The sequence below is a fragment of the Salvelinus namaycush genome, chromosome 39 (assembly GCF_016432855.1).
Source record: "Salvelinus namaycush isolate Seneca chromosome 39, SaNama_1.0, whole genome shotgun sequence".
Lineage (NCBI taxonomy): Eukaryota > Metazoa > Chordata > Actinopteri > Salmoniformes > Salmonidae > Salvelinus > Salvelinus namaycush.
In genome coordinates this window covers 21044068-21116156 of record NC_052345.1, presented here as the reverse complement: position 1 = coordinate 21116156, position 72089 = coordinate 21044068, and the positions used below count along the sequence as shown (strand labels likewise).

Here is a 72089-nt window from a genome sequence, read left to right as displayed (position 1 = left end):
ACATTCCACTGAAAAGGCAGAGCGCGAAATTCAAAAAATATTTTTTAGAAATATTTAACTTTCACACATTAACAAGTCAAATACAGCAAATGAAAGATAAAAATCTTGTGAATCCAGTCAACATGTCCGATTTTTAAAATGTTTTACAGCGAAAACACCACGTATATTTATGTTAGCTCACCACCAAATACAAAAAAGCACAGACATTTTTCACAGCACAGGTAGCTTGCACATAACCAACCAAACTAACCAAGAACCAACCAAACTAACCAAGAAACAACTTCATCAGATGACAGTCCTATAACATCATATTACACAATACATATATGGTTTGTTTGAAAATGTGCATATTTAGAGCTGAAATCCGTGGTTATACATTGGGAAAACTTAGCATCTTTTTCCCAGAATGTCCGGATATATTTCTGACACTCACCTATTCTGACCAAATAACTATTCATAAACTTTACTAAAAAATACATGTTGTATAGGAAATGATAGATACACTAGTTCTTAATGCAATCGCCGTGTTAGAATTCTAAACATAACTTCAGTACGACATGCAGATTACGTTATAATGACAGAGCGCCCAAAATCTGGGCGCAAACTAATAGTAAACATGTTCGACAGATATATGAAATAACATCATAAATGGGTCCTACTTTTGATGATCTTCCATCAGAATGTTGTACAATGGGTCCTTTGTCCAGAACAATCGTTGTTTGGTTTTAGAATGGCCTTTTTCCCTCTCGATTTAGCAAGCAAAACTAGCCAAGTGGCGCTAAGCTCTCCTTCGTGAACAAACGCAGAGGACGGAACACGCCAAAACTCCCGAAAAAAAGTCTATAGCGAATGCTTTTCAGAAGCCAATACTGGTGACCTTTATGAGTCTTCCTGAACAAAGGAATTCGGGGTCATGTCATTCCAAGCTCTCTCTTTTGACCATAGAAATACCTAGAAACCCCATTTCACCTCTCACAGCCTATTGACATCTAGTGGAAGGCGTATGAAGTGCATGTATAGTCATAAATTTCAAGCAAATTGATAGGGAGGCCCTGGAACAGAGCCTCGATTTCAGATTTTTCATTTTCTGACAGGAAGTTTGCTGCAAAATGAGTTCTGTTTTACTCACAGATATAATTCAAACGGTTTTAGAAACTTGAGAGTGTTTTCTATCCAATAGTAATAATAATATGCATATTGTACGAGCAAGAATAGAGTACGAGGCCGTTTAAATTGGGCACGATTTTTCCCCAAAGTGAAAATAGCGCCCTCTATCCTCAACAGGTTAATGAACTCATGGTCGGAGATGTTAGCTAGCTAGCATTAGCGACTAGCCTAGTTCTAAGCTAACTTAGCAAACCAGCTAGCTGACAAACAACGTAAATATATAATTAAATGGGCCAACAAGTACATACGACAGAAGTGTGTTTAATACACAGCGACTAATATACACCAAAAACAGTGTAAAGCGGGTGAATGTTGTAGCTATGTTTGCTAGAAAGCTACGGAGGTGTCTGACTAGCTGTTGTTGTTGAAGGAGCGTCCCGTCCACTAGATTATACGTCACACTGGCAGCATCGCCTGAAAGACGCACATCGCCGTCTGCTGACTGGAGTGGGAAACGCAGTTGAGGATCATATTTTATTTTCAGACAAAGATTCTTTTAAATGGATTTAATTAAATAATACTATTATATTGAGACATACAAAGACAGGAATGTGTTGATTGATTAGTGAGAATAAAAAATATTTACTACAGCACATTTAAGGCAGTTTCATTAAGTCAAACTAAATCTAAATAAGTAGCTAGCTACTGTAGGTCTATACTGCTCCTACATGGTGTAACAATACATCATGTAGATGTATATAATGAACAGACTAGGTCTATACTGCTCCTACGTGGTGTAACAATACATCATGTAGATGTATATAATGAACAGACTAGGTCTATACTGCTCCTACGTGGTGTAACAATACATCATGTAGATGTATATAATGAACAGACTAGGTCTATACTGCTCCTACGTGGTGTAACAATACATCATGTAGATGTATGTATTGAACAGAGTAGGTCTATACTGCTCCTACATGGTGTAACAATACATCATGTAGATGTATATAATGAACAGACTAGGTCTATACTGCTCCTACATGGTGTAACAATACATCATGTAGATGTATATAATGAACAGACTAGGTCTATACTGCTCCTACATGGTGTAACAATACATCATGTAGATGTATATAATGAACAGACTAGGTCTATACTACTCCTACGTGGTGTAACAATACATCATGCTGTGATCGGGAGTCCCATAGGGCAGCACACTATAGGCCAAGCGTTGCCCAGGTTTGGCCGGGGGGGGCTTTACTACTCTAGCGAATCCTTGTGGCGCCTGTAGGCTGACCTCGGTCGTCAGGTGAACAGTGTTTCCTCCGACATATTGGTGCAGCTGGCTTCCGGGTTAAGCGGGCAAGTGTTAAGAAGCGGTTTGGCTGGTCATGTTTCAGAGGACGCATGACTCGACCTTCAAATCCTGAGCCCGTTGGGGAGTTGCAGCGATGAGACAATATTTGTATTTTTTATTTTACCTTTATTTATACAGGTTTTTCTCATTGAGATAACATCTCTTTTCCAAAAGAGACCTGGTCCAATAGCAGCAGGGGGAACAACATTTCAGACAAAACAACTTACGTACACAACATTAAACAAAGCTATAAACACACACACACACACACACACACACACACACACAGTACAACAATAAAATTTTACGTTAAAAACACGAAAGTCTTGACTAAAAACAGCTGTCCTAATCAATTGCACTCTTCTATACATCGATCAAGTGTTTAAGCTCCACCAACGAAACTAGATCATCACATTTTTAAATGTTCGGGAGAGAATTCCAGGACCACGGAGCTGAGTAACAATTTCGACCTGTTCTAATTTTTTGTTAGAAGCAAATGAGAAGGGGACCGTAATTGATATTTATTTACCGACCTGACTAAAAAAGAACAGAGATAAAATGGCATTTTACCCAATATGGCCTTAAATATCAGTGTATACCCGTGTTTAAGCCTACGCAAGGTCAATGACGACCAGCCAACAGCACTGTAGACATCACAATATCGAAATTGTGGAGAAAAAAATGGGGGTAAAATTATTTTAAAAATGCCGAAATTGGTTGTTCCCCAACATTTACAACAACATCACTGAGCACCATCACTATCTTTCCTTCATGGATCTCCTGCATGTTTACATATCTGGCATTACTCATCTCATATACTGTATTCTATCCTATTCTACTGTATCTTAGTCTATGTATTACTCATCTCATATGTATATACTGTATTCTATCCTATTCTACTGTATCTTAGTCTATGCCCCTCTGACATCACTCGTCCATATTTTTATATATTCTTATTCCTTTACTTAGATTTGTGTGTATTAGGTATTTGTTGTGAAATTGTTAGATATTACTGCACTGTTGGAGCTAGGAACACAAGCATTTAGTTAGATATTACTGCACTGTTGGAGCTAGGAGCACAAGCATTTAGTTAGATATTACTGCACTGTTGGAGCTAGAAACACAAGCATTTAGTTAGATACAACTGCACTGTCGGAGCTAGGAACACAAGCATTTAGTTAGATATTACTGCACTGTTGGAGCTAGAAACACAAGCATTTAGTTAGATATTACTGCACTGTTGGAGGTAGAAACACAAGCATTTAGTTAGATATTACTGTTGGAGCTAGGAACACAAGCATTTAGTTAGATATTACTGCACTGTTGGAGCTAGGAACACAAGCATTTAGTTAGATATTACTGCACTGTTGGAGCTAGAAACACAAGCATTTAGTTAGAAACACCCCATCTCTTTATATTACTTATGCATATTCAGTGGCCTGACTGCATCCAGACTATGTCAAAGGCCCATCCTGGTAGATCTGAACCTAATGCAGCTTGGAGTGATCAGATGCCAGAAGTCACATTTAGGTGTCAGGTGTAACTGAGGCCATAGATGCTCCATATCCATTACTTTGAGTTTTATATAATATGACTAAATGTGTTTCTGTGTTGCAGGGGCAGTCAAGAAATGGAACGACAAGGCCACAGAACACGACATAAGCAGAGCTGTGGGAGACCACCTCAAGCCCATGGTAGAGCCGGGGGTGGTGTTTACCACTCCACCAGCAGAGCTGTGGGAGACCACCTCAAACCCCTGGTAGAGCTGGGGGTGGTGTTTACCACTCCACCAGCAGAGCTGTGGGAGACCACCTCAAGCCCCTGGTAGAGCCGGGGGTGGTGTTTACCACTCCACCACGCCTTCAGCAGGCTGGAAAAGTGGGATTGATACTGTTTTTCATACTAAGATGGACCAAGAGTTTGTTGATTGGTCAGTCATTGGGTTAATTTGTTTTGCAATATGTTCAAATCAAATCAAGCTTTATTTAAACAGCACATTTCAGACATGGATGCAACACAATGGCTTCACAGGAAAAAACTATGAAAATAAACAGAAATATTTAGAACACAACAAACATAAGAGGATAAAAAAAACAATAACAACTTAAAGACTAATGAGCATCCTAAGGAAATGCCATTGATTAAAATGTTAAAATATCCAACCCAAAATATAAGCTTGTTTATTAGGAGGGGCTCTGAAAGTCACTGTGGGGGTGTCCAATGAAAGTTGACTGGTAACAACAACTGGGACCTAAAAGCCAACCACCATGAAACCCACTAAATCTGCCCAAAAAGAGGCAAACAAAAGAAAAACCCACAACAAACTTAAAGACAGGAAGCAAACCAAAAAGGTGGAGCAACTAACGGTGTTGACACTCCACATCTATCAAGACAACTGGAGCACTGGGCCAGACACTCTTAAAGAGAACCTGGACCAGCTCAGGTGAAACACCTTCCCACTAACGAGATGGACAAGCCAGCACAGGTGTAACACATACTGACTAACGAGGTGACACCAATCAGTGCGTCCTACGCGCTAACGAGCTAGACGTGATAAAGTCCAACCTCAAAACACAAATGGAAAAACCAAAGCCTGTAACATCTTCCCCCTTAAGACAACAAATATATCCTATATTTTTGTTGGACAAGTTTGCTCACCACCAACAGAGAACTTCCATTTCACATTATAATCAACTACAATGCTTCACCTTCTACAATATAAACATGGTGTCTACTGGCTGTCAACAATTAAAAACAAGAAAAAACACATTTCTAAATAACTCACTAACTTCTAGAACTCTTGTCCCCTTGGAACGAGTCCAAACAAAATTAATCTCCAATAGGAAAAACATGCAGTCAAAATAAATTGTAATCCATGGCAACGCACTGGCTAAATTCTAAACACAAAACTTTTTGACTGCACCCCCCTGAAGACAATCAACAACCAAGTTGTCCTTACCACAGACATGTCTGATTTCAAGAGGAAACTCCTGCAATATCCGTAGTAACTTTCCACCTCACTGCAGAGCTTCTCTCTCTTTTCAGGGTTCACTAGATAGGCATGTTGTTGGATCGGGGCCCAATGTCAAGACACACTTTTAACATGTCCAAATCAATAACCAATATGCAGAAACAGTTTGGGATAAATTGAAAACCTAACATGTGGTATATACACAAACATCTGTCACAATAATTGTATTTTTTAAAACAAGCTCCTTATAAACTGCACAAGCACCAAAAACGCTGTTGTTTTGACAAGTAGCAATAAATCACTGATATCGATTAGGGGGGAAATCAGGTTGTTCGTGCTGTTGAAACTGAAAACAAAAAAAACATGGAAATGGGAGATATATTTAACCTCACTGGTTAGAGGACAACCTGCAGAAGACAGTCAGCTACATTTTGGAGTGATGCATTTAAATGTAGGGGTCGCTAAACAAAGGAACGCAACACTTATTTGTCATCACTCATCGATATCATGTTAAAATCTATTGTGTGACAGAAGGGAGATGAGGTTGCACGTCCTGTTAAAACTAACAGCTCAAAAACCACACAGAATCTGGGAATAATGTGTACATCCCTGATTAGAGGACAATTTGTGGTAAACAACTAGGTACATTTTGAAGTGTTGCATTTTGATTCAAGTGGGTCACCAACGTGGTAAGTGTAACACAACTCTTTTTTTGTTAGTCACTTTTTGTTAAATCATATGAATAGTACTCTTCCATTTCAGAGCCTGGATTTTCCCCCTGAGGCTAATATCCATATCATGTTGAAATCAATAATACAGGGGACAAACGTTTAGGGTTCTACATTATGACATCATTAAAATACTCATACTACAATGTTTAAACATTCTACATTATGACATCATTAAAACACTCCTACTACAATGTTTAAACATTCTACATTGTGACATCATTAAAACACTCCTACTACAATGTTAAAACATTCTACATTGTGACATTATTTCATTGATATCATGAAACAACTCCTTCATGTATTTTATGTTTAATCAGAGATCTTTTATCAGAGTATCTCTTCCCCTGTGTGTCCGCTTGTGTATATTCAGGCTGTTTGGCCGAGTAAAACTCTTCCCACATTGATCACAGCTATAAGATTTCTCTCCTGTGTGTGTGCTATGGTGTATAGTTAGATAGCTAGAAGTAGAAAAACTCTTCCCACATTGATCACAGCACGGATTCTCTCCTGTGTGTGTTCTATGGTGTATAGTTAGATAGCTAGAAGTAGTAAAACTCTTCCCACATTGATCACAGCTATCTGGTTTCTCTCCTGTGTGTGTTCTCCAGTGTTTTGTTAGAGAGTCAGATGTAGAAAAACTCTTCCCACATTGATTACAGCTATAAGATTTCTCTCCTGTGTGTGTTCTCTGGTGTAGAGTTAGATGGCTAGATTTGGCAAAACTCTTCCCACATTGATTACAGCTATATGGTTTCTCTCCTGTGTGTGTTCTCTGGTGTATAGTTAGATAGGTAGAAGTAGAATAACTCTTCCCACATTGATCACAGCTATAAGGTTTCTCTCCTGTGTGTGTTCTCTGGTGTGCAGTCAGATGGCTAGATTGAACAAAACTCTTCCCACATTGAGCACAGCCATATGGTTTCTCTCTTGTGTGATGTCTTTGATGTATTTTAAGTTTTACTGAATAGTTGAATCTTTTACCACAGTCAGAGCAGCAGTGAGATTTCTTTCCTGTGGGTCTCTGCTGGTGTTTCTTGAGGTGTTCGGATCTGGAGAGACTTTTCTCTGCCTCGTCAGCATCATGATGTAGTTGAGACTCCCCAGAGATTCCACGATAGTCACATCTCTCTCCTGTGTGAACAACAAAGTCAGACAATTAAAAGCCCACAACAGCAGAAATCCACTGTTTATTTGAGGTAAAAGGTGATGCCCAGAGGTTAAATTATTTTACAATTGTCTTAAGACAGTCAAATCCTAAGCAGTGTGCCAGACGACCTTTGATCTCCAAAAAAAGGCCCCTTTCTGTGTTTGCTAAATTTGCAGCACGAGGGCGATGCACATACAATTTGATTGCAGAAACACCTCCCTGCTAATGAGGAAACCACCAGTTATGGATGTAGTATATCTGGTAATGAGGAAACCGATCGTTATGGATGTAGTATATCTGCCTGGAGCAAAAATGGTGAGCAAAGATTTTAGTTTTCCACAATGTATTCTGAATATTACAGCGCAAGATCAGGAGTGCTACTCAAGGAAACTCACATTAAGTTCTGTGTAGCTATTCACTAATTCACCACCGTGGGGAAAACTCAGGGGAGTTCTCATAGGCTGACAGCAAAAAATAGCCTCCATTTACAGGTTGCTTATGAGTGCATTTCACATTACTTTTGGAATATAATTGTAAGGCTCGCTTGAATCTCCTGCTTAATATGTTTGTGTTATTGTCGCAAATCAACTGCTTTATACTTATAAAACTCTTCAACCAGTAAAATGCTCTTTAGCTAGCTTTGCCATCATCCTGAAACTGAGGGTTTGTACATTAACATAATTAGAGGTCGACCGATTATGATTTTCCAACGCCGATACCGACACCGATTATTGGAGGACAAAAAAAGCCGATACCGATTAATCAGCCGATTTATTTAATAATAAAAAAGTTTTATATGTCTCATACACACACATTTTTGTAATAATGACAATTGCAACAATACTGAATGAACAATGAACACTTTTATTTTAACTTAATATAATACATAAATACACACACACACACACAGCTCTGAAGTGACAATGATACTGAAGAGTCTGCTTAGGAGACAAATACTCTCAACTGTTTGAATAAAATTAGAGTTTAAGTTACCTGTGATGAATGTTGAAAGCAAAAACTGTCATTTCTATATGCAGGAAATCCTATTTTAATAATGGACATGGTAAGAATAGACGACCAAAGTGCGAGTCATAATTCCCATGACACCTAGCAAAATCTGAAAAGCGGTTCCTTCATTTATTCCATTGGATATTTTTTAGATTCACTTAAAATAAGGTCTGTGTTTCGTGTAGGCTTACATCACCTTGCCAATTTTATAACTGTGTAGATATCCATAGGACAAGGTAACTCTGATCAATATTGGCTAAATATAAGCGAAGATCATTTTTTTTTGTAGAGTGGATTTATGAAAATATGTTGACAAACGTTACCTTATCCTAGTGAGATTTACACGGGTATCAAAACGTTGAGGCGGTTTAAGCCTGCACGAAACACAGACCTTATTTGAAGTAGATCAAGACAATCTCTATGGAAGACATGAACGGTAAAATAATGAAGGAACCCCTTTCAAGTTCAGCTACAAGTTATTACAGGAAATATAACGCGTCGACTATTTCTCTCTAAACCATATACCTTTGACTAATCCGGAAACTATCACCTCGAAAACAAAATGTTTATTCCGTTCCGTATTTTATCTAACGGGTGGCATCCATGAGTCTAAATATTCCTGTTACATTGCACAATCTTCAATGTTGTCATAATTACGTAAAATTCTGGAAAATTACTTCGCAAAGAGCCAGGCGGCCCAAACTGTTGCATATACCCTGACTCTGCGTGCAATGAACGCAAGAGAAATGACACAATTTCACCTGGTTAATATTGCCTGCTAACCTGGATTTATTTTAGCTAAATATGCAGGTTTAAAAATATATACTTGTGTATTGATTTTAAGAAAGGCATTGATGTTTATGGTTAAGTACACATTGGAGCAATGACAGTCATTGATTGATTGTTTTTTATAAGATAAGTTTAATGCTAGCTAGAAATTTACCTTAGCTTACTGCAATCGCGGCAGGCTCCTCGTGGAGTGCAATGTAATCAGTGTTAGAGCATTGGACTAGTTAACAGTAAGGTTGCAAGATTGGATCCCCCGAGCTGACAAGGTTAAAAATCTGTCGTTCTAGAACGTTCCTAGGCCTTCATTGAAAATAAGAATGTGTTCTTAACCTTTCTGGACTACCCATCCCGGATCCGGGATAATTGTCATCAGAAACGCTGACTAGCATAGCCTAGCATAGCGTAAATAATATAATATAATATCATGAAATCACAAGTCCAATACAGCAAATGAAAGATAAACATCTTGTGAATCCAGCCAACATGTCCGATTTTTAAAATGTTTTACAGCGAAAACACAACATATATTTATGTTAGCTCACCACCATATCCAAAAAAACACAGCCATTTTTTCACAGCAAAGATAGCTTTCACAAAACCCACAAATAGAGATAAAATTAATCACTAACCTTTGAAGATCTTCATCAGATGACACTCATATGACATCATGTTATACAATACATTTATGTTTTGTTCGATAATGTGCATATTTATAGCCACAAATCGTGGTTTTACATTGGCGCCATGTTCAGAAATGCCTCCAAAAATAGCCAGAGTAATTACAGAGAGCCACGTGAAATACAGAAATACTCATCATAAAACTTTGATGAAAGATACATGTTTAACATATAATTAAAGATACACTGGTTCTTAATGCAACCGCTGTGTTAGATTTAAAAAATAACTTTAGTAAAAAGCACACCATGCAATAATCTGAGACGGCGCTCAGCCATTCTCCGCCATGTTGGAGTCAACAGAAATACGAAATTACATCATAAATATTCCCTTACCTTTGATGATCTTTCATCAGAATGCAGTGCCAGGAATCCTAGTTCCACAATAAATCGTTGTTTTGTTTTATAATGTCCATACACATTTGCGCAATGAACGAAAGCTTCACAAAAAGTGATATTAAAAGTTGAAAAAACTGGTCAAACTCAGTTGAGAATCAATCTTCAAGATGTTTTTCTCATATATATCCAATAACGTCCCAAACGGAGCATTTCTTCATGTCTATATAACCGTGGCAAACAAGGACATCACATGCGTAGTGTGCGTGGCCAAGAACTGACAATCTGCCAGACCAGTCACTCCAATGGCTCTCATCCGGTCCCACACTAGACGCTTCATTCCACGTTCTACTGCCTGTTGACATCTAGTGGAAGGCGTATGAAGTGCATACAGATCCATAAATGATAGAGATTTGAATAGGCGATGACTTTCCCATCGACCCATTTCCCAAAACCAATTCTTCCTTTGGCCGCCTCTCCTTCCAGTTCTCTGCTGCCAATGACTGGAACGAACTACAAAAATCTCTGAAACTGGAAACACTTATCTCCCTCACTAGCTTTAAGCACCAGCTGTCAGAGCAGCTCATAGATTACTGCTCCTGTACATAGCCCATCTATAATTTAGCCCAAACAACTACCTCTTTACCTACTGTATTTATTTATTTATTTTGCTCCTTTGCACCCCATTATTTCTATCTCTACTTTGCACATTCTTCCACTGCAAACCAACCATTCCAGTGTTTTTTACTTGCTATATTGTATTTACTTCGCCACCATGGCCTTTTTTATATTTTTATTTATTTATATATATATTTTGTTTGCCTTCACCTCCCTTATCTCACCTCACTTGCTCACATTGTATATAGACTTATTTTTCACTGTATTATTGACTGTATGTTTGTTTTACTCCATGTGTAACTATGTGTTGTTGTATGTGTCGAACTGCTTTGCTTTATCTTGGCCAGGTCGCAATTGTAAATGAGAACGTGTTCTCAACTTGCCTACCTGGTTAAATAAAGGTGAAATAAATAAATTAAATAAATACATTTCAGATTTTTCACTTCCTGTTTGGAAGTTTGCCTGCCATATGAGTTATGTTTTACTCACAGATATAATTCAAACAGTTTTAGAAACTTCAGAGTGGTTTTTTTCCCAATAGTAATAATAATATGCATATCATATGATCTAGGAAAGAGTAGGAGGCCGTTCAATTTGGGCACCAATTCATCCAAAAGTGAAAATGTCACCCCCTAGTCTTAAGAAGTTCTTAACTGACTTGCCTAGTTAAATAAAGATTAAATAAAGGTGTAAAAATTCTAGAATATACTATATAGCCTAGAAACCTGGTTAAACTATCATTATGACATCATGGATGAATTCTAGAATATACTATTTAGCCTAGAAACCTGGTTAACTTCTTTGGGCTGCAAGCCCGACGTCGGTACACTTATGACAACAGCCAGGCCAAGTGCAGGGCGCGAAATTCAAAATATATTTTTTAGAAATATTTAACTTTCACACATTAACAAGTCCAATACAGCAAATGAAAGATACACATCTTGTGAATCCAGCCAACATGTCCGATTTTTTAAATGTTTTACAGCGAAAACACCACGTATATTTATGTTAGCTCACCACCAAATACAAAAAAGCACAGACATTTTTCACAGCACATGTAGCTTGCACAAAACCAACCTAACTAACCAAGAACCAACCAAACTAACCAAGAAACAACTTCATCAGATGACAGTCTTATAACAAGTTATACAATAAATCTATGTTTTGTTCGAAAAATGTGCATATTTGAGGTATAAATCATAGTTTAACATTGCAGCTACAATCGGAAATAGCACCGAAGCAGCTAGAACAATTACAGAGACCAAATTGAAATACCTAAATACTCATCATAAAACATTTATGAAAAATACATGGTGTACAGCAAATTAAAGACAAACATCTTGTGAATCCAGCCAATATTTCCGGTTCTTTAAGTGTTTTACAGCGAAAACACAATATAGCATTATATTAGCTTACTACAATAGCCAACCACACAACCGCATTGATTCAAGCCAACAGTAGGGATAACGAATAAACCAGCAAAAGATATTAAATTTTTCACTAACCTTCTCAAACTTCATCAGATGACAGTCCTATAACATCATATTACACAATACATATATGGTTTGTTCGAAAATGTGCATATTTAGCGGCACAAATCGTGGTTATACATTGGGAAAACTTAGCATCGTTTTCCCAGAATGTCCGGATATATTTCTGACACTCACCTATTCTAATCAAATAACTATTCATAGACTTTACTAAAAAATACATGTTGGACAGCAAATTAAAGATAGCTTAGTTCTTAATGCAATCGCCGTGTTAGAATTCTAAAAATAACTTCATTACGACATGCAGCTTACGTTATGGCGAGAGAGCGCCCAAAATCGGGGCGCAAACTAATAGTACACATGTTCGACAGATATATGAAATAACATCATAAATGGGTCCTACTTTTGATGATCTTCCATCAGAATGTTGTACAAGGGGTCCTTTGTCGGGAACAATCGTTGTTTGGTTTTAGAATGGCATTTTCCCCTCTTGAATTAGCAAGCACACTAGCCAAGTGGCGCGAAGCTCTCCATCGTCAACAAACTCAGAGAACGGAACACGCCAAAACTCCCGAAAAAATTTCAATAATCTGATTAAACTATATTGAAAAAACATACTTTACGATGATATTGTCACATTTATCAAATAAAATCAAAGCCGGAGCTAGTAGCCGTCTATAACGACAGCTTTTCAGAAGGCAATCCCCGGTTCTTTCTCGCGCCTTCCTGAAAACAGGAAATTGGTGTCACGTCATGCCAAGAGCTCTTATTCGACCTCAGATCAAGATATACACTCCATTTCTTCTCTCACTGCCTATTGACATCTAGTGGAAGGCGTATGAAGTGCATGTATACTAATACATATCAAGCAAATGAATAGGGATGCCCTGGAACAGAGCATCGATTTCAGATTTTCCACTTCCTGTCAGGAAGTTTGCTGCAAAATGAGTTCTGTTTTACTCACAGATATAATTCAAACGGTTTTAGAAACTAGAGAGTGTTTTCTATCCAATAGTAATAATAATATGCATATTGTACGAGCAAGAATTGAGTACGAGGCCGTTTGAAATGGGCACCTTTCATCCAAGCTACTCAATACTGCCCCTGCAGCCCAAAGAAGTTAAACTATCATTATGACATCATGCATGGCCAGGCCTTGTATTCATAGTGTAGTGAATTCGTGGGGTAGCCCTGAGCTGAACTCAAACCTGTGTCCAGCGACTGTCAAGCCAACACCTTATAACTGTTATGCCAAGATGTCTGAACTTCTTGACGAGGTCGCTAGGTGTTGGGTTACGGTTGCTACAATAGCTTTCTCTATGAATTTGAGATTGGTTACACTTCTCCTTTCCCCATCCCTCAGCTGTTTACCAAACCAAGCCTATGGGAAGCCATTTTGTTGCTGTTTAAAAAATCCACACAACCCAGCAATCTGCAGTTCAAACAATAACAAATCTGTCATTCCTCCACTGTTTTGGTAATAAGATGATTATGGGGTTGGAGAAATGTAACTACAGACAGACAGACCTATGGATGCAAGGACTGACCATCCATGATATCAACATTATAGTTTTAACCATGTTGAGGCTATACAGTGTTGATTTACATTGTTTCTAAACATTAGATTAAAAAAAGCTTATTTGGGGATCTGATGGGGTACAACAGTTGAACTAGGCTCATGAAGCATGTGTTATATTCTTCAAGAATCAATGGCTATAAATAAATAATTTAAAAGTCACAATATTGATGTAGCAATTGCATATTTCCGCTTTAACACCAAACATCAGTTCAACAACTGCAGAGTTTGTGCCTCTGTTTTTAAGACTGTACTTACTAGTGTTAATCAGGGAACGGTTTCTCAAAACCATGTTATGGCTAATTTCATCGTTAGAACCATTGGATGCCTTAAGATGCGTTTGGGAAACCGGGCCCAGATATCCAGTTTCCTCCTCCTTTTTCGATGTAACAGTCATCTCCTCCTCCTCCTCTTTCATGGCATAAACTGCAACCTCCTCTCCTTTTACTGTAACATCCCCCTCTTTCACTCTGAACGCTTCTTCCTCTTTCTTCTCCTCTTCTTTTACCGTAACAGCCTCCTCCTCTTTCACTCTGAACGTGTCTTTTTCTTCTTTCACAGTAACGGCCTCATCCTCTACTTCTTGTTTTACTGTGATATCCCTTTCTTCTTTAGCAGGGGAGTAGCTTAGTGACCGCATGGTCGGGGATGTTAGCTAGGCTAATGCTAACTTAATCAGACCGCTAGCTGACTAATAACAACACCGTAAATATTAAATTAAATCGGATAACTAACTAGACGACAAAAGTGGGTTTAAAACACAGTGGCTAATATACACTGAAGCGTCTAAAGAGCTTTATTGGTTCGGCTATTTTGTCTAGCAAGCTACCGAGGTGGCTGACTGACTGTTGTTGCTGTTGAAAGAAGCGTCCCGTCCACTAGATTATACGTCACACTAACAGAATGGCCTTAAAGTCGCAGATCGTCATCTGCTGACTGGAGTGGGTAACGCAGTTGAATAAAATGTATATTTTAATTTTCACACAAAAAGTTAAAGGGTAGGAAGCATGAGTTTTTACTCACCAGTGTAACAACATAGTGTGGTTAAAGACTTGAGTTTTGAGTTGGAGTCACGATCTGGTTCCATATAAGGACAAACAGTTATGTTTTAATGTTATTACATATTTATTATTTAACATAATATACCCTACTGGTCAAAAGTTTTAGAACACCTACTCATTCAAGGGTTTTTCTTTATTTTTACTATTTTCTACATTGTAGAATAATAGTGAAGACATCAAAACTATGAAATAACACATATGGAATCATGTAGTAACCAAAAAAGTGTTAAATCAAAATATATTTTATATTTGAGATTCTTCAAATCGTCACGCTTTGCCTTATTGACAGCTTTGCACACTCTTGGCATTCTCTTAACCAGCTTCACCTGGAATGCTTTTCCAACAGTCTTGAAGGAGTTACCACATATTCTGAGCACTTGTTGGCTGCTTTTTCTTCACTCTGCGGTCCGATTCCGGGAGCCGTCAGTTGGACTCATTTCTCAACATGTCCACCTGACCCGTCAATTAGTCATTCAAGTCATTTGCAATGTCAGGTGGTTTTGGTAATGAATGTTACAATGGGTAGGAATTCAAACATGTCTGCCACTTGTGTTGAATCAAAGTTGTCCAAAGATGTTTTCCATCAGCCTTGATTTAGTGATGATGATATTCTTTCTTTTGACCTTGATCACTAGATGTATTCATTTACAATAACTGGTCTAGCTTGGTCACTAGATGTATTCATTTACAATAACTGGTCTAGCTTGGTCACTAGATGTATTCATCTACAATAACTGGTCTAGTTTGGTCACTAGATGTATTCATTTACAATAACTGGTCTAGCTTGGTCACTAGATGTATTCATTTACAATAACTGGTCTAGCTTGGTCACTAGATGTATTCATTTACAATAACTGGTCTAGCTTGGTCACTAGATGTATTCATTTACAATAACTGGTCTAGCTTGGTCACTTCATTTATTTCATAAAAGGTCAATATTATATTAAGTCGTTCAAAGAGAAGCATGTGTTGATTGATTCGTTTTTAATGAGTGAGAATTTAAAACAAATTTTACACCCACTACATATTTGCATTGAACCATACTTCTGACATGGATGATTTTGACCCCAGAGGCATATATTTGATCATAGCCTAAATGTCTTTTATTAAATTCTTCCCATTTTTAATGACTTTGTCAATCACCTGGTTCTTAATGAATCCAAATCATGATTTAGTGTTTCTGTATCAATATGGACTTTTAACAAATTCAAATCCTTTGCAGTCATTTTGACTCCAGCCAAAAGCACCTTTGATAAATAAAACGTTTAGTTCAAATCAAAATCACATTATACTGGTCACATACACGTGTTTAGCAGATCTTATTGTAGGTGTAGCGAAATGCTTGTGGTTCTAGCTCCGACAGTGCAGTAATATCTAACAAGTAATATCTAACAATTTCACAACATATACCCAATACACACACATCTAAGTATTTGAATCTAAGTTTCTCTGTAGACATGATCCATCCCACCAGAGGGTGGAGGGGCACCTGTATCAGTGGTTTTGACCAGATAGACACCTGCAGACACACAGTATAGTGCCTGTCATGTACTCTCCTAAGATTGGACTTTTATATACCACATATCACATGACTGTGTTCCTGCCAAGGCAGCAGCTACTCTTCCTGGGATTTATTATGGATCCCCATTAGTTCCTGCCAAGGCAGCAGCTACTCTTCCTGGGGTTAATTAAGGATCCCCATTAGTTCCTGCCAAGGCAGCAGCTACTCTTCCTGGGGTTTATTATGGATCCCCATTAGTTCCTGCCAAGGCAGCAGCTACTCTTCCTGGGGTTGATTAAGTTATAAATGATAGGTTATGAATTAACAGGTATAAATTATGGGTTATGAACTAACAGGTATAAATGATGGGTTATGAATTAACAGGTATAAATGATGGGTTATGAATTAACAGGTATAAATGATGGGTTATGAATTAACAGGTATAAATGATGGGTTATGAATTAACAGGTATAAATTATGGGTTATGAACTAACAGGTATTTTTTATTTATTTTATTTATTTCACCTTTATTTAACCAGGTAGGCAAATTGAAAACACGTTCTCATTTACAATTGCGACCTGGCCAAGATAAAGCAAAGCAGTTCGACACATACAACAACACATAGTTACACATGGAGTAAAACAAACATACAGTCAATAATACAGTGAAAAATAAGTCTATATACAATGTGAGCAAGTGAGGTGAGATAAGGGAGGTGAAGGCAAACAAAATATATATATAAATAAATAAAAATATAAAAAAGGCCAAGGTGGCGAAGTAAATACAATATAGCAAGTAAAAAAAAAATTTTTTAAAACACTGGACTGATTGGTTTGCAGTGGAAGAAAGTGTAAAGTAGAGATAGAAATAATGGCGTGCAAAGGAGCAAAATAAATAAATAAATACAGTAGGTAAAGAGGTAGTTGTTTGGGCTAAATTATAGATGGGCTATGTACAGGTGCAGTAATCTATGAGCTGCTCTGACAGCTGGTGCTTAAAGCTAGTGAGGGAGATAAGTGTTTCCAGTTTCAGAGATTTTTGTAGTTCGTTCCAGTCATTGGCAGCAGAGAACTGGAAGGAGAGGCGGCCAAAGGAAGAATTGGTTTTGGGGGTGACCAGAGAGATATACCTGCTGGAGCGCGTGCTACAGGTAGGTGCTGCTATGGTGACCAGCGAGCTGAGATAAGGGGGGACTTTACCTAGCAGGGTCTTGTAGATGACCTGGAGCCAGTGGGTTTGGCGACGAGTATGAAGCGAGGGCCAGCCAACGAGAGTGTACAGGTCGCAGTGGTGGGTAGTATATGGGGCTTTGGTGACAAAACGGATGGCACTGTGATAGACTGCATCCAATTTATTGAGTAGGGTTTTGGAGGCTATTTTGTAAATGATCATAACCCATAAATTATGGGTTATGAACTAACAGGTATAAATTATGGGTTATGAATTAACACATTCACTGCGAGCCCAGGCATTTCAATACATTCAGGATTTCTTACGGTCAATGTGCAATATGCAAATATGATCCTTGCAATTATTCAAATATTTAGTTCATTTCATGAGAGCAACATGATAATTAATGATTTCTGAACAACAGTTTTTTATTTAATGTCTATTAAGAATATCTTATCAACTTTATTTCACTTGGTGATGTTTCATTATAGAGAACATAACATGACAATACATGACATCTAAGTAGCTGAATATGATTATGGACTAACAATCTAACAGTTTGAAGGGCACAACTCATGTTATTCTGGTTAAACAATGAGAGTGTAACGACAGTCTAGTTCTTCCTCCTCCTCGGACGAGGAGAGGAGAGAAGGATCGGAGGACCAAAATGCAGCGGGTTGTGAATACATAATGAATTTATTTAAAGACGAAGACGAACACGAAAAACACTTGGAAAATTACAAAAACAACGTAGACAGACCTAAAACATGAGAACTTACATATAACATGAAGAACGCACGAACAGGTACAGACTACAACTAACGAACGAACAAACCAAAACAGTCCCGTGTGGTGCAACATACACAGACACGGAAGACAATCACCCACAAACAAACAGTGTGAACAGCCAACCTTTATATGGTTCTCAATCAGAGGAAACGTCAAACACCTGTCCCTGATTGAGAACCATATAAGGCTAATTACAAGTGACCTAAACATAGAAACACAAAACATAGAATGCCCACCCCAACTCACGCCCTGACCAACTAAACACATACAAAAATAACAGAAAACAGGTCAGGAACGTGACATAACCCCCCCCCCTCAAGGTGCGAACTCCGGACGCACCACCAAAGGTCTAGGGGAGGGTCTGGGTGGGCATCTGTCCACGGTGGCGGCTCAGGCTCTGGGCGTGGTCCCCATCCCACCTTAGTCAAACCCCGCTTTTGTAGCCTTCTCCAAATGGCCACCCTCCAAATTAACCCCACTGGATTAAGGGGCAGCACCGGACTAAGGGGCAATACCAGAATGAGGGGCAACACCGGAATGAGGGGCAACACCGGATTGAGGGACGGCAGCTCCGGACTGAATGGCGGATCCTGGCTGGCTGGCTCTGGCGGATCCTGGCTGGCTGGCTCTGGCGGATCCTGGCTGGCTGGCTCTGACGGATCCTGGCTGGCTGGCTCTGACGGATCCTGGCTGGCTGGCTCGCTGACGGATCCTGGCTGGCTGGCTCGCTGACGGCTCTGGCTGGTCATGGCTCGCTGACGGCTCTGGCTGGTCATGGCTCGCTGACGGCTCTGGCTGGTCATGGCTCGCTGACGGCTCTGGCTGGTCATGGCTCGCTGACGGCTCTGGCTGGTCATGGCTCGCTGACGGCTCTGGCTGGTCATGGCTCGCTGACGGCTCTGGCTGGTCATGGCTCGCTGACGGCTCTGGCTGATCCTGTCTGACGGAAGGCTCTGGCTGATCCTGTCTGGCGGAAGGCTCTGGCTGATCCTGTCTGGCGGAAGGCTCTGGCTGATCCTGTCTGGCGGAAGGCTCTGGCTGATCCTGTCTGGCGGAAGGCTCTGGCTGATCCTGTCTGGCGGAAGGCTCTGGCTGATCCTGTCTGGCGGAAGGCTCTAGCGGCTCCTGTCTGGCGGAAGGCTCTAGCGGCTCCTGTCTGGTGGAAGGCTCTAGCGGCTCCTGTCTGGCGGACGGCTCTAGCGGCTCCTGTCTGGCGGACGGCTTTGCAGGCTCATGGCAGACGGGCGGCTTTGAAGGCTCAGTACCGACGGGCGGCTTTGAAGGCTCAATACAGACGGGCAGTTCATGCGGCGCTTGGCAGACGGACAGTTCAGACGGCGTTGGGCAGACGGACAGTTCAGGCGCCGCTGGGCAGACGGCAGACTCTGGCCGGCTGAGACGCACTGTAGGCCTGGTGCGTGGTACCGGAACTGGAGGTACCGGACTAAAGACACGCACCTTCAGGCTAGTGCGGGGAACAACAACAGGGCACACTGGACTCTCAAGGCGTACTATAGGCCTGGTGCGTGGTACCGGCACTGGTGGTACCGGGCTGAGGGCACGCACATCAGGGCGAGTACGGGGAGAAGGAACAGTGCGTACAGGGCTCTGGAGACGCACAGGAGGCTTGGTGCGTGGTGCCGGGACTGGTGGTACTGGGCTGGAGACACGCACCATAGGGCTAGTGCGTGGAGGAGGAACAGGGCTCTGGAGACGCACTGGAAGCCTGGTGCGTGGTGTAGGCACTGGTGGTACTGGCCTGGAGCGGGGAGGTGGCGCCGGAAATACCGGACCATGCAGGCGTACTGGCTCCCTTGAGCACTGAGCCTGCCCAACCTTACCTGGTTGTATGCTCCCCGTCGCCCGACCAGTGCGGGGAGGTGGAATAACCCGCACCGGGCTATGTAGGCGAACCGGGGACACAATGCGTAAGGCTGGTGCCATGTAAGCCGGCCCGAGGAGACGCACTGGTGGCCAGATGCGTTGGGCCGGCTTCATGACATCCGGCTCAACGCTCAATCTAGCCCGGCCGATACATGGAGCTGGAATGTACCGAACCGGGCTATGCACACGTACAGGAGACACCATGCTCTCTACTGCGTAACACGGTGTCTGCCCGTACTCTCGCTCTCCACGGTAAGTACAGGGAGTGGGCGCAGGTCTCCTACCTGACTTCGCCACTCTCCCTTTAAGCCCCCCCCCCAAGAAATTTTTGGGGTTTACTCACAGGCTTTTCGGGTTTCCAGCCACGTCTCCTTGCTGCCTCCTCATACCACCGCTCCTGGGCTTTAGCTGCCTCCCTCTCTTCAACAGAGCGGCGATATTCCCCTGTCTGAGCCCAGGGTCCTTTTCCGTCCAATATTTCCTCCCATGTCCACGAGTCCTGGTTTCGCTGTTGCGCTCTCCCACGCCGCTTGGTCCTAGGTTGGTGGGTGATTCTGTAACGACAGTCTAGTTCTTCCTCCTCCTCGGACGAGGAGAGGAGAGAAGGATCGGAGGACCAAAATGCAGCGGGTTGTGAATACATAATGAATTTATTTAAAGACGAACACGAACACGAAAAACACTTGGAAAATTACAAAAACAACAAAACGACGTAGACAGACCTAAAACATGAGAACTTACATATAACATGAAGAACGCACGAACAGGTACAGACTACAACTAACGAACGAACAAACCGAAACAGTCCCGTGTGGTGCAACATACACAGACACGGAAGACAATCACCCACAAACAAACAGTGTGAACAGCCAACCTTTATATGGTTCTCCATCAGAGGAAACGTCAAACACCTGTCCCTGATTGAGAACCATATAAGGCTAATTACAAGTGACCTAAACATAGAAACACAAAACATAGAATGCCCACCCCAACTCACGCCCTGACCAACTAAACACATACAAAAATAACAGAAAACAGGTCAGGAACGTGACAGAGAGACTAGTTGATTATGGACTAACAGTCTAACAGTTTGAAGGACACAACTCATGTTATTCTGGTTAAACAGTGAGAGACTAGTTGATTACGGACTAACAGTCTAACAGTATGAAGGACACAACTCATGTTATTCTGGTTAAACAGAGAGACTAGTTGATTATGGACTAACAGTCTAACAGTCTGAAGGACACAACTCATGTTATTCTGGTTAAACAGTGAGAGACTAGTTGATTATGGACTAACCGTCTAACAGTTTGAAGGACACAACTCATGTTATTCTGGTTAAACAGTGAGAGACTAGTTGATTATGGACTAAAGGAGTGGAGATAATTTTACAAATAGGAAATAATATGTCATGTTTTACTCGTACCTCACCCAGCATTGTGAATGGTTAGGAAATAATATTTCATGTTTTACTCGTACCTCAGCCAGCATTGTGAATGGTGTCTGATGCAGTGACATACTAGACCAGGGCAGTAAATCTAATACTTAGGTGTTTTTAGTCACGCATGAAAGGTCTGTGGTGGTTCTGTGGTTATAAGTTAATGACCTTGGAATACATTTCTGGCCATGCTGGCAGGGTCTGAATCAGACCCAATGTCCACCTGGTACACTGGCAGGGCCTGAATCAAACCCAATGTCCATCTGGGACACTGGCAGGGTCTGAATCAAACCCAATGTCCACCTGGTACACTGGCAGGGTCTGAATCAAACCCAATGTCCACCTGGTACACTGGCAGGGTCTGAATCAAACCCAATGTCCACCTGGTACACTGGCAGGGTCTGAATCAAACCCAATGTCCACCTGGTACACTGGCAGGGTCTGAATCAAACCCAATGTCTTACCTGGCAGGGTCTGAATCAAACCCAATGTCAATCTGGCACACTGACAGGGTCTGAATCAAACCCAATGTCCACCTGGTACACTGACAGGGTCTGAATCAAACCCAATGTCCACCTGGTACACTGGCAGGGTCTGAATCAAACCCAATGTCTTACCTGGCACACTGGCAGGGTCTGAATCAAACCCAATGTCCACCTGGTACACTGACAGGGTCTGAATCAAACCCAATGTCCACCTGGCACACTGACAGGGTCTGAATCAAACCCAATGTCCACCTGGCACACTGGCAGGGTCTGAGTCAAACCCAATGTTAAGGGGAGGGAAGATTGGTCAAGAGGTTGATGATTATTGTTGTTCTACTGCCTGATTGTTATGCAACAATACTGTTTACAAAAGCTTTGTTAAAGAACAAGTTGTTGTTTGTGTCACACTGCTTTGCTTTATCTTGGCCAGGTCGCAGTTGTAAATGAGAATTTGTTCTCAACTAACTAACTCAACCTGGTTAAACTATCATTATGACATCATGGCCACCTGGTTAAACTATCCTTATGACATCATGGCCACCTGGTTAAATAAAGGTGCCTTTTTTATGTTCTTTGTATTTTTAAATGTTTTTTTACAACATTAACAATGTCTACACTGTATTTCTGATCAATTTTATGTTATTTTAATGGACAAAAAATGTGTTTTCTTTAAAAAACAAGGACATTTCTAAGTGACCCCAAACTTTTGAACGGTAGTGTACATCTACATCATGTAGGAGCAGTATAGACTTATTCTGTTCATTATATACATCTACATGATGTATTGTTACACCATGTAGGAACAGTATAGACCTAGTCTGTTCATTATATACATCTACATGATGTATTGTTACACCATGTAGGAGCAGTATAGACCTAGTCTGTTCATTATATACATCTACATGATGTATTGTTACACCATGTAGGAGCAGTATAGACCTAGTCTGTTCATTATATATATCTACATGATGTATTGTTACACCATGTAGGAACAGTATAGACCTAGTCTGTTCATTATATACATCTACATGATGTATTGTTAAACGATGGAGGAGCAGTATAGACCTAGTCTGTTCATTATATACATCTACATGATGTGTTGTTACACCATGTAGGAGCAGTATAGACCTAGTCTGTTCATTATATACATCTACATGATGTAGTGTTACACCATGTAGGAGCAGCATAGACCTAGTCTGTTCATTATATACATCTACATGATGTATTGTTACACCATGTAGGAGCAGTATAGACCTAGTCTGTTCATTATATACATCTACATGATGTATTGTTACACCATGTAGGGGCAGTATAGACCTATTTTGTTCATTATATACATCTACATGATGTATTGTTACACCATGTAGGAGCAGTATAGACCTAGTCTGTTCATTATATACATCTACATGATGTATTGTTACACCATGTAGGGGCAGTATAGACCTATTTTGTTCATTATATACATCTACATGATGTATTGTTACACCATGTAGGAGCAGTATAGACGTAGTCTGATCATTATATACATCTACATGATGTATTGTTACACCAACAAAAAAATGGAAATTATATTATTTTATACTGATACAATTGCTCAGAGAAAGAGATATAGTTTAACATGTAATTCTCAAAAAGTAAGGGTCTGAATTATTGCCACCCGTGTTTTCAATACTCCAGCACCTTCCCATTGAGAGGATAACGACACTGACATGTTTTATGAGATTAGAGAACACATTGGGTGGGATCTTAGACCATTCCTCCATACAGAATCTCTCCAGGTCCTTGATTTATTTTGTCTGCGCTTATAGACTGCCCTGTTCAATTCAAACCATAGGTTTTCAATGGAGTTCAAGTCCGAAGACTGAGATGGCCATTGAAAATGTTGATTTTGTTCCCAATTAACCATTTCTTTGTGGATGTTGATGTGTCTTGCTGGAAGATCCACTTATGGTCCAAGTTTCAGCCTCCTAGCAGAGAGGTAACCAGGTTTCTGGCTAAAATATCCTGGTAGTGGGTAAAGTTTATTTATTTATTTTATACAGTAATTTTTGCTCATCTTTATCAAGGGTATCAATAACTAGGTGCTTATTTTGATATCTAGTTATTTAACTGAATCAGAAATACAGATGTGGAATAGATGTAGAGTTTGTTTTAAATTCTCATAAAAAATCTGAACTAATCCAACAACACTTGTTGCTCTTTGTACGTGGTGATATAATATTAATATTTAATGGAGAGAAAAAAAACGTTTCCCTAAACTGCTTTATAATATTATAATTCAATGAAGAATAAAAAAAAAGTTTTCCCTCAACTGCGTTGAGGATGGCAATATGTGTCTTTCAGGCGATGTTTCTACTGTGACGTATAATCTAGTGGACGGAACGCTTCAACAACTGCAGCCACCTCGGTAGCTCGCTAGCCAACAAAGTCGGAACATTCATGTTCTTTAGACAATTTCCTGGTTTATTTGCCACTATGATTTAAACATACTTATGTGGAAACAAATAGCTACCCCATTTAATATTTACGTTTTAAGTCAACTAACGTTAGCTGGCTGGTTAAGTTAGCACTAGTCTAATCGCTAATGCTAACTAGCTATTATCCCCGACCATGAGTTCACTAAGCTACTCTCCTGCTATAGAAGAGGAGGTCTGCTGGACGGAGAAAGAAGCTCTCGTGAAAGAGGAGGAGGAAGAGGAGGTTGTTACAATACAAAAACAAGTAGAGGGTGAGGCTGTTAGGGTGAAAGAAGAAGAAAAAGACGTTTCAGTGAAAGAAGAGGAAGACGCGTTCAGAGTGAAAGAGGAGGAGGTTGTGACTGTGAAAGAAAATGAGGAAGATGCAGTTTTTGGAGTGGAGGATGAAGCGAAAGAAGATGAAGAGGTTTTTGGAATGAAGGATGAAGAGGGGGAAATTACTGTCACATTAGAGGAGGACGAAGAAGAGAAGACTGGAGAACTGATTAACATCAGTAAATACAGTGAGTACTATCTTATAAAACAGGGGCATTGATCTGATTAACACCAGTAAATACAGTGAGTACTATCTTAACAGGGGCACAAACTCTGCAGTTGTTGAACTAATGTGTGATTTTTAAAAGGGAATTCTACACTTGAATATGTTTTTGTACTGTCGGAATTGTTCATGACGTCCTCCAGTGATTTTTAAACTTTTCCTGTTGAAAAGTGATATACAGGGAACACTAAAATAACACATCCTAGATCTGAATGAATGAAATATTCTTATTAAATACTTTTTTCTTTACATAGTTGAATGTGCTGACAACAAAATCACACAAAAATTATCAATGGAAATCAAATTTATCAACCCATGGAGGTCTGGATTTGGAGTCACACTCAAAATTAAAGTGGAAAACCACACTACAGGCTGATCCAACTTTGATGTAATGTCCTTAAAACAAGTCAAAATGAGGCTCAGTAGTGTGTGTGGCCTCCACGTGCCTGTATGACCTCCCTACAATGCCTGGGCATGCTCCTGATGAGGTGGCGGATGGTCTCCTGAGGGATCTCCTCCCAGACCTGGACTAAAGCATCCGCCAACTCCTGGACAGTCTGTGATGCAACGTGGCGTTGGTGGATGGAGCGAGACATGATGTCCCAGATGTGCTCAATTGGATTCAGGTCTGGGGAACGGGCGGGCCAGTCCATAGCATCAATGCCTTCCTCTTGCAGGAACTGCTGACACACTCCAGCCACAGGAGGTCTAGCATTGTCTTGCATTAGGAGGAACCCAGGGCCAACCGCACCAGCATATGGTCTCACAAGGGGTCTGAGGATCTCATCTCGGTACCTAATGGCAGTCAGGCTACCTCTGGCGAGCACATGGAGGGCTGTGTTCGGCCCCCCAAAGAAATGCCACCCACACCATGACTGACCCACCGCCAAACCGGTCATGCTGGAGGATGTTGCAGGCAGCAGAACGTTCTCCACGGTGTCTCCAGACTCTGTCACGTCTGTCACATGTGCGTGTGCACCTGCTTTCATCTGTGAAGAGCACAGGGCGCCAGTGGCGAATTTGCCAATCTTGGTGTTCTCTGGCAAATGCCAAACGTCCTGCACGGTGTTGGGCTGTAAGCACAACCCCCAGCTGTGGACGTCGGGCCCTCATACCACCCTCATGGAGTCTGTTTCTGACCGTTTGAGCAGACACATGCACATTTGTGGCCTGCTGGAGGTCATTTTGCAGGGCTCTGGCAGTGCTCCTCCTGCTCCTCCTTGCACAAAGGGGGAGGTAGCGGTCCTGCTGCTGGGTTGTTGCCCTCCTACGGCCTCCTCCACGTCTCCTGGTAGCACCTCCATGCTCTGGACACTACGCTGACAGACACAGCAAACCTTCTTGCCACAGCTCGCATTGATGTGCCATCCTGGATGAGCTGCACTACCTGAGCCACTTGTGTGGGTTGTAGACTCCGTCTCATGCTACCACTAGAGTGAAAGCACCGCCAGCATTCATAAGTGACCAAAACATCAGCCAGGAAGCATAGGAACTGAGAAGTGGTCTGTGGTCACCAGCTGCAGAACCACTCCTTTATTGGGGGTGTCTTGCCAATTGCCTATAATTTCCACCTTTTGTCTATTCCATTTGCACAACAGCATGTGAAATTTATTGTCAATTAGTGTTGCTTCCTAAGTGGACAGTTTGATTTCACAGAAGTGTGATTGACTTGGAGTTACATTGTGTTGTTTAAGTGTTCCCTTTATTTTTTTGAGCAGTGTATAAATACAGTAAAGTACAAACACACTAAAGGGAAACAAATAAATGTTTTGAGCAAAATATATATATATTTTTTGAGAACTGCAAACTAGAAGGAGTGAGTGGTGTCATAGTAAGGCCTTCAAGGAGTTGGCTTGATGGGAAGTCGTGATGTCATCCAATAGGCGACAGATCTTCATGTGAATATTCATTATTATTTTTAAAATCCTTCCTGTTCTGTCAAGTTGATCATTGCTAGAAAGCCATGTTCAAGTCTTGCCATAGACTTTCAAGACAATTTAAGTCCAAACTGTAACAACATCACCGTATTCCTGACCTAACCCTGAGCATATCGGACTGTTTTTCTCCACTACATCACCGTATTCCTGCCGTAAGCTCTGGACCATTACACCAGATAATCGCAGCTGGCTAGCTGCCACCGAGTGGCCCAGCCTCGAAGCTAGCCTTGACCCAGGCTCATCTCCCGGCCTATTTAGTGGACCCTATGATCACTCGGCTACACAGCTGATGCCTCCCAGACTCTTCACTAAGACGACTAGAAGCCACTACATCACCGGATTCCTGCCGTAAACTCTGGACCTTTGCACCGGATTGGCTATAGTGGCTAACGCCCTTGTCACAGAAAGCTAGTACCAGTTAGCCACGAACCAGGTGCATCTCCCGGCTAGCAAACAAATTACTCCAGCTACAATACCTCTTCTGCCAATTGGCCTGGACCCTTTGTCGACACAGACCCCCACCGATCCATCACGACTGGTCTGCCGACGCAATTCCGTCCGATGTGCCCTCAACCGGACTTTGCCAGACGTCGGTGAGGCCCTTGTCCCAAAGCTAGCACCAGTTAGCATCGAGCCAGGCGCGTCTCCCGGCTAGCATAGTAACGACTACCTAACGGCTTCCCTGGTTCATATATTGCTGTTCACTGGACGCTATGATCACTTGGCTACATAGCTGATGCCTGCTGGACTGTTCATTAATCACGGTTCTCCATTTTGTTTATCTGTCGGCCCCTGCCTCGAACTCAGGCCCTGTGTGTAGTTAACCTTTCTGGGGTAGGTGGGACGCAATCGTCCCACCTGGCCAATAGCCAGGGAAAATGCAGAGCGCCATATTCAAATAAAATACTAAAAATCTAACTTTCATTAAATCACACATGTAAGATACCAAATTAAAGCTACACTCGTTGTGATTCCAGCCAACATGTCAGATTTCCAAAAGGCTTTTCAGCGAAAGCATTAGATGCTATTATCTGATGATAGCACAACAGTAAACAAAGAGAGTAGCATATTTCAACACTGCAGGCACGACACAAAACACAGAAATAAAAAATATAATTCATGCCTTACCTTTGACGAACTTCTTTTGTTGGCACTCCAATATGTCCCATAAACATCACAAAGGGTCCTTTTGTTCGATTAATTCCGTCGATATATATCCAAAATGTCCATTTATTTGGCGCGTTTCATCCAGAAAAACACAGCTTCCAACTTGCGCAACGTGATGCGAGTTTGAGGAATATTCTTAATTTAGTTTAAAATATCTCAAAAGTTACATGTGAACTTTACCAAAACATTTCAAACTACTTTTGTAATACAACGTTAGGTATTTTTTAACGTTAATAATCGATCAAATTGAAGACGGGATGATCTGTGTTCAATACAAAAAGAAAACAAACTGACGCAACTTTTCTGGTAAAACAATCCACTTCAAGTGACTCTCATTTAAGATGGCCGTACTTCTTCATTACACAAAGGGAAAACCTCAACCAATTTCTAAAGACTGGTGACATCCAGTGGAAGCGGTAGGAACTGCAAACAAGTCCCTTAGAAATCTGGTTTCCCAATGAAATCTCATTGAAAAGACAGTGAAAAAAAAAATCGGAATGTTTTGTCCTCTGGGTTTTGCCTGCTACATAAGTTCTGTTATACTCACAGACATGATTCAAACAGTTTTAGAAACTTTGGAGTGTTTTCTATCCAAATATACTAATAATATGCATATGTTATATTCTGGGGATGAGTAGCAGGCAGTTGAATTTGGGCATGCTATTTATCCAAAAGTGAAAATGCTGCCCCCTACCCCGAAGAAGTTAACTGACCCTCTCTGCCCATTCATCGACATTTTACTTGTTGTTATTGTCTTACCCGTTGTTGTCTTAGCTGATTAACTGTTGTCTTACCCGTTGTTGTCTTAGCTAGCTCTCCCAGTCAACACCTGTGATTGCTTTATGCCTCGCTTTATGTCTCTCTAATGTAAATATGCCTTATATACTGTTGTTTAGTTATCATTGTTTTATTTTACTGCGGAGCCCCTAGTCCCACTCAACATGCCTCAGAGAGCTCTTTTGTCCCAACTCCAACACATGCGGTGACCTCACCTAGCATAACTGGTGCCTCCAGAGATGCAACCTCTCGTATCGTCACTCAATGCCTAGGTTTACCTCCACTGTACTCGCACACTACCATACCCCTGTCTGTACATTATGCCCTGAATCTATCCTACCACGCCCAGAAATCTGCTCCTTTTATTCTCTGTTCCCAACGCACTAGACGACCAGTTCTGATAGCCTTTAGCCGTACCCTCATCCTACTCCTCTGTTCCTCGGGTGATGTAGAGGTTAACCCAGGCCCTGCGTGTCCCCAGGCGCTCTCATTTGTTGACTTCTGTAATCGAAAAAGCCTTGGTTTCATGCATGTTAACATCAGAAGCCTCCTCCCTAAGTTTGATTTACTCACTGCTTTAGCACACTCCAACCTTAATACTGTAGCTGTTTAGTTACAGTCACATGTTCAACTATCATCAGCTGATCCAGGAAATAAATTTCTGAATGACAGTGACATGACAAACATTACGACATGCAACAACAACCAAAGTGCTTCTTCATTCATTACTCTGGTAAAGACAGTTATGCCGTGCACCACGTTGGATCCAACATCCCTAACAAATGAATGTTTATAATGTGTTATTGTCTACTTGATTTACTGTAGGGTCTCGTTAGTCTGTTTGGAAATGGAGATACTAGCTCATAATGTGTAGAGAACTGTTCCTTGATGGATAGGCTATTGTACAACACACACAGCTATTTTCTTATTCAGGACATTTAGAATGACAACACATTACAGAGTAGCCTAGTGGGATTATTCACAAAATGATCTGGTTATGAAATGTCATGACAGACATTTTAGTTTCCATGTTTCACCTGAAATCTTCAATGATTTTTAATCCTAGGTCCATGTTGTTGTTAGGTGAAGTTATGGGCCAATTTGACATACACAGTGTACAAACCCTCATTGTCAGGCTGATGAAAAATCCAAAGAGCATTTTACTGGTTGAAGTGTTTTTTAACTACAAAGCGGTTGATTTGCGATGATGACACAAACATTATATTAATCAGGACATTCAAACGAGCCTTACAATTATAATCCAAAGTAGTGTGAAATGCACTCATAAGCAACCTGGAAATGGAGGTTACTCCCCTGAGTTTCACCCATTCACATTCAGAATACATTGTGAAAAACTAAAATCTTTGCTCACCATTTTTGCTCCAGGCAGATATACTACATTCATAACTAGCGGTTTCCTCATTAGCAGGGAGGTGTTTCTGCAATCAAATTGTGTGTGCATCGCCCTCGTACTGCAATTTTATTAAACACAGAAAGGGGCCAATATTGGAAACCAAAAGTTGTCTGGCACACTGCTTAGGGGTTCAACAACTTATTTATTGCCTACATTCATCGATTTTACTACTAATGTGAAAACAAGACAAAATATGACTTCTTGCTCATTTTAAGACAATTGTCAAATAATTGTAACATTCATTACAGATGTCAATTGTTGTACAACATCATGGCTACGCTGTTGGCATCAACTTTTACAGTGCATTTCCGCTGTTGTGGGCCTTTAACCATCTGTCTGACTTTGTTGTTCACACAGGAGAGAGACGGGACAATCGTGGATCCTCTGGGGAGTCTCAACAACATCATGATGCTGACGAGGCAGAGAAGTGTCCCTCCAGATCAGAACTCCTCAAGAAACACCAGCAGAGACCCACAGGGAAGAGAACTCACTGCTGCTCTGACTGTGGGAAGAGATTCACCTCATCAGGCATTAAGATTCATCAGAGAACACACACAGGAGAGAAACGTTATATCTGTGATCAATGTGGGAAGAGTTTTACTCAGTCAACCAGCCTGACATCACACCAGAGAATACACACAGGAGAGAAACCTTTTATATGTGGTCAATGTGGGAAGAGTTTTGGTCATTCTAGCGATCTGACAGTGCACCAGAGAAGACACACAGGAGAGAAACCCTATAGCTGTGATCAATGTGCAAAGTTTTTTTTTACATCTGGCAACCTGAAGGTACACCGGAGAACACACACAGGAGATAAACCTTATAGATGTGATCAATGTGGGAAGAGTTTTACTCAGTCAACCAACCTGATATCACACCAGAGAACACACACAGGAGATAAACCTTATAGCTGTGGTCAATGTGGGAAGAGTTTTGTTACATCTAGCAGTCTGACTATACACCAGAGAACACACACAGGAGAGAAACCTTATAGCTGTAATCAATGTGGGAAGAGTTTTGTTACATCTGGGCAGCTGACTGTACACCAGAGAAAACACACATAATAGAAATCTTATAGCTGTAATCAATGTGGGAAGAGTTTTACTCAGTCAAACAACACCAGAGAACACACACAGGAGAGAAACCTCTTAGCTGTGACCAGAGATAATCTGATAAAAGATCTCTGATCAAATATCAGAAAATACATACATTAAGGAGTTGTTTCATGATATCAATGAATTAATGTCACAATGTAGAATGTTTTAACATTGTAGTAGGAGTATTTTAATGATGTTCTACCTTATCGTTTGCCCTGTTCTATTGATTTCAACATGATATGGATATTAGCCTCAGGGGGAAAATCCAGGCTCTGAATTGGAAAAGTACTATTTATGAGATTTAACAAAAATTGACTAACAAACCAGTGATCTAACCAGGGATGTACACATTACTCCCAGATTCCGTGTGGTTTTTGAGCTGTTAGTTTTAACAGGACGTGCAACCTCATCTCCCTCCTCTCGGCACAATTGATTTCAACATGATATCTATGAGTGATGACAAATAAGTGTTGCGTTCCTTTGTTTAGTGACCCCTAAATTTAAATGCATCACTCCAAAATGTAGCTGACTATTCTGCAGGTTGTCCTCTAACCAGTGAGGTAAAAGATATCTCCCATTTCCATGTGTTTTTTTAGTTGTGTTAGTTTCAACAGAACATACAACCTGATTTCCCCCCTAATTGATATCAGTGATTTATTGCTACTTGTCAAAACAACAGCGTTTTTGCTGCTTGTGCAGTTTATAAGGTGCTTGTTTTAAAAAATATATATGATTATTGTGGCAGATGTTTGTGTATATAGCACATTTTACTTTTAGGTTTTGAATATATCACAAACTGTTTCTGCATATTGGTTATTTGGACACGTTAAAACTGTGTTTTGACATTGGGGCTATCCCACCTAGCAAAATGTCATTGAAAATAAGACTATGCCCAACGTCCAATATACTTTCGGTTTTATTTGAAAGTGAAAGTTGAAAAGATGTCTTTTGTCAGTGACTTGAAAACGACTTAATTTCAACATACTTGCAGCCTATACACATGGACGCAGTATGATAAATTGGTTTATAATCAATTTTATTAACAATCCTACATCACTCCAGCATTTCTTTACAACATCCAAATGCTAATTGTCTTTATTCCACTACTGAAGAAGCATGACTCATCACCTCATATTTCAAACATTCAGCCTGACAAAAGATACATGTTTTATTATTCCATGCCTCACCATTAAGGTAATTATTGCCAATACATATTAACAAAGGGGTATACATTTGCTTTTGATATTTCATATTTACAATTCATGTAACATTTAGTCATAATTATTTATGAAACAAACTGACAATTTATGGGTACAATTATATTGAAATTGTTATCCTGCTTTTAGAATATCAGGGTTCGTTCTCAGATGTGCCAACCCAAATGTATGACATTGGGGACTGGGCCCGATCCAATAACATGCCTATCGAGTGAACCCTGAAAAGAGAGAGAGAAGTAAGGTGGAAAGTTACCACGGATATTGGGATTTCGCAGGAGTTTGCTCTTGAAATCAGACATGACTAATACAATTAGATTTGAGTTTCTTTTTTTGGGGGGGGGGGTTTACTGCACGTTTTTCCGTGAGATGAGTTTTGTTTGGGCTCGTTCCAAGGGGACGAGAGTTCTAGAAGCTAGTGCGTTTTAGGAAGACGAGAGTTCTAGAAGCTAGTTAGTTTTAGGGTTCTATTGAAAGAAAAAGGATTTAAAAAATAATATTATTGTATATTATTATTTAGAAATGTGTTTTTTCTTGTTTTTCATTGTTGACAGCCAGTAGACACCATGTTTATATTGTAGAAGGTGAAGCATTGTAGTTGATTATAATGTGAAATGGAAATTGTTTTCTGTTGGTGGTGAGCAAACTTGTCCAACAAAAATATAGGATATATTTGTTGTCTAAAGGGGAAGGTGTTACAGGCTTTGGTTTTTCCATTTATGTTTTGAGGTTGGACTTTAACACGTATAGCTCGTTAGCAAGTATAGCTCGTTAGCACGTAGGGCGCACCAATTGGTGTCACCTCGTTAATCAGTATGTGTTACACCTGTGCTGGATTGTCCATCTCGTTAGTGGGAAGGTGTTTCACCTGAGCTGGTCCAGGTTCTATTTAAGAGTGTCTGGCCCAGTGCTCCAGTTGTCTTGATAGATGTGGAGAGTCAACACCTTTAGTTGTGCCACCTTTTTGGTGTGCTTCCTGTCTTTAAGTTTGGTGTGAGTTTTTCTTTTGTTTGCCTCTTCTTGGGCAGATTTAGTGGGTCTCATGGTTGGTGTCTTTTGTGTCCCAGTTGTTGTTACTAGTCAACTTCCAGTGGACACCCCCATAGTGTCTTTCAGAGCCCCTCCTAAATAACAAGCCTATATTTTGGGTTGGATATTGCATCCAATTAATATTTTAATCAATGGAATTTCCTTAATGTTCATTAGTCTTTCAGTTGTTAGTCTTCTGTTGTGTACTAAATATTGTTGTTTATTTTCATTTTTGTTCTTCCTGTGAAGCCATTGTGTTGCATCCATGTCTGAAATGTGCTGTATAAATAAAGCTTAATTTGATTTTAACAAATGAACCCAATGACCAATCAACAGACTCTTGGTCCCTCTTAGTATGAAAAACAGCATCACTTTTCCAGCCTGCTGAAGGAGTGGTAAACACCACCCCCGGCTCTACCAAGAGCTTGAGGTGGTCTCCCACAGCTCTGCTTATGTCATGTTCTGTGGCCTTGCTGTTCCATTTCTTGACTGCCCCTGCAACACAAAAATAAACACATTTAGTCATATTATATAAAACATTAAAAGTAATGGATATGGAGCATCTATGGCAGGGGTGTCAAACTCATTCCACAGAGGGCCTAGTGTCTGCAGGTTTTTGGTTTTTCCTTTCAATAAAGCCCTAGACAACCAGGTGTGGGGAGTTCCTAACTAATTAGTGATGTTAATTCATCAATCAAGTACAAGGGAGGAGCGAAAACCCGCAGACACTTGGCCCCCCGTGGAATGAGTTTGACACCTGTGATCTATGGCCTCAGTTACACCTGGCACCTAAATGTGACTTCTGTCATCCGATCACTCCAAGCTGCATTAGGTTCCGATCTACCAGGATGGGCATTGTGTTCGGAATTTGAGTCTGGCCAAATATCCATAAGCAATGGAAAGAGATGTGGGTAAAAGTACATTTGACACAAATTACCTTTATCAAAGAACAAATGTGTGTGCCTGAGGGGAAATTAACTTTCATACAGCCAAAAGTTGTGAGAAATTACACCAATATCAGTGGACAATTTGCACTAATGTAAATTAACATGGATGACGGAACATATTACCTTTTGCTTATGTGATGAACTGCTAAGGGGACATAAATATTTACCATCTAAACCATGTGTGACCTCTCACCTCTCTGGCTGTAGAAGTGTTCTTCCTAACCAGTCCCTCAACAGCTCTCTGACTGAGCTCCACCCTCACTGGGTCTTCAGAGGAGAGGAAGGCTGAGGAGGGATGGAAGGATGACTGGATCAGTCAGTCAATAAAGTGTAGAGCTGCTGTCTATGCTGTGACAAAATCACTATTTTAGTAGTTCATTAAAGTAAATAAGGCTTTATGACTGCTGAATACCAACTATCAATCACTTAGATCATGTATTTTCATGTAGAGATACATCCTTGGGACGTCCCTAGCCCGTTGAAGTTGACATTTAAAAGGGTTAAGGTTAGGGTTTAGGGTAGGAATATCCCAACGATCCCAGATAGCATTGACCATTGTGCCTTCTTCTGTCTCTTTTACATAGCAGGTGATGAGTTCTGACTTCTGTACTTTTAAATATTAAATATCCTTATTATGTGAAATTGAATGAAACAATAATGTATGTTGATGCTAATATGATGTACAATATTTCATGATGTTTCTATATGATAATAGCGTAATATATTTAATTTGCCATATACTATTTTTTAACAGTTTCACTAATACATTTTTTATTAACTTAATTATTATGATTCAACGTCAGTTCACGGTCTCACCTCATACTGTATTGGAGCAGCAGCAGCTGACTGCCCAGTTCAACGTCAGTTCACGGTCTCACCTCATACTGTATTGGAGCAGCAGCAGCTGACTGCCCGGTTCAACATCAGTTCACCGTCTCACCTCATACTGTATTGGAGCAGCAGCAGCTGACTTCCCGGTTCAACGTCAGTTCACCGTCTCACCTCATACTGTATTGGAGCAGCAGCAGCTGACTGCCCGGTTCAACATCAGTTCACGTCTCACCTCATACTGTATTGGAGCAGCAGCAGCTGACTGCCCGGTTCAACATCAGTTCACCGTCTCACCTCATACTGTATTGGAGCAGCAGCAGCTGACTTGATCGTTGATGCTAATCAGCATGTTTGAATCTGAGAGTAAATAGAGCCGGACTGCAACTCTAAAAATGAAGGGTTCAACTGGAGTTGTTCTCAGATCCCCTAAGAACCGTAGGGTTCTTGGTCGATGAAAAACAGCCCCAAAAGGTTCTTCAAAGAACTTGTTAGAAGGTGGGTTCATCGAGGAACCTCCGTTGTTGCTGGACTTTTTCCAGGAACTTCGCAATTACAACTGAAAACGATGGTGGCAAGTTTGGATGCGACAACAGTTAAGAGAGGTAAGTTGGGTTGATGTTTGGCTCTGAATATGTCTCTAAATAATTTAAATAGTAATATAACATACTAATGATGAATAACGAAGACAATTCTGGTTGTCTGTGAATAGCTTCCATAACGTTACTATAGTTAATTACCGTAAATACTAGAAAGCCGGGTTTGACCGTCGGCGTTGTATGAGCTACAGTACAGTACCGTCATCTAGCTAGATAACGTTATGTCCTAACTAGGCAGAACTAGGTTTGGATTATTTCCCTGAACTATATTCTTTCCCATATATTGTATATCGTTTCCATAAAGCCAACATGGCTTTACACTCATTAACGTAAGTCTCCAACCTAGAGCAGTTCTCACTTTTGTGATAATGAACTAGCTAACGTTAACTAACTAACTAACTAAAGACGGTGACCTGTCCAGACGAGATGTTACAACGAACTGAATCGTCAATGGAGGTCTTCCTCTTTATATAGCCTGCTACAGCATGCAATACTATTAACTCACAAGGGGGCATAACGTTACATGGACAATACTATCCCATTTTGGAAACGTTACATGGACAATACTATCCCATTGTCACGTTCCTGACCTTCTTTCCTTTGTTTAGTCTTTGTTTAGTTGGTCAGGACGTGAGCTGGGTGGGTGTAGTCTATGTTATGTGTCTCATTGGTTTAGGTGTGTCTGATTTGCCTGATATGGTTCTCAATCAGAGGCAGGTGTTTTACGTTGTCTCTGATTGGGAACAATATTTAGGTAGGCTGTGTTCACTGTTTGTTTGTGGGTGATTGTTCCTGTTCGTGCGTTCATGTTTTTATGTTCTCAAGTTCAGGACTGTAGCGTCGTTGTTTTTTTAATGTTTATTGTTTTTGTTCGTGTTTAAAAGTATTCAAATAAATATGGATACATACCACGCTGCGTTTTGGTCCGATCCTTGCTCCTCCTCAGACGAGGAGGATTACGACGTTCGTTACAGAATCACCCACCAAACCAGGACCAAGCAGCGTGGTAAAAAGCAGCAGCAGCGATGTCAAGACTCCTGGACGTGGGAGGAAATCCTAGACGGGAGAGGACCCTGGGCACAGCCAGGGGAATATCGCCGTCCCAAGGCAGAGCTGGAGGCAGCGAAAGCAGAAAGGCGGCGTTTTGAGGAGCTAGCTCGGCAGCAGAATGAGGATCTGGGTTACACTACTTGGGAGGAAATAGACAGGTGGTCGGTCGACCCAGGGAGAGTGCCGGAGCCCGCCTGGGATTCTATGGAGCAATGTGCGGAGGGATACCGGCGAATGGAGGCAGCACGGCGACACGGTAGGAAGCCCGAGAGACAGCCCAAAAACTTTCTTGGGGGGGGGGCACTTGGAGCAGTCGGCGAAGTTGAGGGGTGAGTCTGAGATTATCGAGGAGTTATTGGACCGATTGGAGGAGAGTGAACGGAGGGGAGATTATGAGACATTCGAGGAGTTGTTGACGAAATTGGAGGAGAGTGAAGAGAGAGAGCTGTTGGTTTGGCAGAGTATGCATGGCATTCGCCCTGAGGAGCGTGTTAGCTGTCCGATGCCACCTGTGTCAGTTCCTCGTACTCAGCCTGAAACTTGTGTTAAAGTTCTGGAAGATTTGATGCCGGCTATACACACCAGGTCTCCAGTACACCTTCACAACCCGGTGTGTCATGTTCCTACTTCTTGCACTCATCCTGAGGTGCGTGTTCTCAGCCCGGTACCACCAGTACCGGTACCACGCACCAGGCCTATAGTGCACCTCGACAGTCCAATATGCCCTGTTCCTCTTCCCCACACTCGCCCTGAGGTGCGTGTCCTCGGCCCAGTACCACCAGTTCTAACACCACGCACCAAGCTTCCTGTGCGTCTCCAGAGTCCAGTACGCCCTGTTCCTCCTCCCCGCACTAGCCCTGAGATGCGTGTCCCCAGCCCGGTACCACCAGTTCCGGCACCACGCACCAGGCCTACTGTGCGCATCAGCCGGCCAGAGTCTGCCGTCTGCCCAGCGCCGTCTGCGCTGTCCGCCTGCCCAGCACCGTCTGAGCTACCCGTCTGCCCAGCGTCGCCTGCGCTGCCCGTCTGCCAAGCACCATCTGAGCTGTCCGTCTGCCCAGCACCGCCTGCGCTGCCCGTCTGCCCAGCGCCGTCTGAGCCGCCCGTCTGTCCTGAGCCGTCAAAGCCGCCCGTCTGTCCTGAGCCGTCAAAGCCGCCCGTCTGTCCTGAGCCACTAGAGCCGTCCGTCAGTCAGGAGCCACCAGAGCCGCCTGCCAGTCAGGAGTTGCCAGTGCCGCCCGCCAGTCAGGACCTGCCAGAGCCGCCAGTCAGCCAGGAGCTGCCAGAGCCGCCAGTCAGCCAGGAGCTGCCAGAGCCGCCAATCAGCCAGGACCTGCCAGAGTCGCCAGTCAGCCAGGACCTGCCAGAGTCGCCAGTCAGCCAGAGTCGCCAGTCAGCCAGGACCTGCCGGAGTCGCCAGTCAGCCAGGACCTGCCGGAGTCGCCAGTCAGCCAGGACCTGCCGGAGCCGCCCGCCAGTCAGGAGCCGCCCGCCAGTCATGAGCCGCCCGCCAGTCATGAGCCGCCCTCCAGTCATGAGCCGCCCTCCAGTCATGAGCCGCCCTCCAGTCATGAGCCGCCATTCAGTCCGGAGCCGCCCCTCAGTCCGGAGCCGCCCCTCAGTCCGGAGCCGCCCCTCAGTCCGGAGCTGCCCCTCTGTCCAGAGGCGCCCATCAGTACAGTGGGGTTATTTTGGTGGGTCGTCATTAGGAGGAGGCCACGGAAGCGGGGATTAACGATGGTGGAGTGGGGGCCACGTCCAGCGCCAGAGTCACCACCGTGGAGAGACGCCCACCCAGACCCTCCCCTATAGGTTCAGGTTTTGCGGCCGGAGTCCGCACCTTGACAGGGGGGTACTGTCACGTTATTTCCTTTTTTTAAAGGAAATAACGTTTTGTTTTTTTTTATTAAAAAGAAATCAATTTTTTTTTTTTTTTTGTTTAGTTGGTCAGGACGTGAGCTGGGTGGGTGTAGTCTATGTTATGTGTCTCATTGGTTTAGGTGTGTCTGATTTGCCTGATATGGTTCTCAATCAGAGGCAGGTGTTTTACGAGCTATGAGGCATGTACTGAAGTCGCTAAGCGGTATAATTCCAAGCAGTCACTTCATCAGCAGCACGTGACCAATGACGTCTGAAGAATCATTTCGTCGAACACCTGATTGGTTTGGTGTTGGGCTTGTTCGACATTGCAGCCGACAGTGCAGGTGGCTGCTGACTGCTGACTGACTAATTTACAAATCACCTTGCATCATAAAAAACTACTCATTGTTATTTATAAATCAGTCAGCTAGTCACCGTTTACCCACAACGCAGAATGGATTTGATGCTCTCGAACACGTTCAGTGGTTTAATATATGACATAATGGCTACGCTGCTAGCGTGTGACTTCATCTATAAAATGTGGCTGTTCTAAATTCTGTGTCGCTCAAAGCCTTGAGTAATGAACCTATTTTTTTTGACACAATTGGCTGGAAAGAGCCAATGATTCAGGAAGCTTTGTTTCCCCATCACTACTTTTCAGCATGTTTTCTGTGAATTAGACTACGGGAGTTTTGTAACTTTTTCTCCGGTAACGTTAGTTGGTCTCGCTGACCATAACCGTGCTGGTTGGCTACGCTGGTTAGGCTAATAGCTAGTTGGCTAAATAGCCAACGTTAGCTGGTTGGCTAACTGCATATAGATAACTGCATATAGCTAACGTTAGCTGGCTGGCTAAGATAACTGCATATAGCTAATGTTAGCTGGCTGGCTAGATAACTGCATATAGCTAACGTTGGCTGGCTGGCTAAGATAACTGCATATAGCTAATGTAATCTCGCTGGCTAAGATATCTGCATATAGCTAACGTTAGCTGACTGGCTAAGATAACTGCATATAGCTAACATTAGCTGGCTGGCTAAGAGAACTGCATATAGCTAACATTCTTTGATATTTGGTTAGATGGCATTATGTATTTACAAAACTGTGGTTTACTTTAATCACTCAAGTCATGAGTGTAAATTATTGGTTTAATTTAAAGTTATACATTTTAAGTTATTTCTGTTGTAGTATACATCATAGGGAATAGGCTGGTCCTCCATATTACTTCACACCTGACTTTGGCATTCTTCTAAATTCTGATTGGTTTAATGTAATATCTCCAAAAATAGAACTGTGAGGTGTTATTTTGCATTGGAAATGTTATAATATTTTATTTGATATTTTATAAACAATACAAAACATACACATACAAACAACATCATAGAAACATTAACTACATCACACCTGCCCAGACCCACTAGAACACACCTCCATCTCCATTAACTACATCACACCTGCCCAGACCCACTGCAACACACCTCCATCTCCATTAACTACATCACACCTGCCCAGACCCACTAGAACACACCCCCATCTCCATTAACTACATCACACCTGCCCAGACCCACTAGAACACACCTCCATCTCCATTAACTACATCACACCTGCCCAGACCCACTGGAACACAGCCAGCGCATTCATCAGCACCATTTTTTCCCTCTCTCTTGCCAACTCACTTTCAACTTTTAGATAATAAACCATTTGACCTTTCTATTGAATTAACAACAGAGGATTGGTTGATTTCCAGGTTTAATTAAGTATAATATTTAAGATGATTTATGAGAAAAGTATCGTCCAACTCTGTGGTATCTCACTGCACCCTCAAATGCCATGTTTTGAAATATACAGACAGACAGATTAAAAGTAATTTTACATTGTATAACTGTACTTCTGACAGCCAACTTTCTAACTCCGCCCATAACTTTATGACATCATAACATTCCCTGAAGGATTATTGAGTCATTGCTAGTTTTACACTGAAGACATGACTCTGTGGTTATGCTGTAGAATTTGTGAATTTTGTCTCTTGTATAATAAGGGACTATTATTTGTACCAACATCAGAGGCCACAGACTTTGATGCAGTTAAAGACTTCCAAAAGTGTTTCCGCAGTTTAAGATCAACTGAGTTTTTTTAATGGTGTTTCTCCCTGTGCACCTGCCAAGGTGAATCCTTTGAACGAGACAAGTTACCAGACAGGTCATATTGCTAATGTTCTTCCCAATAATAACCTGAATGACAATTAACTTGTTGTGGTGATGGCGTCCTATTCGATGACGTCGTCCATCGGGATTGCCCAAAAAAGAAGACGCTCTGGATTGATCACTGGAGTCAGATGTGAAGGAGGAGGTTGATCATCAGGAGTCAGATGTGAAGGAGGAGGTTGATCATCAGGAGTCAGATGTGAAGGAGGAGGTTGATCATCAGGAGTCAGATGTGAAGGAGGAGGTTGATCATCAAGGATTGTGGCTGGACTGGCGTTTCCACTTCCAGCTTGGTCATATATTTTGATACATTGAATGTTGATACTGTGAAACTATGTTATATATTTGTACCTCCTGTTTCATGAAGTGATGTCACTAAGTACTGCCCTTATATATACAATGCATTCGGAAAGCATTCAGACCCCTTCACTTTTCCCACATTTTGTTACGTTACAGCCTTATTCTAAAATTGATTCAATCATTTTTTTCCCTCATCAATCTACACAATACCCAATAATAACATCACAATACCCCATAATGACAAAGCAAAAACAGGTAAATGAAAATTTTTGATTTTCTTTAAAAAACAAGGACATTTCTAAGTGACCCCAAACTTTTGAATGGTAGTGTACATCTACATGATATATTGTTACACCATGTAGGAGCAGTATAGACCTAGTCTGTTCATTATATACATCTACATGATGTATTGTTACACCATGTAGGAGCAGTATAGACCTAGTCTGTTCATTATATACATCTATATGATGTATTGTTACACCATGTAGGAGCAGTATAGACCTAGTCTGTTCATTATATACATCTACATGATGTATTGTTACACCATGTAGGAGCAGTATGGAACTACAGTAGCTTGCTAATTATTTAGATTTAGTTTGAGTTAATGAAACTGCCTTAAATGTGCTGTAGTAAACATGTTTTATTCTCACTAATCAATCAACACATTCCTGTCTTTGTATGTCTCAATATATTAGTATTATTTAATTAAATTCATTTAAAAGAATCTTTGTCTGAAAATAAAATATGATCCTCAACTGCGTTTCCCCTCCAGTCAGCAGACGGCGATGTGCGTCTTTCAGGCGATGCTGCCAGCGTGACGTATAATCTAGTGGACGGTTCTTCAGAAACAGCTCGTCAACCACCTCGGTAGCTTGCTAGCCAACATAGCCGAAAGATTCAAGCTATTTATACACTTTCGGTGTATATTAGCTACTGTGTTTTAGACACACTTCTGTCGTATCAACTTGTTAACCTATTTAATGTAATATTACGTTATTTTTTATTAGTCAGCTCTAGTAGCTGGCTGGTTAAATTAGCACTAGCCTAGTCGCTAATGATAGCTAGCTAGCTAACATCCCCGAACATGAGGTCAGTAAGCTTCTCCCCTCCTGCTAAAGAAGAGGCGGTCTGCTGGACGGGGAAAGAGGGTCTGTGGCAGAACATTGTTGTGAAAGAGGAGAAGGAAGGTGAGGCTGTTACATTGAAAGAAGAAGAGAAAGAAGTTTCAGTGAAAGTAGAGGAAGAGGAGGATGCCGTTTTTGGTGTAAAAGAGGAGGAGGGGGAGATTACTGTCACATTGGAGGAAGAAGACAAGGTTGGAGATCCGTTTAACCCCAGTAAGTACCGTCTCTGCAGTCGTTGAACCAATATGCAGTAAAGGGGTTCTACACTTTCATGTTGTTCTGTAGGAATGGCTGAAGCTACACTGTAACGTGTAGAACATCAAGAGTGGACCATCAACAAAACGTTAACAATTTATCAAATGCATCCAATGACAATGCCTGAAATACTGTAGTCCTCAATATCTCTTATTAGATTAGCCCAATATGTAGGCTTAAAGGGGCAATCAGCAGTTGTTACATCCATTTTGGGACTTATACATTAATGGTATGTACCCATCTGTTTCTTGAAGAATTCACTTATAAATGCCTCATGAGCTTAGTTCAACTGTCGTACCCCATCAGAACTCAAAATATAAGCTTTTTTTTACTCCAATATTTATCAGTAAATGTAAACAAACACTATATCCTCAAAACATGATTAATTGATTTAATTGAGTCTCAAGCATTTCTAAAACATAACATTTCCATTTAATCCTTAAAAAAAAATCTAATTTAGAACAAGTAATGTAACAAAATGTGTAAAAAGGGAAAGCAGTCTGAACTTAATGAATGCACTAGGGCCCCAACTAAAAAAATCTTGGGTCAACCAAGAATCGTCTTTTCTTTCTACCAACTGATTGGTAGAAATGTTATAACGTGTATTTTTCCATATATAGACACACCCCATGTGTTTTAATTAAATCAACTATATGTACTGAACTGGTCTGATGCTTTAAGCATGCTGTTTGATTAAATAATTGAGACACACAAATGACTTGAGGGAGCCAGAGATCAAGATAGCCTAACCATCAGAAAAAAACTCTTCCTCCTCCCGCTGCTGCTGGCCTTCGTAAATTCTGATGTTATGCTCCTAAAGTTTCTGATAATAGGCTACACCAGCAGTCGGCAACCTTTTCCATTCCACCCATCCTTTGGGTTCCTTTTGTCAAACTCCAAGCAGGCTGTCATGTGTCTTACTGAGGAGTGGCTTCCGTCTGGCCACTCTACCATAAAGGCCTGATTGTTGGAGTGCTGCAGAGATGGTTGTCCTTCTGAAAAGTTCTCCCATCTCCACAGAGGAACTCTGGAGCGCTGTCAGAGTGACCATCAGGTTTTTGGTCACCTCCCTGACCAAGGCCCTTCTCCCCCAATCGCTCAGTTTGGCCGGGTGACCAGCTCTAGGAAGAGTATTCCGTTTAAAAATGATGGAGGTCACTGTGTTCTTGGGGACCTTCAATGCTGCAGAATTTTTTGGGTAGCCTTCCCTGTGCCTCGACATAATCCTGTCTTGGAGCTCTACGGACAGTTCCTTCGACCTCATGGCTTGGTTTTTGCTCTGACATGCACTGTCAACTGTGGGACCATATATAGACAGGTGTGTGTGTGCCTTCCAAATCATGTCCAATCAATTGAATTTACCACAGGTGGACTTCGAACAAGTTGTAGATACATCTCAAGGATTATTAATGGAAACAAGATGCACCTGAAAGCAATTTCAAGTCTCATAGAAAGGGGTCTGAATACTTCTGAATACACCCCTCTGAAACAAGATAGCCTAACCATAAGAAAAATCTCTTCCTTAGCCTACTCCTCCCGCTGCTGCTTGCCTTCGTAAATTCTGATGTTATGCTCCTAAAGTTTCTGATAATAGGCTACACCAGCAGTCGTTATGCTCCTATAGTTTCTGGTAATAGGCTACACCAGCAGTCATTATGCTACTATTTTTTAAAGTGGCTAGTGATACATTTTTGATCAATTTCCATCAAATCCATTATTAAAGTGAGCTGGAGTTGAGTCAGTATGTTGGCAGCAGCCACTCAATGTTAGTGGTGGCTGTTTAACAGTCTGATGGCCTTGAGATAGAAGCTGTTTTTCAGTCTCTCGGACCCTGCTTTGATGCACCTGTACTGACCTCGCCTTCTGGATGATAGCGGGATGAACAGGCAGTGGCTTTGGTGGTTGTTGTCCTTGGGGGCTCGGGTGGTTGTTGTCCTATGGCCTTCCTGTGACATCGGGTGGTGTAGGTGTCCTGGGGGGCAGGTAGTTTGCCCCCAGTGATGCGTTGTGCAGACCTATAGGCCTAATAGGCAACACCAGCAGTCGTTATGCTCCTGTAGTTTCTGGTAATAGGCTACACCAGCAGTCGTTATGCTCCTATAGTTTCTGGTAATAGGCTACACCAGCAGTCGTTATGCTCCTATAGTTTCTGGTAATAGGCTACACCAGCAGTCGTTATGCTCCTGAAGTTTCTGATAATAGTCTACACCAGCAGTCGTTATGCTCCTATAGTTTCTGGTAATAGGCTACACCAGCAGTCGTTATGCTCCTATAGTTTCTGGTAATAGGCTACACCAGCAGTCGTTATGCTCCTATAGTTTCTGGTAATAGGCTACACCAGCAGTCGTTATGCTCCTATAGTTTCTGGTAATAGGCTACACCAGCAGTCGTTATGCTCCTGTGGTTTCTGGTAATAGGCTACACCAGCAGTCGTTATGCTCCTATAGTTTCTGGTAATAGGCTACACCAGCAGTCGTTATGCCCCTATAGTTTCTGGTAATAGGCTACACCAGCAGTCGTTATGCTCCTATAGTTTCTGGTAATAGGCTACACCAGCAGTCGTTATGCTCCTATAGTTTCTGGTAATAGGCTACACCAGCAGTCGTTATGCTCCTATAGTTTCTGGTAATGGGCTACACCAGCAGTCGTTATGCTCCTATAGTTTCTGGTAATAGGCTACACCAGCAGTCGTTATGCTCCTATAGTTTCTGGTAATGGGCTACACCAGCAGTCGCTATGCTCCTATAGTTTCTGGTAATAGGCTACACCAGCAGTCGTTATGCTCCTATAGTTTCTGGTAATGGGCTACACCAGCAGTCGTTATGCTCCTGTAGTTTCTGGTAATGGGCTACACCAGCAGTCGTTATGCTCCTGTAGTTTCTGGTAATGGGCTACACCAGCAGTCGTTATGCTCCTGTAGTTTCTGGTAATGGGCTACACCAGCAGTCGTTATGCTCCTGTAGTTTCTGGTAATGGGCTACACCAGCAGTCGTTATGCTCCTGTAGTTTCTGGTAATGGGCTACACCAGCAGTCGTTATGCTCCTGTAGTTTCTGGTAATGGGCTACACCAGCAGTCGTTATGCTCCTGTAGTTTCTGGTAATGGGCTACACCAGCAGTCGTTATGCTCCTGTAGTTTCTGGTAATGGGCTACACCAGCAGTCGTTATGCTCCTGTAGTTTCTGGTAATGGGCTACACCAGCAGTCGTTATGCTCCTGTAGTTTCTGGTAATGGGCTACACCAGCAGTCGTTATGCTCCTGTAGTTTCTGGTAATGGGCTACACCAGCAGTCGGCAACCTTTTCCATTTGGTGCCAAGTTATCTGACCATTTCTACTGATCTGGTGCCAGCTAGGATTTTCATATTCACATTTTATTGGAACAGTTTCATTTATAATAGTAATAGACTATTATAATTATTATCTCAACATCATTCTCTGTGGTTAATCTACATTCTATTTAAATGAAAATTATGAAGAAACATTTGTATTGCCCTTGCTAAGTAAAAAAAAAAAAAAACTACATAAAGCTAAAAAATGCTAACATTGCAGCCTGCATGTATAAAATATCCTGATAAATAAATATCATATAAATCTCATTGGCTACACATGTCCTGTCTGCAACGAGCTGGAAACATTGGATCAACTATCAACTGGGTCGGCCCAAAACTCTAGATAGCAAGCTTGCAACATTGTATAAAATATTCTGGGCCCTCAGTTTCCCCTGCCAGTGAGTTCTCGACCGACACAGCTGTAGGCTATTTGTGAAAGGGATAAGAAGTAATCAGGTGTTTTAACATTTCCACTGGATCAGCACATTACGTTTTTCCCTTTCGTGCCGAGTGGTTATCGAAAGGGTGAGAGCTGGAAATATTTTACGAAAATACTTTGAGGAACTATTGTCATTCGCTATTGATTTTGATTAGACTTTGTTTACTTGCTGTTTGAGGTGAATAAAACATTACTTTGAGAAGCTCCACAACTCATTAGTGGTGGTGCGTTAAGACAATCAGAAATACTATCAGACATCCCCAAATGGGCACATTTATAGGCCTACATTTGCGCTCAGGCCAGGAAGACTAGTCTTACTTCTATATGCGTAATTGGGTGTGTGTCCTTACTCAATATTGACAGGAGTGTTTCAAACAAAATACAATTAATGAATTGAAAAATCTTGCGAAGTAAGGTCTGGGTGGTCTGCCAGGGGCCGTTTCATTTAGTATCTGTTTGGGTCGGCATGGGGAATGATTGTATTTTCCCATAGACTGAAAGGGAGTGTAACTTTATGACTGGATTCGGACTAAACTTTGAACATTGAGATATTAAAGACATGATAGATCAGACGCAGAGTATATAAAGGAGTGAGATCTGTAGAAATACAGAGTGGCTGTGGAATGTGCTGGTTGGACGGGAGGAGATCACAGGATTGCTATAGGGGAAGCAGATGGACATCTGTGGATTAGGTGAAGGAAGGGTTGAGGTCAGGTCACATCCCCTGAAGGGAGTAATAAGGGTTTAGTATCCTGTTACCCTCTTCTTGTCGACCCAGAAGATTTAAGGATTGGAGAGAAAGAGGAGTGTCCAAAGTGGGGTGTATATACTTGTGATGGTGAGAACATGTTTTTGTCTGAACTACAGCTGTAACGACCCTTTGGGAAGAATTCAACTTGGTTAAGCTTCTCTAGTGTCCGTGAGTTATTTACTCTGAAAAATTAGAACCTAACACTATAATTACTGTTCCCTGAAGGAGGGAAACGAGGTGCAACACCTGTTTGGCCCCACTCCTTCCTGGGTCGGTGAAGAGCGGTATTAAATTTAAGGAATAAACCCGAGCTAGGCTTGAATTTAATAGTATGTTGTACCTAGTTTCCCTTCTTCAGGGAACAGTCGTTATAGTCATAACGTTACGCTTGTCATATGATGAACTTCAACTTAAATAAGGGATCTTGCTGTCGGACAGTATTTTTGTATTCTGAAATGCACTTGAACTACGTATCATTTAGTGGCTCCTTATGTTACGCTGGGAAAAAAGTTTTCATGGGCACAGAAATGCTAAGTCATTTCAGAGTTTGCTATATCCAATGTTTTTTAAATGAGTTTCCTTGCAATCCAAGATGGCGTAGCAGTATGACGTGTTTGTTGTTGTAAATGTTATGTATTTTTTGTCACTTTTTGCATATATTGCTAAATATTTCAATCTCTTTTTCCATGTTTAAATTAAATATACCTTCCGGCAACCCGCCTCACCCAATGTGATACGGATCTGCTATTTTTTAGACCTTATAGCCAGAACCTAGCCATCAGAACCTAGCCATCAGAACCTAGCCATCAGAAGCTAACCAGCTAATGAGCTACTAGCTATTTAGTCATTGTTAGCCACTGCTAGCGGCCTTTACCTTTTTAGCTCAGACACCAGCCGCTTTTAGCCAGTCTGCACAGCGCAATATCAACCCTGAGCATATCGGACTGTTTTTCTCCACTACATCACTGTATTCCTGCCATAAGCTCAGGACCATTACACCGGATAATCACAGCTAGCTAGCTGCCACTGAGTGGCCCAGCCCCGAAGCTAGCCTTGAGCCAGGCCCATCTCCCAGCCTGCTCAGCGGACCCTATGATCACTCGGCTACACAGCTGATGCATCCCAGTCTCTTCACTAAGACAACTAGAAGCCACTACATCACCGGATTCCTGCCATAAGTTCTGGACCTTTGCACCGGAGTGGCTATAGTCACTAACGCCCTTGTCCCGAAGATAGCACCAGTTAGCCTCGAGCCAGGTGCATCTCCCGGCTAGCAAACAAAATTACTCCAGCTACAATACCTCTTTTGCCAATTGGCCTGGACCCTTTGTCAACAAGGAGCCCCGCCGATCCATCACGACTGGTCTGCCGACGTAATTCCGTCCGATGTGCCCTCAACCGGCCTTTGCCAGACGTCGGTGACGCCCTTGTCCCGAAGCTAGCGCCAGTTAGCCTCGAGCTAGGCGCATCTCCCGGCTAGCGTAGTAACGACTACCTAGCGGCTTCCCTGTTTCATATATTCCTGTTCACTGGACCCTATGATCACTTGGCTTCATAGCTGATGCTGCTGGATTGTTCATTAATCACGTGTCTCCATTTTGTTTATCTGTCGGCCCCAGCCTCATTCTCAGGCCCTGTGTGTAGTTAACTTCTCTAGGGTATGTGGGACGCTAACGTCCTACTTGGCCAAAATCCAGAAAAAATGTGGCACGCAAAATTCAAATATATTACTATAAAAATCAATCTTTCATGACATCACACATGAAAGACACCAAATTAAAGCTACACATGTTGTGAATCCAGCCAACATGTCTGATTTCAAAAAGGATTTACGGGTAACGCACACCAAACAATTATGTTAGCTCAGTACATAGCCACAGAAAAACACAGCCATTTTCCCAGCAAAAGATAGTAGTAACAAAATCCAGAAATAGAGATAAAATTAATCACTAACCTTTGAACATCTTCATCAGATGACACCCATATGACATCATGTTACACAATACATTTATGTTTTGTTCGATAATGTGCATATTTATATCCACAAATCTCGGTTTACATTGGCGCCATTTTCAGAAATGCCTCCAAAATGTCCGGAGTAATTACAGAGAGCCACGTCAAATAACAGAAATACTCATCATAAACTTTGATGAAAGATACATGTTTTACATATAATTAAAGATTCACTGGTTCCTAATGCAACCGCTGTGTCAGATTTTTTTGAAACTTTAGGAAAAAGCATACCATGCAATAATCTGAGACGGCGCTCAGAAATACACAACATTTCTCCGCCATGTTGGAGTCAACAGAAATACGAAATTACATCATAAATATTCCCTTACATTTGATCTTTCATCAGAATGCAGTGCCAGGAATCCTAGTTCCACAATAAATCGTTGTTTTGTTCGATAATGTCCATTACTAGTGTCCAATTAGCTAATTTTGCTAGCACGTTTAGTTCACGTGTCCAAACGCTGGCTCCGGTCCAGGCGAACTCGGACGAAAACTTCAAAAAGTTATATTCCAGGTCGAATAAACTGGTCAAACTTAGTAGAGAATCAATCTTCAGGATGTTGTTATCATTTATATCCAATAAGGTTCCAACCGGAGAATTCTTTTCAGTCTCTATAAGTAATGGAACGCAAGACGATATAATGAGGAAAGCGCGTGACCAGGAACTGGCAATCTGCCAGACCACTGACTCATTCCCTTCCCATCCGGCCCCACAACACAGCATAAGCTTCATTCCACGTTCTACTGACTGTTGACATCTAGTGGAAGGCGTATTAAGTGCAAACAGATCCATATATTACAGGGAATTGAATAGGCGATGACTTTAACAACAACCACTCTCAGAATTTTCCCTTCCTGTTTGGATTTTTTCTCAGGTTTTTGCCTGCCATATGAGTTCTGTTATACTCACAGACATCATTCAAACAGTTTTAGAAACTTCAGAGTGTTTTCTATCCAATAGTAATAATAATATGCATATATTAGCATGTGGGACAGAGTAGGAGGCAGTTCAGTATGGGCACGAAATTCATCCAAAAGTGAAAATGCTGCCCCCTATACCAAATAAGTTAACTGACCCTCTCTGCCCATTCATTGCCATTTTACCTGTTGTCTTAGCTGATTAACTGTTGTTGTCTTAGCCGTTGTTGTCTTAGCTAGCTATCCCAATCAACACCTGTGATTACTTTATGCCTCGCTTTGTCTCTCTCTAATGTCAACATGCCTTGTATACTGTTGTTTAGGGTAGTTATCATTGTTTTATTTTACTGCAGAGCCCCTAGTCCCACTCAACATGGCTCAGAGAGCTCTTTTGTCCCACCTCCCACACATGCGGTGACCTCACCTATCATAACTAGTGCCTCCAGAGATGCAACCTCTCTTATCGTCACTCAATGCCTAGGTTTACCTCCACTGTACTCGCACACTACCATATCCCTGTCTGTACATTATGCCTTGAATCTATCCTACCACGCCCAGAAATCTGCTCCTTTCATTCTCTGTTCCCAACGCACTAGACGACCAGTTCTGATAGCCTTTAGCCGTACCCTCATCCTACTCCTCTGTTCCTCGGGTGATGTAGAGGTTAACCCAGGCCCTGCGTGTCTCCAGGCACTCTCATTTGTTGACTTCTGTAATCAAAAAAGCCTTGGTTTCATGCATATTTAGCACACTCAGCCAACCTTAATGTCCTTGCCGTGTCTGAATCCTGGCTTAGGAAGGCAACCAAAAATTCTGAAATTTCTATCCTCGACCACAACATTTTCCTTCAAGATAGAACTGTCAAAAAGAGAGGAGTTGTAATCTACTGCAGAGTTCTGTCATACTTTCCAGGTCCATGCCCAAACAGCTTCTAATTTTAAAAATGAATCTCTCCAGAAAATCGTCTCTCACTGTTGCCGCCTGTTAGACCCCAATCAGCTCCCAGCTGTGCCCTGGACACCATATGTGAATTGATTGCACCCCCCCCCCCCCCCCCCCATCTATCTTCAGAGTTCGTTCTATTAGGTGACCTAAACTGCGATATGCTTAACACCCCAGCCATCCTACAATCCAAGCTAGATGCCCTCAATCTCACACAAATTATCAAGGAACCCACCAGGTACAACCCTAAATCCGTAAACATGGGCATCCTCATAGATATTATCCTGACCAACTTGCCCTCCAAATACACCTCTGCTGTTTTCAATCAGGATCTCAGCGATCGTTGCCTGCATCCGTTATGGGTCCGCGGTCAAACGATCACCCCTCATCACTGTCAAACGCTCCCTAAAACACTTCTGCAAGCAGGTCTTTCTAATCGACCTGGCCCGGGTATCCTGGAAGGATTTTGACCGCATCCCGTCAGTAGAGGATGCCTGGTTGTTCTTTTAAAAGTAATTTCCTCACCATCTTAAATAAGCATGCCCCTTTCAAAAAATGTAGAACTAAGAACAGATATAGCCCTTGGTTCACTCCAGACCTGACTGCCCTCGACCAGCACAAAAACATCCTGTGGCGTACTGCACTAGCATCGAATAGTCCACGCGATATGCATCTTTTCAGAGAAGTCCGGAACCAATACACACAGTCAGTTAAGAAAGCAAAGGCTAGCTTTTTCAAACAGAAATTTGCATCCTGTAGCACCTCATCCCAGCTGCCCACTGCACTGAGGCTAGGAAACACTGTCACCACCGATAACTCCACGATAATCAAGAATTTCAATAAGCATTTCTCTACGGCTGGCCATACACTCTTAAATAGAACCTGGACCAGCTGGCTACCCCAACCCCGGCCAACAGCTCCGCACCCCCGCAGCTACTTGCCCAAGCCTCCCCAGCTTCTCCTTCACCCAAATCCAGATAGCTGATGTTCTGAAAGAGCTACAAAACCTGGACCCATACAAAACAGCTGGGCTAGAAAATCTGGACCCTCTCTTTCTAAAACTATCTGCCGGTTTCCGAGCTGGTCACGGGTGCACCTCAGCCACGCTCAAGGTACTTAACGATATCATAACCGCCATCGATAAAAGACAGTACTGTGCAGCCGTCTTCATCGACCTGGCCAAGGCTTTCGACTCTGTCAATCACCGTATTCTTATCGGCAGACTCAACAGCCGATAATAACAACCGATCAATCAACAACCGATTGCTGCCCACACCCGCCCGACTAGCATCACTACTCTGGACAGTTCTGACTTAGAATATGTGGACAACTACAATACCTAGGTGTCTGGTTAGACTATAAACTCTCCTTCCAGACTGAATATTTAGCATCTCCAATCCAAAATTAAATCTCGAACCGGCTTCCTATTTCGCATCAAAGCCTCCTTCACTCACGCTGCCAAACATACCCTCGTAAAACTGACTATCCTACCGATCCTTAACTTCGGCGATGTCATTTACAAAATAGCCTCCAACACTCTACTCAGCAAACTGGATGCAGTCTATCACAGTGCCATCCGTTTTGTCACTAAAGCCCCATATACCACCCACCACTGCGACCTGTATGCTCTTTTCGGCTGGCCCTCGCTACATATTCGTCGCCAAACCCACTGGCTCCAGGTCATCTATAAGTCTTTGCCTTCACTCAGCTCACTGGTCACCATAGCAACACCCACCCATAACACGTGCTCCAGGAGGTATATCTCACTGGTCATCCCCAAAGCCAACACCTCCTTTGGCCGCCTTTCCTTACAGTGCTCTGCTGCCAATGACTGGAACGAATTGCAAAAATTGCTGAAGTTGGAGACTTCACTAACTTTAACTCCCTCACTAACTTTAAGAAGCAACTATCTGAGCAGCTTACCAATCGCTACAGCCCATCTGTAAATAGCCCATCCAACTACCTACCTCATCTCCATATTGTTTTATGATTTTTTTTTTTGTTCTTTTGCACACCAGTATTTCTACTTGCACATCCTCATCTGCACATCTATCACTCCAGTGTTAATTTGCTAAATTGTAATTATTTTGCCACTAAGGCCTATTTATTGCCTTACCTCCTTACTCCATTTGCACACACTGTATATAGATTTTTCTATTGTGTTGTTAACTGTACGTTTGTTTATCCCACGTGTAACTCTGTGTTGTTTTTGTCGCACTGCTTTGCTTTATCTTGGCCAGGTCGCAGTTGTAAATGAGAACTTGTTCTCAACTGACCTACCTGGTTAAATAAAGGTAAAATAAAAATTATTAACTTTATTGACACCCAAATGGATACTGTCATTAATGCCGTTCTTCAATAATTACACATAATTCTTAATACTGTAGCAAACATTATATTAAGCAGGACATTCAAGCGATTCTTACAATTATAATCCAAAGTAGTGTGAAATGCACTAATAAGCAACCTGGAAATGGAGGTTACTCCCCTGAGTTTTCACCTATTCACATTCAGAATAAATTGTCAAAAACTAAAATCTTTGCTCACCATTTTTGCTCCTGGCAGATATACTACATCCATAAGTATCGGTTTCCTCATTAGCAGGGAGGTGTTTCTGCAATCAAATTGTGTGTGCATCGCCCTCATGCCGCAATTTTATTAAACACAGAAAGGGGCCTATATTGGAGAACAAAAGTCGTCTGGCACACTGCTTAGAGGTTCAACAACATGAATAACTTATTTCTAGTTTACAATCTTAGATGTAACTACTAATGTGAAAACAAGACAATATGACTATTCTTGCTCATTTTAAGACAAATGTCAAATAATCATTACATTCATTACAGGCGTCAATTATTGTACAACATCATGGCTACGCTGTTGGCATCACTTTTACAGTGGATTTCTGATGTTGTGGGCCTTTAATCATCTGTCTGACTTTGTTGTTCACACAGGAGAGAGACGGGACTATTGTGGATCCTCTGGGGAACCTCAACAACATCACGATGCTGACAGGGCAGAGAAGAGTCTCTCCACATCAGAACACCTCAAGAAACACCTGCGGAGATCCACAAGGAAGAGACCTCACTGCTGCTCTGATTGTGGGAAGAGATTCACCTCATCAGCAGGCATTAAAATTCATCAGAGAATCCACACAGGAGAGAAATCTTATAACTGTACTCAATGTGGGAAGAGTTGTACTCAGCTAAGCAGCCTGATATTACACCAGAGAACACACACAAGAGAGAAACCTTATAGCTGTGATGAATGTGGGAAGAGTTTTACTTGTTCTAGCCGTCTTGTTGTACACCAGAGAACACACACCGGAGAGAAACCTTTTAGCTGTAACCAATGTGGGAAGAGTTTTACTCGGTCAAGCAGCCTGATATACCACCAGAGAACACACACAGGAGAGAAACCTTATAGCTGTGATCAATGTGGGAAGAGTTTTACTATATCTAGTGTTCGGACTAGACACCAAAGAGAACACACACACAGGAGAAAAACCTCATAGCTGTAATCAATGTGGGAAGAGATACTCTGATAATAGATATCTGATTAAACATCAGAAAATACATGGAGTTGTTTCATGATATCAATGAAATGTCACAATGTAGAATGTTTTAACATTGTAGTAGGAGTATTTTAATAATGTCACATTGTAGAAGCCTAAACATTTGCCCCCTTATCAAATGATTTCAGCATGATATGGATATTAGCCTCAGGGGAAAAATCCAGGCTCTGAATTGAGAGAGTATTATTTATGAAATGGAAGAGTACTATTTATGAGATTCAACAAAAAAGTGACTAACAAGAAAATAGTTGTGTTACACTTACCACGTTGGTGACGCACTTGAATCAAAATGCAACACTTCAAAATGTAGCTAGCTGTTTTCTACAAATTGTCCTCTAAGCAGGGATGTACAAATGATTCCCAGTTTCCGTGTGGTTTTTGAGCTGTTAGTTTTAACAGTACGTGCAACCTCATCGCCCTCCTCACGGCACAATTGATTTCAACATGATATCGATGAGTGATGACAAATAAGTGTTGTGTTCCTTTGTTTAGCGACCCCTAAATTTAAATGCATCACTCCAAAATGTAGCTGACTGTCTTCTGCAGGTTGTCCTCTAATCAGTGAGGTAAAAGATATCTCCCATTTCCACGTGTTTTTTTAGTTGTGTTAGTTTCAACAGCACATACAACCTGATGTCCCCCCTAATTGAATTCAGTGATTTATTGCTACTTGTCAAAACAACAGTGTTTCTGGTGCTTGTGCAGTTTATAAGGTGCTTGTTTAAAAAATACAAGTAATATGATTATTGTGGCAGATGTTTGTGTATATAGTACATTTTACGTTTAGATTTTCAATTTATCACAAACTGTTTCTGCATTTGGACTATTGATTTGGACACGTTTAAACTGTGACATTGGGGATATCCCACCGAGCAAAATGTCATTGAAAATAAGACTAAGTTGTAGTTGAAAGTGTAAAAGAAAGCTATTTAATTTCAACGTCCTCGCAGCTTATACACATGGATGCAGTATAATAAATTGGTCTATAATCAATTTTATTAACAATCCTAATAAATATAAAATATATTTGTTGTCCTAAGAGGAAGGTGTTACAGTCTTTGGTTTTTCCATTTATGTTTTGAGGTTGGACTTTAGCACGTATAGCTCGTCAGCACGTATAGCTCGTCAGCACGTATAGCTCGTCAGCACGTATAGCTCGTCAGCACGTAGAACGCACTGATTGGTGTCACCTCGTTAGTCAGTATGTGTTACACCTGTGCTGGCTTGTCCATCTCGTTAGTGGGAAGGTGTTTCACCTGAGCTGGTCCAGGTTCTATTTAAGAGTGTCTGGCCCAGTGCTCCAGTTGTCTTGATAGATGTGGAGAGTCAACACCTTTAGTTGCTCTACCTTTTTGGTGTGCTTCCTGTCTTTAAGTTTGGTGTGAGTTTTTCTTTTGTTTGCCTCTTCTTGGGCAGATTTAGTGGGTCTCATGGTGGGTGTCTTTTATGTCCCAGTTGTTGTTACTAATCAACTTTCAGTGGACACCCCCATAGTGTCTTTCAGAGCCCCTCCTAAAAAACAAGCTTATATTTTGGGTTGGATACTGCATCCAATTAATATTTTAATCAATGGTATTTCCTTAGAATGTTCATTAGTCTTTCAGTTGTTAGTCTTCTGTTTGTTGTGTACTAAATATTTCTGTTTATTTTCATTTATTTTTTCCTGTGAAGCCATTCTGTTGAATCCATGTCTGAAATGTGCTGTATAAATAAAGCTTGATTTGATTTCAACTAATGAACCCAATGACTGACCAATCAACAGACTCTAGGTCCCTCTTAGTATGAAAAACAGTATCACTTTTCCAGCCTGCTGAAGGCGTGGTGGAGTGGTAAACACCACCCCCGGCTCTACCAGGGGCTTGAGGTGGTCTCCCACATCTCTGCTTATGTCATGTTCTGTGGCCTTGCCGTTACATTTCTTGACTGCCCCTGCAACACAGAAATAAACACATTTAGTCATATTATATAAAACACTCAAAGTAATGGATATGGAGCATCTATGGCCTCAGTTACACCTGGCACCTAAATGTGACTTCTGTCATCTGATCACTCGATGGGCCTTTGACAGTCTGGATGGAGTCAGGCCACTGAATATAAATAAGCAATGTAAAGAGGTGGGGTGAATGAGTAGGGAAAAGTACATACATTTTTACAATCTAAACCATCTGTGACCTCTCACCTCTCTGGCTGTAGAAGTGTTCTTCCTAACCAGTCCCTCAACAGCTCTCTGACTGAGCTCCACCCTCACTGGGTCTTCAGAGGAGAGGAAGGCTGAGGAGGGATGGAAGGATGAATGGATCAGTCAGTCAATAAAGTGTAGAGCTGCTGTCTGACAAAATCACTATTTTAGTAGTTCATTAAAGTAAATAAGGCTTTATGACTGCTGAATACCAACTATCAATCACTTAGATCATATATTTTCAGGTAGAGACATCCTTGGGACGTCCCTAGCCCATTGAAGTTGATATTTAAAATAGTTAAGGGTTAAGGTTAGGGTTTAGGGTGGGGATGTCCCAAGAATCCCAGATAGCATTGACCATTGTGCATTTGTAACCGATGTGAAATAGCTAGCTAGTTAGCGGGGTGCACGCTAATAGCGATGGGAACGATGTTTCGTGGGAGGCAGTTGTTGATGTGTGCAGAGTCCCTGGTTCGAGCCCAGGTAGGGGCGAGGAGAGGGACGGAAGCTATACTGTTACACATTCTTCGGTCTCTTTTACGTAGCAGGTGTAAAAGAAACACAGACAAGACAAGTAGGCGCTCAGGTCATTATGGTCATTGTAGTTTAAAAAAAATAGCATCTAATTATGCTTAACTGTATGTGGGGTTGTTAGAGAAGAATGTGATTGTGAGCCCTAACAATCCATTCTAGCACCTCATCAGGCTCTGTAAAAGGCTTAATTGATGACGTGTTCCTTCTATTCCAGGGGACAGCAGAGGAACTTCATCGATTCCACTCCTTCATCAATACAAGCAGTAAACATCTGAAATTCACCCTCACCTTTGATGCGCATGAAACAAGTTACTGGATGGTTGGACTATACTGTTCTCGTCAATCATCTTAAATACTTCAACTGGAAATCAACCAATCCTCCATTGTTAACGCAATAGAAAGGTCAAATGCTTTATTATCTAAAAATGTAAAGTGCTGGGAGACAAATAAAATGGTGCAGTTTGAGCCCATGTGGTGGAGCTGGAGATGGAGGTGTGATCTAGTGTGTCTGGGCAGGTGTGATGTAGTTAATGGAGATGGAGGTGTGTTCTAGTGTGTCTGGGCAGGTGTGATGTAGTTAATGTTGATGGAGGTGTGTTCTAGTGGGTCTGGGCAGGTGTGATGTAGTTAATGGAGATGGAGGTGTGTTCTAGTGGGTCTGGGCAGGTGTGATGTAGTTAATGGAGATGGAGGTGTGTTCTAGTGGGTCTGGGAAGGTGTGATGTAGTTAATGGAGATGGAGGTGTGTTCTAGTGGGTCTGGGAAGGTGTGATGTAGTTAATGGAGATGGAGGTGTGTTCTAGTGGGTCTGGGCAGGTGTGATGTAGTTAATGGAGATGGAGGTGTGTTCTAGTGGGTCTGGGCAGGTGTGATGTAGTTAATGTTTCTATGATGTTGTTTGTATGTGTATGTTTTGTATTGTTTATAAAATATCAAATAAAATATTAAAACATTTCCAATGCAAAATAACACCTCACAGTTCTATTTTTGGAGTTATTACATTAAACCAATCAGAATTTAGAAGAATGCCAAAGTCAGGTGTGAAGTAATATGGAGGACCAGCCTATGATGTATACTACAACAGAAATAACTTAAAATGTATAACTTAAAATTAAACCAATAATTTGCACTCATGACTTGAGTGATTAAAGTAAACCACAGTTTTGTAAATACATAATGCCATCTAACCAAATATCAAAGAATGTTAGCTATATGCAGTTATCTTAGCCAGCCAGCTAACGTTAGCTATATGCAGTTATCTTAGCCAGCCAGCTAACATTAGCTATATGCTGTTATCTTAGCCAGCCAGCTAACGTTAGCTATATGCAGTTATCTTAGCCAGCCAGCTAACGTTAGCTATATGCAGTTATCTTAGCCAGCCAGCCAGCTAACATTAGCTATATGCAGTTATCTTAGCCAGCCAGCCAGCTAACATTAGCTATATGCAGTTATCTTAGCCAGCCAGCCAGCTAACATTAGCTATATGCAGTTATCTTAGCCAGCCAGCCAGCTAACATTAGCTATATGCAGTTATCTTAGCCAGCCAGCCAGCTAACATTAGCTATATGCAGTTATCTTAGCCAGCCAGCTAACATTAGCTATATGCAGTTATCTTAGCCAGCCAGCTAACATTAGCTATATGCAGTTATATTAGCCAGCCAGCTAACATTAGCTATATGCAGTTATCTTAGCCAGCCAGCTAACATTAGCTATATGCAGTTATCTTAGCCAACCAGCTAACGTTGGCTATTTAGCCAACTAGCTATTAGCCTAACCAGCGTAGCCAACTAGTACGGTTATGGTCAGCGAGACCAACTACCGGAGATCAATCAGAACCCAACTAACAGTAAGCCAACGTGGAAAAAGTTACAAAACTCCCGTAGTCTAATTCACAGAAAACATGCTGAAAAGTAGTGATGGGGAAACAAAGCTTCCTGAATCATTGGCTCTTTCCAGCCAATTGTGTCAAAAATAGGTTCATTACTCAAGGCTTTGAGCGACACAGAATTTAGAACAGCCACATTTTTATAGATGAAGTCACAGGCCGTAGCAGTGTAGCCATTATGTCATATATTAAACCACTGGCCATGTTCGAGAGCATCAAATCCATGCTGCGTTGTGGGTAAACGGTGACTGGCATAATAATGAGTAGTTATTTATGTTGCAAGGTGATTTGTAAATTAGTCAGTCAGCAGCCACCTGCACTGTCGGCTGCAATGTCGAACGAGCCCAATACCAAACCAATCAGGTGTTCGACGAAATTATTCTTCAGACGTCATTGATCACGTGCTGCTGATAAAGTGACACTCCTTTGAATTATACCGCTTAACGACTTCAGTACATGCCTCATAGCTCCAGTCTCAAACGTAACCCGGTTCCTGCTGAAGAAGAGGGAGTCTGCTGGATGGAGAAAGAAGCTCTCGTGAAAGAGGAGGGGGAAGAGGAGGCTGTTACAATACAAAAACAAGTAGAGGGTGAGGCTGTTACAGTAAAATAATTATTCTTGAAAAATTTAACAAATGCCTCATGAGCTTAGTTCAACTGTTTACCCCATCAGCACCCCAAATAAGCTTTTTTACTCCAATGTTTAGAAACAATGTAAATCAACCATGTATAGCCTCAACATGGTTAAAACTATAATGTTGATATCATGGATGGTCAGTCCTTTCATCCATAGTCTGTCTATGAATTTGAGAGTAGTTACATTTCTCCAGCCCCATCCATCATCTTATTACCAAAACAGTGGTGGAATTACTGCTTGGTTATTGGTTGAACTGCAGATTGGTTGGTTGATTGATTGTTGTGTCGCTTTTTTAAAGGGGCAACCTAGTTTTTAAACAAACAAAATGGCTGCCAAGAGTCCTGAGCTGTGTTAGAATACTCATACTAAACGTGAGTATATAGTATGCTTATTGGTCATAATATGATATAGTTAGTATGCCAAAAGTCCCCCGATGTCGTACTAAATTCGCCAAAATATGATGTATACGCGCAGTACTTTAGGGCCCATAATGCAACTCTTCCGGAAATGGGCGTGGCTTCAACGTTTTCAGATTTTAAGAAAATGGGGAAAATATGCAGCCGAAGTCCAACGAGAGAGCAGATACAAATGAACTGCTTTAAATAATTATGACAAATGTTGAGCAATGAAATAAAGTAATGACCTTTCAAAAAAGTTACGTTACACGTTATGTTAGCTACACTATCCTTACAAAACGCGTACATATCTTTACAGCAGTATGTACCAGTATGTGAGCTAGCTACCTAACGTTAGTTGGCTACTTGTACAGCAAACTTGCCAGTATAGTAACTATATTCTAACTTACTACCCAATGTTTATTGACTTGATTAGAGCGCAGAATAACTGATGAATTTAATAACGCTCAACACCCGTTGAATATGGCCGGTGTCAGTAAACATCTGCAAAAAAACTCAAATTAAATTGTTGCCAGCAGCACAGTTAGTCACCAACGCTCTGGATAACACGAAAACAGCCTAACCAGCTCTGCTAGTGCAAGTAAAATGGTAAGAGTGAGGTTTTCTCTGATTTGTGTCTAGCAAGCTATCCAACGTTAGGCAGTTAGCTTGGGTGCTTTACTGTCATTGTGAGGTCAGAACGCTTAGATTGACCCTACTCCTCAGCCATATAGTATTTGTTTACAAACAGTGGCGTTATACAAGCTTATGTTTTGGTTTCTGGTGGGGTAATACGGTTAAAACATTTGAGGCATTTATAAATTATATTCTTCAAGAATCAATGGTTATATAGTAAATGAGTATTTCTATAACTGCCAGTGTAGATTTCCTGTTTGGGGTCAAATTGTTAGAGCTGTTGATAAGTCATTGTATAATATTCTGGCAATTCTTTTCATGACATTACATTAAATGCGAAATATTGTATTTTCTTAGCAAGGTGTTACTCAAATAATCTTAGCTGCTAATCGCTAGTTAGCGGGCTAGCTAGCTTGCTAAATGTATTAAGAGTCAGAGCAAACGTAGCTAGCTAATACTGTCTGGTACCAGTGCTGGTGTAGGCCTAGATAAGCATGTTTGTGCAGCGGTATCTTATCAGAGAGGAGTATGAGAAGTATGAATATGTTGGCTAGCTAGCCGGCTACATGAAGTAAGAAAACAACATGTAATGTAACATCTAATTAGGGTCAACTGGAAACACTGACCAACACTTTGGTTCCTACCATGTCTTCTTCTCTGAGGTTTGTCAGACTACACTCATCAGGTGTATTGCTGCCACCTACTGTACAGGGTTGTAAAAATATCCAAAACGCAAAAAAATTGGGAATAACAAATTATACTAATTACCTAAAATAAACACGAACCAAATTCACTCCACTACCCTGAATTTCAAACAAAAATGGTACTTTTCAGATCATACACAGGTTCAGGAACCCGGGAGGGGGGGAACGTCTTCATTCAGTACTCCCTGTAACATTTTGTCTGTCCTGGAGATCCAGAAATCTATTTGCCTTCTTCACAATGATGTCTAGCTTCTTAGATGTTTTATTAGTTTATTATTAATGCAATTTATCACTGCGGCAGTGAGGGCAATGCAAACGCAACTTTGTTGTAGAAACTCCTCCAAGCTAATGCGGAAACTGCTAGTTTTGGACGAAGGTTACTAATAATTTATTAATGCAATTTATCACTTGCTCTATAAACACAACAATGTCCACCTTCTACACTATTAGTGTGTTGGGATCCTTCTCCTGCATGGCTTCACTGCAGACTGTGGGATATGAACTACCTTCTCCTCTCCACTCCTTCAGCTATTTTCACTGCCTCAACATAGGACACCTGCTGGACGGGCCTGATCATCCTAGCTACTGTGACATCCTTCTTCCGTACAGGGCACTCCGGGAACTTGGGAACGTGATTCCCATCACAATTACAACATGCTTCATCTGACTACGACATATTTATTCCTTCGACAAACACTTGCCACATGTCCAAACCTTTTTACAATTGTAACACTGCAGCGGCTTCTGTATATCTCACTTACCCAGGATTTACATAAGATGGGAGAACCACTTCACCAAACCCCAGTAAAACCATCCGTCTATGATTCATTTTAATCAACGTGCGTCTACCTGAAATGTTTAACCTAAACCACACAAAGCTTTCTCCTTTTGCGCTGTTGACACACAATCAGTATCATACCGCTCCTGGTCACTCGAACCGATTCCACTTTACCCAATTCATCCTTCACCATCTTTGAGACCGTTAACAGGTCACCCACAAAAGCCTCCTTGCTGATGATTCCCACTCCGACCCTAAACTGCTGTTCATTACCAACTTTAGCCCTTTTCACTCCACTGTTCTTCACCATCGTCCACTCAGTCTCACCAACTGTACTCACGCCAAGAGAATCCCACAATGCTTCCTCCATTGCTCCTCCAGTCATCCCTGGACTCCCTCGCTCTGTGCTGTGAAAGATGTGAGAGTTTGTGTTCTCATAGTAGCATCTATATTGTTGTCATTCCATCTATTTTGTTTTCATTCCAGCACATCTGTTGCTTCACCAACTTGTTATCCCTTTCATCTGCACTACTTGCTGCCATTTCCCTTCCTAATTTCCCTCTCTTGGATGTCTCCACCATGCTCCTACTCTGTCAGTAATTCCTCCCTGGTTTATTAATTGGTAGTCATGTCAAACAACAATATATTCAAGGTGCTGCACATTCTATTCCAAATCTAGAATTAGAATCGTCATTATGTTTCCATGATTTCAACAGTTCACCAGTTAACTAAGCCTATAATGTGGACACCAAGGATGTGGATACCAAGGAACTTGAAGCTCTCAACCTACTCCACTACAACCCCTTCGATGAGAATTGGGGCATGCTCAGTGTTTAGTCCCAGGGTCCTTAGCTTAGTGATGAGCTTTGAGGGACTATGGTGTTGAATGCTGAGCTGTAGTCGATTAATAGGATTCTCACATGGGTGTTCCTTTTGTCCAGGTAGGAAAGGGCAGTGTGGAGTGCAATAGAGATTGCATCATCTGTGGATCTGTTGGGGTGGTATGCAAATTGGAGTGGGTCTAGGGTTTCTGCGATAATGGTGTTGATGTGTTCCACGACCAGCCTTTCAAAGCACTTCATGACTACAAATGTGAGTGCTACGGGTCGGTAGTCATTTAGGCAGGTTACCTTAGTGTTCTTGGCTACAGGGACTATGGTGGTCTGCTTGAAACATCTTGGTATTACAGACAGGGGATGAAAATGTCAGTGAAGACCCTTGCCAGTTGGTCAGCTCATGCTTGGAGTAGACGTTATGGTAATCCGTCTGGCCCTGCGGCCTTGTGTATGTTAACCCGTTTGAAGGTCTTACTCACATCGGCTGCGTAGAGCGTGATCACAAAGTCGTCCGGAACAGCTGATGCTCTCATGCATGTTTCAGTGGCTTCTGTATATCTCACACTAAGGTAACCTAGAAGTTATTTACCTAGAAGTTACATCCGACCAGGGCCAGACGGATTACCATAACGTCTACTCCAAGCATGAGCTGACCAACTGGCAAGGGTCTTCACTGACATTTTCATCCCCTGTCTGAGTCTAATACCAACATGTTTCAAACAGACCACCATAGTCCCTGTGCCCAAGAACACTAAGGTAACCTAGAAGTTATTTAGCTCATCTTGTAGGCTCGTGTCACTGGGCAGCTAGCCGCTGTGCTTCCCTTTGTAGTCTGTAATAGTTTGCATGCCCTTCCACATCCGACGAGGGTTGGAGCCGATGTTCAAGAGGTGTATCAATCTCCCCAGGGTAGCAGTAATACGTTGAGATATTTGTCCAGAAAGGGGTATCCCTCCCATAGGTGGCTCATTATTGGGATCCATTGCTGATTCCTACCTGTAGCTCACTATGAAGTGTCTAGTGATACAGGTTAAGGGCCCTGTTGGAGATTGGTGTTTGGTAGCGGAGTCGAGGGAACAAGCAGGGTTGGACACGGCCATGTTATTATCCCACACAGTCTCTGTGGTTCATTTGAACCCTGTTCCTGGGAATTAGATTTGTTTACAAATCGTCCCAGTCTGTTACCACAGAAGGGGTCCGTTTGTCCCATTTCCAGCAAGGTTACGAGGCGCATTGTCATTTCCAGAATCAGTTTATTTTGGTACTGTCCATATGTAGCTTGTTTTTGGTCACAGAATGGCTGAATAAGTGCAACATTTTTGCCTGGAGCTAACTATGCAGAGCATAGCGCATGTCGAATGACTTTAGCTTCCCTCCAGGCCTGAGGGCACACGCTCTTTAGTAGTCTTAAATTAAAGATACGGAAAATAGGAGTGCCAATATAGTCCGCTATTATCCTCAGTAATTTTCCATCTAGATTGTCAGACCCCGGTGGCTTGTCATTGTTGATAGACAACAATAATTGTTTCACCTCTTCCACACTGACTTTACGGTATTCTAAATTACAATGCTTGTCTTTTCATAATTTGGTCAGATATACTTGGAAGTGTAGTGTCAGCGTTTGTTGCTGGTCTGTCATGCCTAAGTTTGCTAATCTTGCCACTGAAAAAATCATAACAGTAGTGGGCTTTGTGATGAATGAGCCATCTGATTCAGTTAATGATGGAGCAGAGTTTGCCTTTTTTCCCAAAATTGTATGTAAGGTTCTCCAAAGCTTTTTACTATCATTCTTTATGTCATTTATCTTTGTTTCATTGTTTTGTTTTTTAAAACAATTCCTTTTCCCTCATCCTTCTCAACCATACCATTTTTCAATTCCTCATCAATCCACTGGAATTTAACAGCTTTTACAGTCATTTTCTTAATGGGTGCATGCTTATTAGTAACTGGAATAAGCAATTTCATAAATGCGTGCTGTGTCTGGTTGCTCCTCATTACACACCACAGAGCAGCAAATATTCTTTACATCATCAACATAGGAATAATCTGTTTTATTAAATAATTGAGACACACAAATGACTCCAGGGAACCAGAGATACCCTAACCATAAGAAAAAACCTCTTCCTTAGCATTCTCCTCCCGCTGCTGCTGGCCTTCGTAAATTCTGACGTTATGCTCCTGAAGTTTCCAGTAATAGGCTACAACAGCAGTCGGCAACATTTTCCATTTGCAGTGCCAATTTATCTGACCATTTCTACTGATCTGGTGCCAGTTATGATTTTAATATTCACATTTTACTGGAACAGTTTCATTTCATTTATAATAGTAATAATAATTATAATAGTCTTTATCTCAAAATAATTTTATATGATTAATCTACATTCTATCTAAATTAAAATGATACAAATCTAAATAACTTTTATTGCCATTGCCAACTATGTAAAAATAGCCTACATATAGCCAACAAATTAAAACAGCTAGAAAATATCCAGATAAAAATAAATCACATTGTGATGGCCTGTCTACATAGTTGATACACTATTTCAAGTTCTATCACCTTGGTCGGTCTGAAACTTGATACAAAATATTCTGGGCCCTGAGAGTTTCCAGCGCCAGTGAGTTTGGGACAGACACAGCTGTAGGCTATTTGTGAAATGGATAAGAAGTAATCAGGTATTTTATGACATTTCCACTGGATCAGAGCATTACATTTTTCCCTTTCATGTCAAGTGTTTATTAAGAGTGAGAGCTGGAAATATTTTACAAATACTTTGAGGAACTATTGTCATTCGCCAAATGATTTTAGTAAGACTTTGTTTACTTGCTGTTTGAGGTGAAGAGATAATTACTTTGAGAAGCTCCACAAATCATTAGTGGTGGTGCGTAAATACTATCAGACATCCCCAAATAGGTGCATCGCTCTCTGCATCGCTCTCTGCCTTTTGTGTTTGCTAAAACGCAATTTGGTTGCAGAAACTCCTCCAAGCTAATGCGCAAACCGCTAGTTATACCATAGACTTACTGTAGGACCAATAACTTCACCTAACAACAACATAGACCTACTGTAGGACCCATAACTTCACCTATCAACAACATAGACCTACTGTAGGACCCATAACTTCACCTAACAACAACATAGACCTACAGAAAGGTGCCTATATTGGAGACCAAAAGTTGTCTGGCACACTGCTTAGGATTTCAACAACTTTAAAAACGTATTTCTAGCATACAATCGTCGATGTTACTACTAATGTGAAAACAAGACAAAATATGACTTGTTGTTCACTTGACTGTCTTAAGACAAATGTCAAATAATGAACATTCATTACAGACGTCATTGTTTGTACAACATCATGGCTACGCTGTTGGCATCACCTTTTTACAGTAGATTTTTACTGTTGTGGGCCTTAAACCATCTGTCCGACTTTTTGTTCACACAGGAGAGAGACGTGACTATCGTGGATCCTCTCGGGGGCCTCAACAACCTCATGATGCTGGAGAGGCAGAGAAGAGTCTCTCCACGTCAAAACACCAGCAGAGACCCACAGGGAAGAAATCTCATTGCTGCTCTGACTGTGGGAAAGGTTGCAAATCTTCATCAGACCTTAAAATACACCAGAGAACACACACAGGAGAGAAACCTTATAGCTGTGATCAATGTGGGAAGAGTTTTCCTACATCTAGCCAGCTGACTTCACACCAGAGAACACACACTGGAGAGAAACCTTTTAGCTGTGATCAATGTGGGATGAGTTTTACTGCATCAAGCAGTCTGATTCGACACCAGAGAACACACACAGGAGAGAAGCCTTATAGCTGTGATCAATGTGGGAAGAGTTTTACTACATCTAGCCAGCTGACTTCACACCAGAGAACACAGACAGGAGAGAAACCTCATAGCTGTGATCAATGTGACAAGAGATACTCTGATAAAAGATCCCTGATCAAACATCAGAAAATACATACATGAAGAAGTTGTTTAATGATATCAATGAAATAATGTCACAATGTAGAATGTTTTAACATTGTAGTTTAATGATGTCACAAAGTAGAATGTTTTAACATTGTAGTAGGAGTTTTTTAATGATGTTCTACCTTATAGTTTGCCCTGTTCAATTGATTGCAGCATGATATGGATATTAGCCTCAGGGGAAAATCCAGGCTCTGAATTGAAAGAGTATTATTTAACAAACGGTGACTAACAAAAAAAGAGCTGTGTTACACTTACTGTGTTGGCGACCCACTTTAATCAAAATGCATTACTTCAAAATGTAGCTAGCTGTTTTCTACAAGTTGAAAAAGCTGCTTGTTTAAAAAAGACGTAATATGATAATTGTTGCAGATGTTTGTGTATATACACACATGAAAGCAGTATAATAAATTGGTCTATACTCAATTTTATTAACAATCTGACATCACTCCAGTATTTCTTGACAACATTCAAATGCTAATTGTCTTTATTCCACTACTGAAGAAGCATGACTCAAATCACCTACTCATATTTCAAACATTCAGCCTGACAAAAGATACATGTTTTATTATTCCATGCCTCACCCTTAAGTGAAGTATTGCAAATACATATTAACAAAGGGGTTTATATTTGGTTTTGATATTTACAATTCATGTAACATTTAGTAATCATAATTATTTATGCAACCAGCTGACCATTTTTGGGTACAATTATATTGACAATGTTGCCCTGCTTTTAGAATATCAGGATTCATTCTCAGATGTGCCAACCCAAATGCATGACATTGGGGACTGGGCCCGATCCAACAACATGCCTATCGAGTGAACCCTGAAAAGAGAGAGGGAAGTAAGGTGGAAAGTTACTATGGATATTGCAGGAGTTGGTTGCTGATTCTCTCAAGGGTGGGCAGTCAACAAGTTTTGCATTTAGCCAGTGTGTTGCCATGGATCACAATTTATTTTGACTGCATGTTTTTCCGTATTGGAGATGAGTTTTTTGGGGGGGCTCGTTCCAAGGGGACGAGAGTTCTAGAAGCTAGTGAGCTTTAGGAAGATGATAGTTCTAGAAGCTAGTGGGTTTTAGGATTCTATTGAAAGAAAAAGGATTTAAAAAATAATATGATTGTATATTATTATTTAGAAATATGTGTTTTTTCTAGTTTTTAATTGTTGACAGCCAGTAGACACCATGTTTATATTGTAGAAGCATTGTAGTTGATTATGTGAAATGGAAGTTGTTTTCTGTTGGGGGTGAGCAAACATATACAAACAAAAATATAGGATATATTTGTTGTCTAAAAGGGGAAGGTGTTACAGGCTTTGGTGTTACACCTGTGCTGGCTTGTCCATCTCGTTAGTCGGAAGGTGTTTCACCTGAGCTGGTCCAGGTTCTATTTAAGAGTGTCTGGCCCAGTGCTCCAGTTGTATTGATAGATGTGGAGAATCAACACCTTTAGTTGCTCCACCTTTTTGGTTTGCTTCCTGTCTTTAAGTTTGGTGTGGGTTATTATTTTGTTTGCCTCTTCTTGGGCAGATTTAGTGGGTCTCATGGTGGGTGTCTTTTAGGTCCCAGTTGTTGTTACTAGTCAACTTTCAGTGGACACAGAGCAAAACTGCAACATTATGTTATAATACTTTTATTGCATCAAATGGTTGTTTTATGCAACAGAATAGAGGGTTCTTAGAACTATTGTGTCTGTGTGTTCTACTGAGGATGGGCCTCTGGGAGATAACACTGACAGGAGATTTACAATGTATTTTGGGTGATAAAACCTAAAGAGACCACATTCCAGAGCATGAGTTAATGTTTCTGTTCTATATGGTACCAGGGAGAGATGACCCCAGGGCCAGACCCTGGTCTCTACACAAAGAGTACTGTTTTTACAGCAGATACTGTCTGCTGAGAATTATAAGTATCTTTCATACAAATCTTAACCTTGTGACCCGTTCTATACATCTGTTGTTCGTCATGTAGGTTGAAAGGGATGTATCTTGGCTGTAAAAGACCTTTGTACTTTTGTCTCGTGGCTCTCAACAAAGCATCTGGGGGTGATTTGTCGACCAGCCATCATTATCGTAGAGCACTCAATTGATTCACTTTATATGTGTGCGTTGTCTTGACCTGCTCCCTTATTAATAAGTTAATAAAGATTTAGTTTAAGAATATCTCTGACTTGTGTGATAAGTTTGTCTCCTCATTTGATATGAAAGAAATTAACCACATTTGGGGATGTTAATCTTCACTTGGTGAACGCTCCGGACGACCTGGGTAAATGGTACACGAGGGATCCCTCAAACTTGGGATCTCAGGGAGACCACACTTTGAAAATGGAGCAGATGGACCCACCTTTGATCTGAGAGGCAGCGAGCCGAGTGGATACCACATCTCAAACCTAGTTTTAAAAAGAGGTGAGCGAACCACGCAAAGTGTAGTTTTTAGAAAAGCCTCGTAGGCTCTGAGTGTATATTCCTGTGTGAGGGGGGCACCTTGGAGGTAACAACATTGTAGACTTGATGCTAAATACAGATTTTTCAGCTTTAGTGTGTATATCATATTCACTTAGTTATGTTAGGAAGTTTGCCATCTTTATGACCGGCCCTGGTAACTTCACCCCAACTTCTCTTCTCCCCAGAACACAGTAACTTAACAACATAAGTGTTTTTCTGACATTTTGGGGAAATTTAAGGGAAAATAAAAAATACAGCCCTAACAGGATGATGTCCTCACCCCTGCCTCGCCTCTCGACCTCTGATAGTCCATGAATTCTCTTTTTGTCTATATCCATTCCATGGACTTGAATCATTTCTGAGAAGATCTGAAAAGATCATTTGCACACATTTGTGAGTTAATAGATTTCAGTTCGTATTGACTGCTATGTAGGTTAAATGTACACTTCAAATGCAGCTGTCCTACAACATATCTGTACCTTCTTCTTGATCCCAATTGCATTGTGTCCATGTTCTGTCCTATAAGAATTTCAAAGGAAGAGAAAATGTGTCAAAGAATAGTCTTGCAAGCATTAAAACATATATATATATTAAATAAATATTGAAAGATAAATGGCATCGACATACAATTGAATGTAAAATAGAAGAACATATTGGAGAAAGCACTAGCCAATATAGTACTGCCATACAGTAACAGTACTGCCATACAGGCCTAATATCACATTTCAAGATATCTTTGTACACAAATTGTTCAATATTTTATCAGGCTGACTTGAAAGATTATACGCAACATTTTGCTGCGTGGCAATACTGTTTTTTGATTGTGAAGGGCATTTATACAAAAGACGTAGTCTAGACACTGTATTAATACCATTATGCATTTGAATCCGATCTACAGCTACCATCTAAGATATTAATTCTGGTGGAGGGAGAGTCATGGTTTGGGGCTGCTTTGCTGCCTCAGGGTCTGGACAGCTTGCTGTCATCGACGGAAAAATGAATTCCCAAGTATATCAAGACATTTTGCAGGAGAATGTAAGGCTGTCTGTCCGACAATTGAAGCTCAACAGAAGTTGGGTGATGCAACAGGACAACGACTCAAAACACAGAAGTAAATCAACAACAGAATGGATCTAGTTTATCATTGTTGGTATTGAAAAAGCCTATTGCACATTGTGGTGGAAATTCTAACCAGTTCCTCTGAAGTAGATCACTGGTTCCCTGAATTGGTCCGAGCGCCTTTGGCCTGTCTATCGAGAGGGTGTGTGGTTACAGACCCACACAAACATACACATAAACTTCTCAACCTTAAAGAGATCCTTCAACACATTAGAAGTCGTATAAAGTTAAAGAGGTTAACATAGATTTTTCCCTCACAACACAGAGATAAATCAAACCCAGCCTGAACTGTGATGTAGTAGGGAGTTGTAGTTTCTCTCGAGATAAATCAGATCCAGCCTGAACTGTGTGATGAAGTAGAGTTGTAGTTTCCAACAGGCCAATATTCTACATAAATTAGCGCATAAAACATAATTAACTACAATGACCATAATCCATTGCGTGCCTACTTGTCTTGTCTGTGTTTCTTTTACACCTGCTATGTAAAAGAGACAGAAGAATGTGCAATGGTCAATGCTATCTGGAATCCTTGGGACATCCCCACCCTACACCCTAACCTTAACCATTTTAATGTCAACTTCAATGGGCTAGGGACGTCCCAAGGATGTATCTCTACCTGGAAATACATGATCTAAGTGATTGATCGTTGGTATTCAGCAGTCATAAAGCATTATTTACTTTAATGAACTACTAAAATAGTGATTTTGTCAGACAGCAGCTCTACACTTTATTGACTGACTGATCCATTCATCCTTCCATCCCTCCTCAGCCTTCCTCTCCTCTGAAGACCCAGTGAGGGTGGAGCTCAGTCAGAGAGCTGTTGAGGCACTGGTTAGGAAGAACACTTCTACAGCCAGAGAGGTGAGAGGTCACAGATGGTTTAGATGGTAAATATTTATGTTCCCTTAGCAGTTCATCACGTCAGCAAAAGGGAATATGTTCCATCATCTATGTTTATTTACATTTGTGCAAATTGTCCACTGATATTGGTGTAATTTCTCACCCCTTTTGGCTGTATGAAAGTTCATTTCCCCTCAGGCACACACATTT

At 41.4% G+C, this 72089-nt stretch overlaps 1 pseudogene; it reads left to right on the top strand.

Annotated features, from left to right (window-relative positions):
- Positions 1-25028: 25028 nt before the first annotated feature.
- Positions 25029-67392, top strand: LOC120032757 (annotated as a pseudogene).
- Positions 67393-72089: the final 4697 nt, after the last annotated feature.